The 72,089-nt window shown below is 36.1% G+C and overlaps 1 protein-coding gene across 1 annotated transcript; it reads right to left on the bottom strand.

The window, feature by feature from the left end:
* Nucleotides 1-34,399: 34,399 nt before the first annotated feature.
* LOC108339264 (probable terpene synthase 2) lies at nt 34,400-38,919 on the bottom strand. The gene is made up of 7 exons (XM_017576404.1): nt 38,776-38,919; nt 38,237-38,519; nt 37,230-37,605; nt 36,901-37,122; nt 36,679-36,817; nt 35,269-35,514; nt 34,400-34,702 (listed from the first exon to the last, which is right to left on the bottom strand). Exons 1-7 carry the CDS (start codon nt 38,917-38,919, stop codon nt 34,400-34,402), a joined length of 1,713 nt encoding a protein of 570 aa, XP_017431893.1.
* Nucleotides 38,920-72,089: the final 33,170 nt, after the last annotated feature.

The raw sequence follows: 72,089 nt of genomic DNA on the forward strand, positions 1-72,089 counted from the left end.
AAGTTTTTGCTACATGAGAAACATTAGTTGTAAATAATTATATTTAATATGATAAAATTTACCCACAGGAATTTTTTCATATTTATATGATTAATTAGGATAAAATATTAAATTATATTTCTTAATTTACCCACAGGAATTAAGAAAAAGGAACATAATTTGATAGTTTTATCATTAAGATAATGAGTTTAATTGAGTAAGACTTTAGCCCACAGGCAAGTTTTATGTTAATAAACTCATTGGAAAAGACATGTTTGCATTGGTAAAACATGACATTTATTTTAGTCTCAAATTATGATAATGAACATGATTTTGGATTTGCAGTTTCTCAATCTGCGAATTTTTCTGATATCAAATGTGGTATTCCCGAATTGAAAGGAGATAATTATAAGATTTGGAAGGAGAGAGTTCTTCTTCATTTAGGCTGGATGGACATAGACTATGCTATTAGAAAACCAGAACCACCGGGTATTACTGAGACCAGCACTCCAGATGCTATTGAACTTTATGAAAAATGGGAGAGGTCAAATCGTCTCTCCGTAACGTTCATAAAAACTAACATTTCCGCTGGAATTCGGGGTTCGGTTGATCAGTATGAGAATGTCAAGGATTTACTGAAGGCTATTGATGAGCAGTTTACGACATCTGATAAATCTCTTGCCAGCACTCTTATAATGCAGTTTTCATCCTTAAAGCTCACTGGAATTAGAGGAGTGCGTGATCATATCATGCGGATAAGGGACATTGTGGCTCAACTAAAAGCTTTGGAAGTTACCATGTCGGATTCTTTCCTAGTGCACTATATTTTATGCACTTTGCCTCACCATTATGCTCCTTTTAAAATCTCTTACAACACACATAAGGACAAATGGTCTATTAATGAATTATTGACTATGTGTGTTCAAGAAGAAGAAAGGCTATTGATTGAAGAAGGGGAGAAGGTGAACTTGACTACTTCATTTAAGAATAAGAAGAACCAAGTTAATAAGAAGGGAAAGATTCCTGCTCAGCCAGTTATTAAGAAGGAGTCCAGATGTTTCTTTTGTAAAAAGAAGGGACACATGAAGAAGGAATGTCAAAAGTTTAAGGATTGGCTGGAAAAGAAAGGTAACTTGTTTGCTTTTGTCTGTTATGAATCTAATTTGACTAGTTTTAATCATAACACATGGTGGATTGATTCTGGTTCTACAATCCATGTTTCTAATACCTTGCAGGGTATGGAAAATCTAAGGAAACCGATGGGAAGTGAACAACACATCTATTCAGGAAGCAAGATGAGTTCACATGTTGAAGCCATTGGGACGTGCAATTTAGTTTTAAGCAGTGGTTTTGTTTTATGTTTAGAAAAGACCTTTTATGTTCCTAGTTTTAGCAAGAACTTGATTTCTATTTCACAACTTGCACCTTTGGGTTTTTCATTTAATTTTACGGATTCTGGTTTTACTTTATTGAATAAATCCAAGGTTATTGGCTTTGGGGAATTATGCGATGGTCTTTACTTTATTAAATTGCAAAACAATGTTGCCTATAGTTCTATGCTTGTTTCCGCTGGGTTAAAAAGATGTGTTATGAATGAGAATTCTTCTGTTTTATGGCACCGAAGATTGGGACATATCTCCATTGAGAGAATTAAGCGATTAGTAAGTGAAGGAGTACTTAGTACTTTGGATTTTACTGATTTTGAGACTTGCGTGGATTGCATAAAGGGAAAGCAAATTAACAAGTCTAAAAGAGGTGCTAAGAGGAGTTCAAATTTACTAGAAATTATTCATACAGATATTTGTTGTCCGGATATGGATGCAAGTAGTCCGAAATACTTTATCACCTTTATAGATGATTACTCACGATACATGTATCTGTACTTACTTCGTTCTAAGGATGAAGCCTTAGATGCCTTTAAAGTTTTTAAGGTTGAAGTAGAATTGCAATGTGGAAAGAAAATTAAGATTGTGAGATCAGACAGAGGTGGAGAGTACTACGGTAGATACACGGAGAATGGACAAGCACCTGGTCCGTTTGCGAAGTTTCTTCAAGAACATGGGATTGTTGCCCAATATACCATGCCTGGCTCTCCAGATCAGAATGGTGTAGCAGAAAGAAGAAATCGAACCTTGATGGATATGGTGAGAAGTATGAGGAGTAATTCAAAACTTCCTCAATTCTTGTGGTCTGAAGCACTTAAGACGGTTGTGTATATAGTAAATCGGGTCCCAACTAAGGCTGTTTTAAAAACACCTTTTGAGTTATTCAAAGGTTGGAAACCTAGTTTACGACATGTACGCGTTTGGGGATGTCCTTCTGAAGTGAGAATTTATAATCCACAAGAGAAGAAACTAGACCCAAGGACTATTAGTGGGTATTTCATTGGATATGCTGAAAGGTCCAAAGGTTATAGATTCTATTGTCCAAATCATAACACTAGGATTGTGGAATCAAGAAATGCAAAGTTTCTTGAAAATGACTCGATTAGTGGGAGTGATTTAAATCAAGACGTTGATCTTGAAAAAGATCACTATGAAGCTCAAACCTCTCAATCAAATGAAAGATTGGTAGTCATTCACGCTCCTTCAGTTCAAAAGCGTATTGAACAACCAATAATTGATGTTCCACAAATTGCTGAAAATGATAATATAGATCAAGTTGTTAACGAGGAGCAACAAGTAAATGTTGAACAACAAGTTTCTCATCAAGATGTTGACACAACATTAAGAAGATCTACTAGAATCAGAAGACCAACAGTTTCTAGTGATTATGAAGTGTATTTACAAGAATCGGATTACAACATTGGAGCCGAAAATGATCCTGAAACGTTTTCACAAGCCATGAGTTCTAAAGAATCAAACCTATGGTATGATGCTATGAAAGACGAGATGGATTCTATGGCATCCAACAAAGTCTGGGATCTCGTTCAGTTGCCTGATGGTGTAAAATCCATCGGATGTAGATGGGTCTTCAAAACCAAGAAGGACTCAAAAGGCAACATTGAGAGACATAAGGCAAGACTTGTTGCCAAAGGATTCACTCAAAGAGAAGGAATTGATTATAAAGAAACTTTTTCTCCTGTGTCTAAGAAGGATTCTTTAAGAATAATCATGGCATTAGTAGCTCATTTTGATTTTGAGTTACATCAAATGGATGTGAAAACAGCATTCCTTAATGGTCATCTAGAAGAAGAGGTTTACATGAAACAACCTGAAGGATTCTCTTCTAAAGACAATGAGCACTTAGTTTGCAAGCTTAATAAATCCATCTATGGATTAAAACAAGCCTCTCGCCAATGGTATCTAAAATTTCATGATGTTATCACTTCATTCGGTTTTGAAGAAAATGTCATGGATCAATGTATATACCAAAAGGTCAGTGGGAGTAAGATTTGTTTCCTTGTATTATATGTGGATGATATTTTGCTTGCAACCAACGACAAGGGTATGCTATATGAAGTGAAACAATTTCTCTCAAAGAACTTTGACATGAAGGATATGGGAGAGGCATCTTATGTCATTGGCATTAAGATCCATAGGGAAAGATCTCGAGGCATTTTGGGTTTGTCTCAAGAGACCTATATCAACAAAGTTTTAGAGAGGTTTAATATGAAGAATTGTTCACCAAGTGTAGCTCCCATTGTAAAGGGTGACAAACTTGATTTAAGTCAATGCCCGAAAAATGATCTTGAGCGGGAACAGATGAAAAATATTCCATATGCTTCAGCTGTCGGAAGTCTTATGTATGCTCAAGTTTGTACTAGACCTGACATTGCATTTGCAGTTGGAGTTTTAGGAAGATATCAGAGTAATCCAGGTGTTGACCACTGGAAAGCTGCAAAGAAAGTAATGAGATATCTTCAAGGAACAAAAGATTTCATGCTCATGTATAGACGAACTGCTAATTTAGAAGTGATTGGCTACTCCGATTCAGACTATGCTGGCTGCGTTGATTCACGAAAATCAACGTCTGGTTACATTTTTATGTTAGCTGATGGAGCAGTATCTTGGAGTAGCAAAAAGCAGACCTTGACTGCTACTTCTACTATGGAAGCTGAATTCGTTTCTTGTTTTGAGGCTTCTTCACATGGTGTATGGTTGAAGAGTTTTATATCTGGGCTTAGAGTTGTGGACTCAATTGCTAGGCCACTGAAGTTGTACTGTGATAACTCTGCTGCTGTTTTCATGGCTAAGAATAATAAAAGTGGAAGTCGAAGTAAGCACATCGACATTAAATATCTAGCCATAAGAGAACGTGTTAAAGAAAAGAAAGTGGTTATTGAGCACGTTAGCACTGAGTTGATGATTGCTGATCCTTTAACTAAAGGCATGCCACCAAAGAATTTTAAGGATCATGTAACGCGAATGGGACTTGGTTCCATGATGTGACAATCATTGTAAGTACTTTCATTTTGATAAAACTCTTATTCAGTTTGATGTTTTTCTCATATGTTTTTGTGCACATTTATTTTGAGAAGATATCATTTAGTTTTGATCTAGCATAAACATATGGTTTATGCATTAAGTTGAGAGCTAATGTTGAGAGAAATATATATTGTGGTACATGGAAGATAACACTCACTATCAGAGGACCTATCGCCATGACTCGTATATATTCTGTCAATTGTTGTGGTTAATAATTGGATAAATGGACCAAGTGGGAGAATGTTAGCATTATTTTAAATATAAAATAAATATTATAGCATTTTCAGTTCCTATTTTTAAGGAACATAAAGTGGTCCATTAAGCCATTATTTTTATCCTTTTAACTGCATAGAGGTTATGGAGCAGTTATTATTTTTTTAAACGTAAAGCCCATTTATTTTAAAACCTGTGATGGCCAGACTTTATATAAGGGAATGGGTTACTCTCAGTTTTGATCACTAAGCCTACTCCTCTATTCAGAAAAACACACCATCGAGTTTGAGTGAGTTAAGGTTTAGAAAACAAAGCTGTCGGTGTTTAGATTTACAAAATTGCAATGGCAGGAGGTACGCACATTATTCTTTCATTTTTGCTTCCGCTGTTTTTGATCTGAATGTGTTACTGTGACGTTAATATAACATGTTTAGATCAATTTCATACTCTGCTATTTTTATCATATACCCCTATTATATGTCATTATTTTATCCATCAATTTTTTCACTTTAATTAACACGATTAATATATATATATATATATATATATATTTATATATAACCATAAATTCAATTTAACTTTTTAATAAAATAATCTTTGACTCGTTCTTAATATTAAATTTGAACTTGACTTTTAATAAAACAACAATATAGTTAATTTTTAATATATTTTTGTCAACTCAAATTTATCAAGGTCAAATTTTGATCTTTAATAATACTTTTCAGTTGTCAATTACTAAAATTTAGTTTTGGCCTTGAATAATATTTTCTTAGACTTTAACTTAATCTTAATCTTCGAATTGTTTTCAGACTTTGTAACCTGTTTTTTTCACCTCCTTATGACTCCTGAAAATAATTTTCCAGTTTAAACAAAAGTTACAAAAGGAAGTAATATTGATTTTGGAGATGATTGATCAATTATTTTTATGTACCCATCGAATCAAGTTGTTTTATGTTTAAATAAAATGATGACAGGATCTATTTTACCTCAAAACAAGATATTAACATCAGTTATGGTTAATATATTGATACTTTTACGATGGATACACCAATGAAAAAATGACATTTTATAACATACAAAAATGATATATTATAACGTAGTTACTGGAGACATGGTTTTGGACGTTATAGTAAGTCTGCGCATTTTATAACGTAACATAAATTTACGTTATAATAACTTCAACATATTATAACTTAGTTTCTGAACTCCATTATAATATGCGCAGTTTATTATAACAAATTCTCATTTATAGGCGAGAGATATTATAACATATATTTGTTTTTACATTATAATATTTGATCTATTATTACGTATATATTTTTGTACATTATAATATGTGATCAACCTTCTTTTGTACGTCATAATATATGTTTTTTTTTAAATTCGATTATTACATTTGACATCCAAGAAAATTATAATAATATTTTTGTATTATCATCTCATCCAATCAATTTATAATCAATATAGCTTCAAATAAACAAATTTAATGAAACTAACAAAATAAATTCAAACATTAAATAGTCTAATAATATTTAATACATCATTTATACATGAAACTATATATTAAATCCAAATATTACATCAATGTACATACACTATTGAATTGTAGCCAAATTTCTACTAACACTTAAAATAAAAGAATGTCTGCAGCTTCCATGGGAGATGATCATTAAAGAACTAAAAATAAAATAATAGAGTTAAAATAATATTAATAATATAGCAATAAGTATGGTTGAAATTATTAACAGAAGTTAACTCATCATTCCTTATAAAGAAAGATTCTCAATAAGTACCAAAAACCAAAACCGAATTGATCAAGTTGACCAAATGCTGTATATTTTTCCCTTTTCTCATCAAGCAAATATAAATTAGTTAAATAAAATTGAACTTTTTAAAATTGAATAATTATATTAAGTACCTAAAATTTGTGGAAAGAGACGGGAACATCAAAATTAATAGGAAAGGAGTAAGAATAAATAAGTTTTAAATTTTAAGTGTTTTTGAATCAGAATAAGAATCCTAAAATATACAAATCCATAAGGGAAAACGAGGAATGGAAAAAAATGTTAAATAAATAAGGAGTGGCAGAAATAACATGACTTACAATTTATATGTTGGGCTAGAACAATCAATAGCCGGAAGCATCTCTAATCCCAATTTAAGTAGGGAATTTTAATGGTAACATTGGATGTGCCAGATGTAAGTGTAGGGCCTGCCTTGAGTGAACTTCTTGCTGACTCCAAAGCTCGGGAAGTTTGAAGAGCCATCTCGGCATGTAGTTGTAGACATGTCATAGCCATCTAAACAACAACAAAATCCTTAAACATGGCATAGCCATCTATAGTTAAATAAAAAAAATTATTGGGAACAGGAAAATAACAGAAGTTAAACCAAAACATAGAAGAGGATAAGGGGGCTTTGCAAAGCTCTACAGCAGAACAAAATAGACTGAGTAAAAATTCCTAGGGATAACAAGCTACCTGGGTTAGCGATAGAACTCTTGACCAATGCTTATCAGTTAATACTTTAAAAGCAAATATATTGTCATGAACAATTAAAATACATATCAATAGAAGTCCAGAATGAGACCAATATGTAACCTTAGCACCATAAAATAACAGTAGACCAATGCAAAAAAATCTAAACCTTTTCATATGACCAAAGTACATGCAGATATAATTTAAAAGCTTGTGAGAACTGGCATAACGGATTTAAACCTCTCAGAACCTTCAAATTTTCTTTTGCTTACCGTATAGCATTCTTTATCTGTGTCTAACTCAGCTATATCAAGGGTCCATGTGCGAATCCATTCAAGACCAGTAGAAATTTCATCATTTCCATCGAGCAAGGCAGATGAAATGGAAGTAGGGTGAAGGGAAACCAATACACATGAGGCAGCAAAAAGAACAGCTCTTCTCACATACGCTTCCTGGTGATGACAAACCTCTCTAGATGGATTAAAAAGAAAAGTTGAAAGTTTTCCTGCTTTAGCACACAAGAAAAACAATATAGCAAGAGGTATAAACATATACAACTAATAGGACACCAAATTATCAACTCCATTAGCATAAAAACAAGAAACTAAAACGGGCATCACTTCGAAAAAAATCCAGTACTATGAATCATGTGAAAAGGTTACATTAAAATGCTGTTTTGTAGCATCATATGATATATTATACTATGCTATAAATGATGATGTTCCAATTCAGTAAATGTGGTGGCTGTACCCATAATTCAAGTAGAACTTTAACTTATATGGTGAGAACAAGAGCAGTAGCTCTCCTAGGCATGGAGCCATAGACACACAGATGACAGTAGCAACTTATCATGATGCAGATATCAACAGCAATGTAAACAGTGCAGGTTATCAGCAGAAGCGATAGGACAGAAATAGTAATTATTACCATTAGAAAATGTAGAATCTGAGTCAAAACATGAAATTAATAAAAGTTTGATTGAAAATATTCAAACTGCTATAGATTTAAAATTTAATTAAACCTACATTTGGTTTTACTCTTAGTTAAACACTCATTTACATTTAGAATCATGTAGGAACTTAGCTAACAAGCAAGAAAATTGAACTAAGTTAGAACTAGTCACAAGATTTTTCTTTTTCTCTGCGATTTTTTGGAGACAATGCCATGTGTTTTCTGGAGACAATGCTATTGATCCAAATGTTCAAACATGTGTGCATTTCTTGTTTTTCAATCTATTTGCAGACAACGAGCATTTGAGATTCAGCGCTATTTTTCATGCCAGAAAAAGATGCACAAACACAGTGTGAGATCTAAAACCATAATAATCCAAACATGCACTGTTCCACTACAAGAAACGCGCGCATTACTGACGGTCCATTTTTGACAGCTTTATAGCCCTCGATAATGGTGTAGTGATTTTAATTACTGACGGGTATTGTGCCTTCGGTAATTTGCTAGATGATTAAAACCGAAAAATTGGGATTCCCTCTCTCAGATCAATTTGGTGGACTAAATAACCTAGCTCCGTCATCTCTATTGTGATTCCTCCTGTCCTTGGTCTCATGGGTATTGAAGCCATTGGTGCATCATTGGTTCTTTGTGGTGAATGTTCAAGTTCTTCTTTCGGTGGTGGTCGCCAGGTGATTGAGCACGCTCGATTTGGTCGACCAGAGAATAGGTTTTCTCGCCGCCCTCTTTGTTGCGAATCATCCCTCCTTCGTCTCTTGTGTATTTGAAGTGTTGTTGCAATATTGGTTCTTCTCGGCGAAAGAAAAGGTTCTTGTTTCGGTGGTGGTGGTCGTTAGGTGGTTGAGCTTGCCCGATTGACTACGTAAGGATGCAAGTTTGTGAGCTGAAGCAGTGCATAGAGGGATTTCCACAACGATTAGAGCTGAGGAGGTTCATTTTTATTTCCCTACGTTTCGTTTGCTGCTGTGTTTTATCTAGGTTTCATAAATTGATTGAATTTATTTCTGAACTAGCTGCCTGTAGGCCCATGTTATGTGGTTGCATATGGTATTGTTTTCTTCCGTGTCCACTGAGTGGGGTAGTACAACTTTACACTATGTAGGAAATTAGTATTTTCTTTACTGTGTGGTTGCATATGGTTTTGTATTGCACATCCACTTTTGTATCTTCAGTCAAACATGATTCAAAAGTGCTAGTAATGTAGTCAACCTTCACTCAACTTCACCAACCTTTCTCTTACTTGCCATATACCCCTTTTGAGATTTTTATGTTTCCTGAATTGATTAGGCTTAAAGGGTCATTCTTTGAGAGCAATAACTAATATGCTTGCTTGGTTTGATACTTTGGTTAAGCTTGTACTAAAGGGTGAGTGTTAGAAGGAACTGAAGTTTGGTTGCTATGTTTTTTGCCTTAGCTGGTTTGTGCTTTTATATGTGCAAAGTGTGTGGCTCTTTGAACTGGTTTAGTTTTAGATCTGACTAGGTCATAGTTATTAGTTCCACATATTTGATTCTTATCATTTATGGTTCTATATCCAAACATTTGGCAGTTTCTTAGGCTTTGTAATTGGTGAAGATTTTTGACTTGGACAAAGGGCCTATAGATTATTTGTATTGTATGATAGAACTTCAGTTCAACATATTCTATTTCATAGTGCAAGCCTTAGTTGGTCATTTACCACTTCATATAAGCTTCCCCTGTTATTAAAGCTACAAACTAAAATAATGTCATCTGTGATCTTTTTTAATTACCATTTTCTTGTCCTTCTTCATTTTCATTTTGTCCAAGGCAAGAAGTTAAATGTGAGACAGAGGGTTTCACACTCAGCTGCCAAAAACAAAATCAGCATGTAAAACAACCTGAGTAGCCAAAACCCATGTGCTTGTACAGTAGAAACTAGACTATTTTACAAGCTATAGTTGATATTTGGATTTTACCTCACATATTATATAGTTTGGTTTATCTTTCCATCATCAACTTTGATACTTTATGAACTTAATTTTACCTCACATATTATAACTAACAATCGGGAATAAAGTCAAAGAATTGTTAATCTTTTCCTTTTCCCTTTGGCTAAATTATTTCCTTTTTTATATTCTAAGTACAAAAGTAAGATGAACAAGAAAAGCATGCTTTCCAATACATGCCTCCAACTCTTTTATTACCTTCCAATTTGATAAGAAGATGAACAAATGGACTCAAACTCCAGATTTCCATTTGTTTAAATTATTCTTATCACCAGATTTTCAAGTAGTTCAAAGTAAATCAAATATATTGATAGGTTCTTTTAATCAAGAACCTATGAATAACACTAGAAACACAACACCGAACAGGTACTCTGAATTATACAGCCTTCTTTTATTGAAAAGAATCAACAAGAATGGTGTTACAACGTAACCCGAGAGCTTAACCTCTCTCCAAAGAACTACAAGAGTTCCCGCAAAACAATAATACTCCAAAAAACTCCCCTCCACTTACAACTAATCTCCCTTATATACAAGGTATCCTCAACCAACCCCCTAACCCCTTAACTGCCTAGACAGTTAAGTTATGTAACTGTCTTTCTCCTACTATACACAAGTAGAGGTCTAACAATACCACCCTCCTCCGAAACAACCTTGTCCCCAAGGTTGAAGTTAGGGTATTGTTCCTGAATAGTTGCTACATCTTCCCAAGTAGCTCCCTCTCGACCCCCTTCTTGCCCTCGATCAACACCTGTGGTATTGCCTCTTCCCCACTCTGCCTCTGCCTCCTATCCAACACCTTGTTTTTCTATTTCCTCCTTCAAGAGATATGGGTATCTGTATGGCCTAACATTTATTGAGCTTTCTCCTTTCAGCAGAATTTTGTGCTCCAAACTACGTCGGGAAGGCAGCCCTTTTCTCTCCAGGAACACACGTGAATGGAACTGTCACACTGCTCTGAATTCCATTTTCTGCTGCGCGGTCAAATCATCTGTCACCTCACCGCTAGACCCTTGCTCCACTACCTCCAGCTCCCATATTAATATCCATGAGTCAGCATCCAGCATCTTCATCAAGGCCTTAGGTTCCACCAGCTGGCGGCATAAAGCTGGTTCCCCTTTTATCTCCACTTTATCAACCCCCACTACATATCTCATGGACATCTCTCTCCAATTCAACACGACCTCTCCCAATTTGGCCAACCAAGCAATACCCAAGATGACATCTACTCCTCCAAGCTCAAACACGTAAAAATCCTCCTCGACAGTGGTGTTCCCCAAACGTATCCTCACTCTCTCGCAACGCCCACTCGTCGTTCGGCGATGGCCATCACCTAGGCTCACGGTGTATGAAGACGTCTCGGTCACCGGCAGCTTCAATTCCTCCACCACGTTCTGGCTAATGAAATTGTGGCTGGCCCCACTGTCGATCAAGACTACCACTCTTCTCTCCCCTATCAATCCGGTAAACTTTAGGGTCTTGGAAGGCGTCAGCCCCTCCGCTGAACATGCCGACAGCTCTAGGGTTTTTGCTTCTAGGTTAACGTTTTCCTCCCATTCCTCCTCCTCGTCCTCCGCTAGTAACAAGACCCTTAAGTTCTTCTCCGCACATCGATGACCCGGAGCGAATGGTCCACTGCATCGGAAACACCTTCCTTCTTCCCGCCTCTTCAGAAACTCTGGATAAGGTAAGTTTTTGACCATTCTTCCCCTGTTATCGCCTCCCGATGTGGTAACATCCATCTTTCCCTCCTCATCCTTCCTTCTAATGGTAAGGCCGTTCGACCAATGACTAGGAGACCGTTTTGAGTGTAAACCGTTCGGCCTTTTACTGTAGCTATAAGACCGTTCAGTTCCTCCCGTCCTCTTCCATTCTGTTCTGGCAGTCCCCTCACGTTCGGTTCCGGTCTTCTCACGTTCGGATCCAACAGTCCTCTTCTACCGTTCGGCTCAATTCCCACTATCTTTATACCGTTCGGCTCTCTTCCCACTATATTTATACTGTTCGGCTCTTTATCTATCGAACCATGCAGCTTCATTGCTTTTGGCTGAATAGGGCCACCAGCCGAGAGAGTGGACAACTATGTCTGCTTCAGGTCTATTTCTATCTCGGACCGCTCGGCAACGTCACCTGGGATATTGCGCTTGACATCAGACCACTCGACAACCCTCGATCGGCCTGTGTTATAGCGATCGACCTCGCACTGTGTCCACTGACCGCTCGTTCGTCCCTCAGATGACTCGTCTTCTATCCCGCTCCCTTTCCTTACCTTTTCGCCTCCCTGAACATACTCTTCCCCTGTCGCCACCTGTATCGATGCCGCCAAACGCTCAACAATGGTTCCAAACCTTATCACTAGGGCCTCCTTCAAGCCATCCCAGAAACGGTTCTTGGCTTTCTCCTTCTAGGCTCTGAACCAGTAGCCCGCGCTGCTGATAACGGTTGAAAAACCGTTATTTTTATGCTTAAATTTGATACCAAAAGCAACCTTTAAGACTTAGAAACTAGCTTGAAATCATATTTTTGCTTTAGTTTTGAGAATAAGAGAGTTGAAAGTGAATTTAATGGTTTTATGCAAGATTCCCTTGATTTTATAGGCTAATTGAATGATTTGAAAGAAGAATTGAAATACCGAATGATTGGAGTGCAGAAAAGTCAATCAGTCAACCAGAAAAGTCAACCAGTCAACCAGAAAAGTCAACCAGTCAACCAGAAAAGTCAATCAGTCAACCAGAATGCTGAAAAACCAACCAGAACGCAGAAAACATGTGACCGAGTGGCGCTGAGCGGTAAAATACCGCTGAGCGGCACTTTTCAGGTGCAAAAATCACTGCTGAGGGGCAAAAACAGCAGCTGGGGGCAAAATGGATCATGCGGTATTACCGCTCAGCGGTAAAATACCGCTGAGCGCCATTCTAAGTGGGCTTGGACCGGTTTTCTTTTGTTTTTATGGGCTTGGACTTGTTTTATGTTATTTTTATGCCCTATTTAAGGACTTGCACGTCCTAGGGTTTGTATCTTTGGCTGGGAGGAAGTAGAAACACACTTTTCACCCCTTAGGGGTAGATTGGGAGATGGTGACGGCTCTCCTCTTCTCTTTCTAGGGTTTTTCTATCTCTTTCATTCTTTCATTATTATTCATCTAGTTTCACCATGAATATGGTGAACTAAACTTGTATGTTTGTTGGGGAATCAATGTAATCTTATGAAGCTCTCATATATGGAATCTGTTTGTTACATCTTTTAATTAAGATTTATGCTTTCTTTCATCATTAGTTAGGGTTTTTCCTCTTTGCTTAATGCTTGCATTGTTTAACTCATTCGATGCATGATTATTGGTTTTGTCGATACGGGAACGTACGGGGAAGTCTAGATCCGGGGAATTTCTCCCAATATGATATTGGTTGTCTTAAGCTCCTGCACTTATGAACTGATCATTAGGAATGCTAGGAATTGTATGAACTCGTGATTAGGGAGAAGCCTTCTAGAAAGGTACTTTAGAGAGTGGCATTAACAATGATGATTTGAATGTTGAATTCCTAAAATATATGAGAGTGGATAAGATGAAATTGACCCCCAACAACATATACATATATTTCATTGAAAGTGTTTATCTTTTGCTTTTTGCCATTGATCAAAACTTCATGCATACATATTTAATTTTCGTCTTTTGCATATAAGATCTCAATTATTTCGTTTGTAAGTCTTAGCTAATCAACAAATCACATAACTAAACTAGGCCGTGAGTCCTTTGGGAAGAACGATACTTGGTCTTACCAAGTTTATTACTTGAACGATTCGGTCATACTTGCCGATTGAAAAACAAGTTTGTGACATCATATTTTGGTGCTCATAAATTTGTCCATCAAGTTTTTGGCGCCGTTGCCGGGGACTCGTGGTTTAACTGGTTAATTTGTGTGATTATTGATTATCTTTGACTTTAAATTTGAATTTCTGTTTTTATTTTTTCTGTTTTTATTTTATTTTATTTTATTTTATTTTTCTGTTTTTATTTTATTTTATTTTTCTGTTTTTATTTTATTTTATTTTTTCTGTTTTTATTTTATTTTATTTTCTGTTTCCTATCTTCTTATCTTTTCAATTATATCCTTTGATTTTTTCTCTATCTTTTTGTGCTAACAAATATTTCCTAGAGTTTTGTGCCTAATGTTTGCAGGATGCAATTTGGTCAAGAATTTAACTATATGGGCACTCAATTCTACCAAAGTAATCTCAACCAATGGTGGGAACCTCACTCAAGCATGGATCAAAGCCAATTTTGGCAAGCTGCCGGACAATTTGAGAACCAACCACAACAACAATGGCAGCAACAAAGCTTTAAAATCAACAAAGGGAAGCAAGAGATCTCTTCATTTAGACAAGGCATGGAGGAAACACTAGGTCACGCATGGGACAGGTACAAAAGCCTATTACGAAAGACTCCCACGCATGGATTTAACGAAGGAGAAGTAGTCCTAATCTTCCTTGGAGGTCTTGGTTCACAAACCATGATGATGCTTAACGCCTCAGCTGGAGGCAATATCAAATGGAAGACTCCAGAGGAAGCCACAGAAATAATTGAAAACATGACTACTAATGACAATAAGTGGAACAGTGAAAGAGGAGCTCCTATTCAACAAAAAGGAGTTCTACAGTTGCAATCCAATTATGCCTTGATAGCTCAGAACAAGTTAATAACTCAACAATTGGAGAATCTCACAAAGATACTTGAACAACTGCCAAAAGAGTTAAAGACTATTGCACAGGTTCAATCACAGTTGTGTGAATTGTGTGGAGGTGACCATATAAATGGTCAGTGTGCCTTTCCAGCAGAAGCTTTGGAAGATATGAACTTCATGGCCAACCAGTTTCCGTACCGACAAGGGAACTTCAATCAAGGGTTCAAACCACACCCAAGCATTGGTCAAGGGTAGAATGGGCAGGCTGGACAAAATGGGCAATTCAACAAGCAACAGCAACAACCAACTTTATGGCAACAGTTTTCTGCATTTAATGAAAGGTTCGTAAAGATGGAAGAAACTCTTAATCAATTTATACAGAAAACTGAATCTTCTCAAAAGAGCACTGAAGTTGCTATTAAGAACTTGACGATTCAAATGGGGCAGATTACCAAGCAGTTGGAAGAAAGGCCTGACATGGATTTTAGGGCTAATACTGAGGTTAACCCCAGGGAAGAGTGTCAAGAGCTAGTGAGTGTAAATGTTGAAAAAGTTGAGTTGGAAAAAGAAGAGAGAAAAGAGAGAGAAGAGAAAGAAGAAGAGAAAATTTGTGTGAAGATTGAGAAGGTGAGTAGAAAAAGAAAAGAAAAAAAGAAAGTGAGAGAAAAGAAAAAGAGGACGAGAGAAAAAAAGAAAGAATCATATGAAAAACCTCTTCCTCATCCAAAGAAGTATCATAGGAAGGAAAAGAAATTTAAGTGCTTCATGGAAATCTTCAAGAAATTGGAGATTAAAGTTCCTATGATTGAGACACTGCAACAGGTTCCTGGTTTGATCAAATTTCTGAAGAAGTTCAGTAGAAAGAAGAAAAAGAAGATGGAACATGAGCTTTATTGGGTCAAGCTAGTGACGTTAAAAGAGCGCTTGCTGGGAGGCAACCCAGTGATTTAAGAACTTTTAATTTTTGGTTTGGTGATGTAATTTTGAACTTTTGGGTATTTTTGTTTTTGTTATAAGTGTGTTGCAGGGTTTACATCTACTGATGGATGTTAGGCGGAAGATTATCTACTGAAGGATACTATGTTTGTATACACCTACTGATGGGTGTTGGTAAGAAAGATTTGCATCTACTGAAGGGTGCTGAAGGATTTTGGGTCAGGCTCGTGACGTTAAACAAGCACTACCTGGGAGGCAACCCAGTTGATTAATTTTTCTGTATAATTTTTGTTTTGATCCTGCTTTAGTTGCATAATAGGGTTGTGCATGAGTGATTTGAGAATTTTATTGCAGGGAGCCCATTTGGGGTATTTTTATACCCTAAGCTGCGCCTTGGCCTCTCTTTTTAGATTCTTCTATGCACACACTCCTACATACTTTTCCAAGGTTTTCTACAACTTTTTCCTCACCCCTCTTGAGAAAATCTTCCTTTCACTCACTTGCTCACTAGTTTTCCATCTAAGTTTGGGGTTGGGAGAGAGCATCATTGATGGGGCTGAGTTTTTCAAAGCACTAGAGTAGGATTTGTTTTATCAATCACTTATGTTTGTAGAATAGGGTTTGATGTACTCAATTGGAAATTTTGTCTGTTATGATGGTTTGCTTATGATTGTTGTTTGATAAGTAATGCCTGATGATGCTTTGATATTGATTGATGTTGAGAATATGCACATTATATGCTTATACAGGTGGTTCACAAGCATTGTGAACAAATGCAAGGGTTTATGATTGTGATTATGATTCTAAGCAGGATGTTATATGTGGAATGTGAATGAGCTTATATGTGAGGTTTTGAGCTCCAGAGTAATTATTGTTGAATACTATTACTGTGAAAGCATGAATGACTTTGCCCAGGTTTTCTATGATTGAATTACTTGCTTGTTTGCATCATATGATCAAGGCCATTTGTTGATAACCCTTCTATTAGCCAAATTCATAAATTGAGCCCACTAAAAGAGAACACTATGTGTTATATCCTTTGAACCTCTAGCCTTGAACATGATTTGAAAACCCTTGTTGAAAAGCTTTACCTTGAGTTAAGTAGAAAATATTTTGTGGTATTAACAAATGTTCAAGTTTGGGGTTGTTGGAAAATAGAAAGGGAAATTGAAAGCATTGAGCTAAGAGCTAAGAATTAAGTATGTGAAAAGAAAAAGAAAAAGAGAAAGAAAAGAAAAGAAAAAGCAAAGCTCAATGGAAAAGAAAGTTGGGAATAAATAAGAATGATTGTGTTTATATGTTTCTCTTAACTCAAGGGTTTTGTGATCTAGAAAAACCAATTTTCTTGTTAGCCCAGCCACGTTATAAGCCATAGAAAAGTCCTTGTGATGATGCTTGCTGATAAGTGTTTTTGATTGTGGTTAAATGAAGGGCAAAGTTGATTCATGTGATATTGTAATAGTAGAGTGAATGAGTGAATATCTCCTATACACTTGTGTGTTTGAGTGAAACACTTTATCTAGTGAGGATACATTCCATGAACACATAAGAACATCTTTTCTTAGTTAATTGATCATTCATGAAAATAGCATTTGTTGGATAGTATGTGTTTGAGTGATCACTAAAAGCATGTGCACATCTTGATTGAAGTCTTGATGATGAGCTAAATTGAGTATTTACTTGTCTTGAAAGAAGGATTTTTGAATGTGGTGAACCATTATATGGATTGATGGAAGATTGAGTTACATCTTGTTTGCTTGAGGACAAGCAAAGTTTTAAGTTTGGGGTTGTGATAACGGTTGAAAAACCGTTATTTTTATGCTTAAATTTGATACCAAAAGCAACCTTTAAGACTTAGAAACTAGCTTGAAATCATATTTTTGCTTTAGTTTTGAGAATAAGAGAGTTGAAAGTGAATTTAATGGTTTTATGCAAGATTCCCTTGATTTTATAGGCTAATTGAATGATTTGAAAGAAGAATTGAAATACCGAATGATTGGAGTGCAGAAAAGTCAATCAGTCAACCAGAAAAGTCAACCAGTCAACCAGAAAAGTCAACCAGTCAACCAGAAAAGTCAACCAGTCAACCAGAATGTTGAAAAACCAACCAGAACGCAGAAAACATGTGACCGAGTGGCGCTGAGCGGTAAAATACCGCTGAGCGGCACTTTTCAGGTGCAAAAATCACTGCTGAGGGGCAAAAACAGCAGTTGGGGGCAAAATGGATCATGCGGTATTACCGCTCAGCGGTAAAATACCGCTGAGCGCCATTCTAAGTGGGCTTGGACCGGTTTTCTTTTGTTTTTATGGGCTTGGACTTGTTTTATGTTATTTTTATGCCCTATTTAAGGACTTGCACGTCCTAGGGTTTGTATCTTTGGCTGGGAGGAAGTAGAAACACACTTTTCACCCCTTAGGGGTAGATTGGGAGATGGTGACGGCTCTCCTCTTCTCTTTCTAGGGTTTTTCTATCTCTTTCATTCTTTCATTATTATTCATCTAGTTTCACCATGAATATGGTGAACTAAACTTGTATGTTTGTTGGGGAATCAATGTAATCTTATGAAGCTCTCATATATGGAATCTGTTTGTTACATCTTTTAATTAAGATTTATGCTTTCTTTCATCATTAGTTAGGGTTTTTCCTCTTTGCTTAATGCTTGCATTGTTTAACTCATTCGATGCATGATTATTGGTTTTGTCGATACGGGAACGTACGGGGAAGTCTAGATCCGGGGAATTTCTCCCAATATGATATTGGTTGTCTTAAGCTCCTGCACTTATGAACTGATCATTAGGAATGCTAGGAATTGTATGAACTCGTGATTAGGGAGAAGCCTTCTAGAAAGGTACTTTAGAGAGTGGCATTAACAATGATGATTTGAATGTTGAATTCCTAAAATATATGAGAGTGGATAAGATGAAATTGACCCCCAACAACATATACATATATTTCATTGAAAGTGTTTATCTTTTGCTTTTTGCCATTGATCAAAACTTCATGCATACATATTTAATTTTCGTCTTTTGCATATAAGATCTCAATTATTTCGTTTGTAAGTCTTAGCTAATCAACAAATCACATAACTAAACTAGGCCGTGAGTCCTTTGGGAAGAACGATACTTGGTCTTACCAAGTTTATTACTTGAACGATTCGGTCATACTTGCCGATTGAAAAACAAGTTTGTGACATCATATTTTGGTGCTCATAAATTTGTCCATCAACAAGAATGGTGTTACAATATAACCCGAGAGCTTAACCTCTCTCCAAAGAACTACAAGAGTTCCCACAAAACAATAATACTCCAAAAAACTCCCCTCCACTTACAACTAATCTCCCTTATATACAAGGTATCCTCAACCAACCCCCTAACCCCTTAACTGCCTAGACAGTTAAGTTATGTAACTGTCTTTCTCCTACTATACACAAGTAGAGGTCTAACATATATGATCATTATTTTCCGAAGCTCATCAGTTGATGGACTGCTACCCCAAGAGCAGTGACAAGAAAACATTAAAGAGGTGTTTTTTTTATGGATAAAAGAGTAGGGGAAGTAGACATATGATAGAAATTAGTTTGATCCTTGCTCAATACTTAAAGTTATTACATTGTTACATTTTTTATTGCCCTGACTGTTTATTGGTTTAGTGTTAAGATTTGGATTGATGTTTATATTGCTGGTTTGTGCTAATCTTAAGTGCTGTGGTGCAGTTTCCAACTTAGAGACCTTATTCATTTGAGGTAGCATCTTTAGGAAGAGGAGCTGAAACGAAATCTGGGTTGAATAGGGAACTTTCAGCTAGCTACAAGTGCTAACTTCAGTACAAAAATCTACAACCTGTGAGTTTTTTTTTAATTCATGTCATCCATAGTGAATTTCCTACCATTTCAGCTCTACATTGTTGAACTTGATCATGCTTGACTATTCAGGTTGAATTTTAATTATTTGTTATGATTGGTGTTTTTGCTTCTGTTGTCAAACTGTGTGAATCTGTTCCTACTTTCAATTTTCATTTTCAATCTGTGTTTAGGTGGTTGTTGATAGTGGCATATTTTACTATGAATTCAGTATTGAATTAGAGAAAATATCAACTCTTTCTCATCCTTTTTACCTTGTAAATCCTAGTTTTCATTTAGTTTAAGAAGTGGTTTCATCTTAAGCTTTAATTAGATAAATTGATCATTAACCCCTTTATTTATACAAGTTAATTAGTTGGAAGAAGTCTCTGCATCAAATGAAGAGTGCTGGAACCAGAGAAAACAAGAAAACAGCAAAAACAGCAAAAATATGAAGAACCAGAATCTGGAAAAAGTTAGCTGGAGCGCCCTTTTTTCATGGGCGCTGGAGCGGGCTCTGCACCAGGACTGGAGCTAGCTGGAGCGCCCCCTACAAAAGGGCGCTGGAGCGCCCTTTTTCCTGTTTTCGCGCGCTGGAGCGCGGTCTCAAGCGCGCCTGCTGCTGATTTGGCAGATTGGGTTTATTTAACCCCAAATTAGAAGGGCTTTGATATCTTTGGCTGCCAAAACACGATTTCTCTCAATTGGAGCTCTTGGAGGCGAGCTAGGAGCTGTGGAAACAGTCCTTCTTCAACCTTGGGTCTTCCTCCTTCTTCCATTTCCACCATTGTTGTAAGCTTGAGCTCTCCATTCATGGAGAGCTAGTTTCATTATTGTTGGGGGATTGATGTAGCCACTGAAATCTTATGTAAACCACTATGTTTTGAATGAATTTATGCCTCTTTCATTGATTGTTAGTGTTTAATTCCTTTTCTTAATGCTTGTTGTGAAATTGCTACCCATTACATGACTTTAGGGTTTGCTTGATATTGGAAAATGTTGGGTAAATCTGGACTTGGATTAAACACCTAAAGGAAATAGTATCTAGGAATAGAGCTAGGACCTTTGGTTGTCTTTAGATCTCAATTCTTAATGCAGATATAATTGTTAGGTTTTCCAAGGGATTGGAGCCTAATAAGGAAGTCTAGGCTCTCTCTACCAAGGAATTGGGTTTGAGTAATTTAGTAGATTGACATTGGCATATTAATGAAGAGGAAGTGATTTTCTATGCATAAGAGTGAAGTAGGTGAAATCATACCCCCAACATTACCATTCCATATCATTTCTAATCTTTCCATTTCCAAGTGTTTGAGTATCTAAGATCACTTTTATCAATTATGTTTCTTGTTTACTTTAATTGCACAAAAACACAAATTATGAAGAATTCTTTAGTCTAAGTTAGTTGGAAATTATACGATTGTTTGGTGACACGAGTCTCTTGGGAAACGATATCCGGTCTTACCGGTTTTAACTTAGAACGATTTGGTACACTTGCCAAAGAGTTAACAAGTTTTTGGCGCCGTTGCCGGGGACTCGGTGTTAGTACTTTACTGTTGTGTAATTCTTAACCAACTTAGGCTTTATTCTTATATTCTTTTTACTGTGAATAATTTTTGTTTTCTTTTATTTTTGGATAACTTGGTGCTCTAGTATTGTTGTCTCTAGTGTATGCAGGGAACAATCCGTACTAGGAGCACAACATCATCTGAACCTCTCCTTTTAGACCCTGAAGTTGAGAAAACTGCCCGTAGAAACAACAGTAGAAGGAGAAGGCAAAACAGGGCTGCTAGAGAAACTTCTCTCATTCCTTCCTGAGATTCCTGAGCAACCATTCATACCTGTTTTTTTTTTCAGGAAGGAGAAGATATGGCCGCTAATCCAAATGGTTATGGTGATGGCCAAGCTAGACGCACCTTGGAGGACTATTCTACATTCTCAGGGCCTCTTCACTTCAACAGCATTGCTAGGCCAAGAGTTAATGCCGCCAACATGGAGATAAAGCCTGGTCTCATCCATTTGGTGCAGAACAATCAGTTCCAGGGCCTTTCTCATGAGAATCCATACAATCATTTGGCCACCTTCCTTGAGATATGTAATACTGTGAAGATTCATGATGTTCCTGATGAAGCTATAAGGCTGAGCCTGTTTCCATTCTCGTTGGTAGGAAACGCCAAGGTGTGGTTGAATTCTTTTCCTGAGAATAGCTTCACGGCATGGGAGGATGTGGTTGCCAAGTTCCTCAACAAATACTTCCCACAGTCAAAAGTAAATAAAGGAAAGCAGGAAATCTCATCTTTTCAGCAAGATGGTAGTGAAACTTTGAGTCAAGCATGGGATAGGTTCAAGGGCTTACTACGAAAGACGCCCACTCATGGGTTTGATGAGCCTACCGTCCTGAATATGTTTTTGGGGGGCCTTAAATCCCAAACCAAATTAATGTTGGATGCCTCAGCTGGAGGAAACATCAGATGGAAGACACCTGAAGAAGCACATGAGCTGATAGAGAATATGGCTTCTAATGACAATGAAGTGCAAAATGAAAGGGCTCAACTCCAACAAAAAGGTGTTTTTCAACTACAATCTCAGGACGCCTTGTTAGCTCAAAACAAAATAATGACCCAACAACTCGAAGCTCTCATGACCAAGCTCTCTCAACTCCCTAAAGAGCTCCAGAATGTTTCGCAAGCTCAACATCAAGGTTGTGAGCTATGTGGTGGAGATCATATAAATGGTCAGTGTGCCATGCAAGCCAATTTCCAAGAGGTGAATTATATGGGTAATCAAGACCGCCAAGGTAACTACAACCAAGGATGGAGACCTCACCCAAGCATGGGCCAAGGACAAGTTGGGCCATCAAACATACCACCTCAACAACAATATCAACCACATCCCTCCTTATCTGACAGGACCTCAAAGTTAGAGGACACTCTTCAGCAGTTTATGCAAGTGTCCATCTCCAACCACAAGAGCACTGAAGCTTCCATTAGAAATCTGGAGATACAAGTGGGTCAACTTGCTAAGAGGCTCGAGGAAAAACCTGAAAAGAATTTTGTGGCCAACAATGAAGTTAACCCTAAGGAGGAATGCAATGTCATTACAACAAGAAGTGGAAAAGAGGTTGGGGTTGATTACAAGAAACAACTGCCAAATAAAGAAAACAGAAGCAATGAAGATGAGATCCAAGCAAGCAAGGAAATAGATCAAGAGATTGTTGGGAGAGAAGAAGAAAATAAAGGAAAAGAAAAAGAGAAAAAGCAAAAAGAGAAAGAAATAGTGAAACACCTCCCTTACCCAAAAATCCCATCTACTAAAGGGAAAGAGAAACAGTTGGCTCGGTTCAAGCAAATATTTGATCAACTTGAGATCACCATGCCATTGACCGAAGCACTGCAACAAATTCCTGCTTATGCGAAGTACATGAAGCAAATCCTCAGCAAGAAGAAATATTTAGATGAGGAAACAATTGAAGTACAGGGAAATTGCAGTGCCATCATGCAGAAGACTCTTCCTCCAAAATTTAAAGATCCGGGGAGTTTCACCATCCCGTGCACCATTGGAGACCATGATATAGGGAAGGCTCTCGTTGACTTGGGGGCTAGTATCAATCTGATGCCTCTATCTATGCTTAAGAAGATTGGTGGTCTTGAAGTCAAGCCTACAAAAATGATGCTGCAGCTGGCGGACAGATCCATCAAGTATCCGTATGGTGTCGTGGAAGATGTGGTGGTCAAAATAGATAAACTCCAATTCCCGGTGGATTTTGTAGTTATGGACATGGAAGAAGATGCAGAGATACAACTCATACTTGGAAGACCTTTCATGAAGACAGCAAAGGTTGTCATTCATGTAGAAGAAGGAACAGTGAAATTAAAGGACCAAGATGAGGAAGTAACTTTCAACGTCTTTGGAGTTGAGCAGCAAAATCATGAAAAAGAGACTAGTATTGAAGCCACTGATGAAATTTTATCAATTACTAGTCTAACAGAGAAAGCTGCCAAGTTGGTCAAGAGGAGCCTCAGCTGTTTATCCCCAAGAGTAAAGGGAGAGGAAGAAGAAAAGGAAGAAGAACTAGTTCACCAAAATTCTGTGAAAGCAAGCGATGAGCCCAAACATGGCAAACCAGTGAAATTCAAGAATAGGTTATGGGTTATCAAGAACATCAAGATAAATGGAGTACTTGAGATCGAGGCTCCATATTCTAGGAGAGTCAAGTTGGTGACTAGGAAATTACTGAGAGGATGTTGGTGTCATGACAAGAAGAGGCACTGCAACATCAAGAATCAAACTTGAGCTTAATGATGTCAAGCTAATGACGTTAAACAAGCGCTTACTGGGAGGCAACCCAGCTTTCTAACCCTTTCTCTATGTGTGATTTTGTTATTTGAGTGTGTTTTGATTGTTTGAATTTGCTTTAGAATGTTTTGATTTGATTTGGTTATTTTGGAGCATGTTAGTTTCAATTGTATTTTATGTGTTGTTAATGGTTAACTAGTGTAATGTTGAGTTTTATTGTGTATTGATGTGTTTTAGAATTGTTCAATCTGTTTTTATGTGTTCTAGTGTGATTGAGTATGTTTTGAATGGTTATGTTGAGTTTTGGTATGTTTAAAGTGTAAAATTTGAAGCCTTGAGTTGTAGAATTAGAAAGCTTTGGAAGTGTGCACCTAAATTGGCATTCTTGCACTCAATTTCAATCCTTATGGATTTGATCAAGTTTGTATAGTGAAAACATGTTAATCTGGGCTGAATTGAGCATCAAGAAGTGCCAAATTCCAAAAATCGTAGGTGTAGTTGTGAAATTCTGCAAATCTGCAATCTGGTATGGCGCTCCAGCGCCCTCTGCTCAGGGGCGCTCCAGCGCGCTCAGCACGAATCCAGTTTTCTGGCATTCTGACCCATAGCTAGCTCCAGCGCCCTCTGTTTAGGGGCGCTCCAGCTAACTTTTTCCAACCAGACCAGATTTTTCAGCAACTCTATTTTTCTCTTCTGCTTCAAATTTTTCATGCTCCAGGCTGTGTTTTGTGATTTTTCTTGCATATTTAGTATGCGTTTGACCTTGTGAACTCATGATCATGTGATGTAATGATTGTTTGTTACAAATACATACATTGTGAGCTCACATTTGCAAACTTTATTTTCAATCTTTTGTGCAGAAATGACTTCTTCATCCAACTCCAAGAGAATAAAAACAAACGCCGCCACAAAGTAGAGATGTCAACAGAGGAATATGCGACCCAAGTAGCATGGCTTGGGGACCAACCCAATTTATTGGGGGAGGTGGTGCAGAAAATGAAGGAGTCTGACAATGAGCTACAACTCATGAGTCACAGGACCTTTTATTTTGCTTTCTTTTACTTTGGTTGCTAGTTAGCTTTTGTTTTTCAATTTTAGTTAAGTTGTTTTTGTTATCTGGCTTGTTAGACTTATGCTGATTCATAATGCTTATGGTTTGATATGAAATGATGCTTGAGATGGGTCAATTTAGTTCAAATTGTATTGCTTCCTTCATGAAAAAGTCTGAGAATGCTGTATGCTTAACTGAGATCATTATTCATGGCAGTTGCTTGATGTTATTGTGGAACCTCGAGTTGACCTTGTGAGATGTTGTGCCTTAGAATTTTCTTGTGAATGCTATCATATTTGATCACAATTGACTTTGCCTGAGTTTCTCTGATATGAACCATTTGCTTGTTAGTTGCACATGATCAAGGCCATCTTGCTCTCCTACTTCTTCCACATATTGCCAAAAGAAACCAATTCAAAACCTTTCGACCTTGATTGATAAATGACTCTTTTTGAACCTTAAAGCCCAAATGAAATTTCCCTATTTTCCTTACCTTGAGCTAAATAGAGAAATCATCTGTACTGCAGGAGAATGATTTAAGTTTGGGGGAGTTGTTATGAAAGGATGAATTGAGAAAAATTTGAAAGTTACAAAAGTAACAAAAAGGAAGAAAGAAGAAGATAAAGAAAAAGAACTGAATGAAAGAAAGTTGGGTGTAAGTTCGACATTGGTGGTAATCTAAGTGAAGCAAAAGAGAACTTTTATTCATGATTGTAATTGTTTGATCTCTTAGCTCAAGGTGCTTTGTTATCCAGAAAAACCATGTTCCTTCTTAGCCCAGCCACAATACAAGCCAATGAAAGTCCCTGTGATGTTGACTTACTTGTGAATGTGTTTAATTTGGTTGAAACAAATGGCAAAGTTGATTTGTGTGACAATTTGATAGTAGAGTGATAGACACACATCCTTATACACTAGTGCATTAGAGTGAAACACCATCTTAAGTGAGGATTGGTTCTACATAATTTAGTAAAGCATCCTGCCATGACAGTTGATCTCTTATAAACTATGGCATTTGATTGATTGATTGTGTTGTGAGCATCATAGTGGAAAACTAACATGATACACATTTCTAGTTGTTTCAAGTTAAGCAATGTATTATGAATCCAACTGCAATCTTTGAAATATGTTTTGTTTGACAGTCAGATACCTTTTGCTTGAGGACAAGCAAGGTTCTAAGTTTGGGGGAGTTGATAGTGGCATATTTTACTATGAATTCAGTATTGAATTAGAGAAAATATCAACTATTTCTCATCCTTTTTACCTTGTAAATCCTAGTTTTCATTTAGTTTAAGAAGTGGTTTCATCTTAAGCTTTAATTAGATAAATTGATCATTAACCCCTTTATTTATACAAGTTAATTAGTTGGAAGAAGTCTCTGCATCAAATGAAGAGTGCTGGAACCAGAGAAAACAAGAAAACAGCAAAAACAGCAAAAATATGAAGAACCAGAATCTGGAAAAAGTTAGCTGGAGCGCCCTTTTTTCATGGGCGCTGGAGCGGGCTCTGCACCGAAACTGGAGCTAGCTGGAGCGCCCCCTACAAAAGGGCGCTGGAGCGCCCTTTTTCCTGTTTTCGCGCGCTGGAGCGCGGTCTCAAGCGCGCCTGCTGCTGATTTGGCAGATTGGGTTTATTTAACCCCAAATTAGAAGGGCTTTGATATCTTTGGCTGCCAAAACACGATTTCTCTCAATTGGAGCTCTTGGAGGCGAGCTAGGAGCTGTGGAAACAGTCCTTCTTCAACCTTGGGTCTTCCTCCTTCTTCCATTTCCACCATTGTTGTAAGCTTGAGCTCTCCATTCATGGAGAGCTAGTTTCATTATTGTTGGGGGATTGATGTAGCCACTGAAATCTTATGTAAACCACTATGTTTTGAATGAATTTATGCCTCTTTCATTGATTGTTAGTGTTTAATTCCTTTTCTTAATGCTTGTTGTGAAATTGCTACCCATTACATGACTTTAGGGTTTGCTTGATATTGGAAAATGTTGGGTAAATCTGGACTTGGATTAAACACCTAAAGGAAATAGTATCTAGGAATAGAGCTAGGACCTTTGGTTGTCTTTAGATCTCAATTCTTAATGCAGATATAATTGTTAGGTTTTCCAAGGGATTGGAGCCTAATAAGGAAGTCTAGGCTCTCTCTACCAAGGAATTGGGTTTGAGTAATTTAGTAGATTGACATTGGCATATTAATGAAGAGGAAGTGATTTTCTATGCATAAGAGTGAAGTAGGTGAAATCATACCCCCAACATTACCATTCCATATCATTTCTAATCTTTCCATTTCCAAGTGTTTGAGTATCTAAGATCACTTTTATCAATTATGTTTCTTGTTTACTTTAATTGCACAAAAACACAAATTATGAAGAATTCTTTAGTCTAAGTTAGTTGGAAATTATACGATTGTTTGGTGACACGAGTCTCTTGGGAAACGATATCCGGTCTTACCGGTTTTATTACTTAGAACGATTTGGTACACTTGCCAAAGAGTTAACAGTTGTGTAGCAAGATATTAACCTATAAGGAAATGATACAATGTCTAACCTTGGTGATATGAGCTAAAAATGCCAAAACTTGAATTTGATTGCACAAAATCTGCATAAAAAGTCAAACTAGACCCTATAACCTCTTCTAAAAGACTTAAACCTTCCAAAATTGGTTCAAACATTTCTGTAGACATAGTGAAGGCAAAACGTGAATGTAAACAAGGTATAACAACAACACAACCTTTTAACATTTAAGTATAGCCAATTTCATTACACCAATTTATGATGTAAGAAGGTAATATACCTATTATTCTTAGACAAAGCAAATGTATAACGTCCAACTAATCTTGATTCTTCTTAATCCATGTTCAACTTCTCAATATATCTGCAAAACTCTTCATTTAATATCTCAACAGCCCTCAACCTTTTTATCATTTCTAGAAGCTGTAAGTCCTTCTCGAGAAGATTCTCTGAATTTTTAACTTGATGACTTAAACGGCAGTTTGCACCTTTTATCTGCTGCAGCTCTTTATGCATCCTCTCAATAGACTCATTTAGATAAACATTCTCAGCTTCTTTCACCTCAATCTTTTTGCTTAACATATCAAGTTCTAGTTTAACTGAAGGTACTGATTTTCTTTCAATCATAAGCATAGTATAAAAGTGTTTAAAGTACTTTACCATAACATCGTTTTGAAAAGGGGAAGCATGAATTGGCATACAAAAGATATTGACTTGAAAAATAATAACTTGTTAACAAACATGCTCTGTTCTGTGAACGTCACTTTCTCAATATAATATAATACCATATTTTTATAAGTATTAATAACTATAATTATTAAATATATCAATAATGAATAAAACAATAAATTTTCAGCATAGTTAATGGGAAAGAGATATAATAACAAAAGGTTTGAAATTATTATTATGAAATAAAAAAATCTAAAGTTGGGGAATATGTTGCTGCGTATATTTATTGAAATTATTATCTTAAACACTGGAAAACGTTGATTATTAAAACTTAAGATTTGTCAACTTGTTAGTAATCACGTGAGTAGTTCTTAGAATAAAACACTTCAAACAATTAATCAATCTAACCTGAATGCACTAAGGAATTGCTACCTACTGATTGAGATATGAAATTTATCTGAGTTTTATAATATTATGGATTTTGTAGCTTAACAATATTAGCATGCGATATAGATCGTTTTCAAATAGAAGAGGCGAGCCAAAGATAAACCCAGTTCCAGTTTCCAAAGTCTGATTCTGTGTTTTAGACAGCTTAATTCCAAACTGGTTTAAATAGCTTAATGATGCAGAAATAAAGTACTTCATAATTTTGATGTTCGAGCCTCCAAATTCATTAAAAACAAGCAACTCTACCACCCAAATAAATTTTGACTCAATGATTCAAAAAACATTCTAACAGTTTTCTGGACTCAGGATTAGCTATTAAAACTTGAAAAAAACACTAGGAAGTTAATGGAAGATGTCCAGCAATGATTTAAATACCAAACAGATTTAACAATAAAAAAACATAAAAAGGCCTGAAACAAATAGAGAGTACACCAGAACTAAGTAAATTTGATTGAAAACTTATTATAAAACTTTAGTGCATGTTTCCTTATTCAACTTGTTGCAGAAATTTGTTATCAAACGTGCAGCCCACCACCGTTGGTCTCTTGATTGTGATTGTGGAGCTGCTTCGATACCAAATTTGGTTTGTCATTAGATAATTAAATAACTATTGTGATTGTGATAAATGATGGGATGACTTGTTTTTAGATGCTTTATTTTATCTTGAAACTGAACAAGACATAGGTGGAGTCTTGTAGGCTAAGAGGAGGTACTCTGAAGCACCGGATGATGGAACTAATGAGAATGACGACATCTGTAGGACACAGTGTTGGATCGATGTCGTTGGTGGGAAGAAAAAGGGACGAGTGTACGGTGTAGAACAACTTGCTGCAAACTATACAAGCATCAAGAGGAGGTACTCTGAAGCACCAACCTTCTTCTTCTACCACTACTACTGAAGAGACCATCGAGCGCTTGACACAGCTACTACAACAACGTGACCAGGAAAATCATGAATTGATAGAAAATTACAGTGACTTGAGAACCGAGTTTACAAACTTCAAGTCTCTGGTAATGAGAGCGCTGCCTGATACTTCAGACATTCATTCCACTGTCCCTCTGATCCACCAACGACCCTCCCCGTCACCCGCTGTCCCTCAGTAGCCCACATCAGTCCAGCCCACACCAGTTCAGCCCACACCAGTTCAGCCATCTACAGAGCAAGAGGATGATGAAGATCATTCTGATGATGACTATGTAGATTTTTAGTTTTATTTTGTTAATGAACATAGTTGTTAGAAAATTTTTTATGTTACATTAGGATTCTATTACATTACATTTGCTAGATGAATATATCGTTTTATGTTTTATGTTTAATGTTTGATTTCCAATTACAAGTTCTTAAATTTCAACAATACAAATGATGTTATTATATTGTTGTTTACTCAGCATTAATGATTGGATGATTTTGGAATGTATATTATGGAGGTCTGTCTGTGGTTTGAAAATTTTATACAGGTCTGTTTGTGCTGTGAACATGTTATGCAGGTTTGTGTGGTCTGATAATAAATACAAATATCACTTACTTCTGTCTGGTTTTTACCGAAGGCTTTACCGAGGGCCTTTGCCCCTCGGTAATTACCGAGGGCTTTTTCCCCTCGGTAATTACCGAAGGCTTTTGTCCCTCGGTAAGTATTAGCGACAAGAGTTTTACCGACTATGTTTTGGACGTCGATAAGCCTTTGGTAAAAGATAATTACCGACGGCTTATGACCGTTTCCGAAGGATTATGGCCTTCGGTAATACCCTTCTTTTTTGTAGTGTTCCCACACTAATATCTACCCCAATATCTTCAAATTTTCATAGTATTACACAGATGCACAGTTGATAAGCCGTCGTTGAAGCTATCAAATTAATACTACTTTTCAAGGCAACTTCAGTATTGCCAAGTAGTATCCAAGAAACTAGACAGGGTTGAAGTAACCCTGAGTCGTCTCCCAACGAACACGGAATTGCTTTTGAATATATGTGACTCTTACGAATGCTATGCAATGCTTATGAATAAAAGTAATGGTTGAAGAGTGTTTAAAGAATAAATAAGAAACTTAAAAAAAACAGTTACGATGAAATAGGCTAATTCCACTGCTTTTCCAAGATAGATTCATCATCGGTTATCCACGGATAATTGTTCAATTGATTATTGTTTAAGTTTCAAATTAATTAAAGTACATTCTTAATTAATTTGAGGGCGATCATGCATTTAACCAAAGTAAATTCTCAATCAAATGCAAAACCTTTCTAGATTATTCACAATAAATTCAATCAAAGTACATTCTCAATCTAATTCTTTTGTGTTTAATCATGTCTATTCTTAAATCTCCTAACCAAGTTAAAAGTTAATCAATCAAAGTAAATTCTCAATTGATTATAGTTGAAATTATTACTACCAACCAAAGTACATTCTCAATTGATAGTAAAAATCATTTAATCATATGAAAGTTCCTAAATTAAATCAAAGTAGATTCTCAATTAAACCTAGAAACCCTAGAACTCATATAATCAATATGCATGTAAATTCAAACACATTATGATGCAAAAATCTTTGCTTTTAACAAGATAGAGAGATGAAAGACATAGAGAGAGAACAACTTAAATCAATAACCAAAGTAAACAATTGCATTAACTAAACGTAACCTCAGAATCCATCATGGAATTACAGCAGAATAGCCCTAGATGCTTAGCTCTCCATGAATGGAGTTGAATACAAGATGAAAGAAAAGTGAGAGGAGTATGAGAGAATGAATTAAGTGAAGTCCCCTGGATCTCTTTAAATAGGCTTGATTGGGCTTGGACTCTAAATATTCAGTTGATAGAATCTTTTATCTTATTTCTTCCAAATAACTAAAAGATTATAACATTATTTGGAAGATATTTTCTGTTGATATTCCCAAATTAAATTAATTCAACAACTGAATTTTATTTTTTATCTTTTCTGACTTTCCAAAATTGCACAAATGCCCTAAACTTTTCTCTATCTGCGCTTTAGCCCCAACTGAATTCTCCAAAATTGCACCAGAATCCCTGTTGACCAGCTTTGACCAGACTTAAGCAGTGTTGACCAGCTTTGACTGAGGAAGGGCGCGGCCAATGAGAGCTTGCCAGGTGTCAGCCCTTTCCCACCCAAAATTAGGGTTTGCAAATTGGGGGAAAGGGCTTGCCGCTGCCGCGAAAGAGAGAACCCATTCTTCCCTGTGCGAGACGATGGAGGCTTCGGCCTGCTGGATTGTTTGGTTTCTTTTCTTGCAGGTCTGGCTTTGATGCAGGTTCCATGGTGCTATGGTAATGGTGGATGGAGATTGGCGTTGATAGAGGCGCGATTAGGTTTCGAGAAGCTTGCGGGACGCGGCGGTCATGGAGAACTCGCGTCTGGTCTTAATGGTGATGAGCGTGAATGGTGGTGGCTGTCCGGCGAGAAAGGAGAAGCTTTGCTGCCGCGGCGGCTGGCGTGGAGTGCGTTGAAGGTTGACAGCGGCCTAGGTTTGGTGGCGGTGCGGTTGCTGTGCGTGACGATTTCGAAGGAGACGAATTGGGACTCCGGCGATGGTGGACGTGGTGGCTTCGAACCCTTGCGCGAAGGAAGATGAAGATGGCGCGACAAAAGTATGGTGGTGCGCGACGTTGCGGCGCGGCAGAGGTTGAAGAAATCGCAACTTCGGAGGAGACGAACGGTGCTCCGACGATGGTGGCGGCGCCTTGGTTGAGGCACCATGGTGGTCCGTTGATGCGCCGGCGAGAAAGGAAGGAGATGATGTTCTGGCCGTGGCGGCGACTTGCGGCATTGGCGGGAGCGGCGGAAGCGGAACGACGGCTAGGGTTTCTGTAGAGAAGGTGGAAGATGATGCTCATGAGTTAGGGCTGAGGTGGCGGCACATGGTTGGTTAGATCTGTGTGGCGACGATTTGAACACGTGGCATGATCTGGTGGAGTCTAGCTTAGGAGGGGTATGGGTAGGAAAATTTAGGAGGTGTATTTAGAATAGGGTTACTGTTTGGTTTAGTATTGGGCCTGTTTAAGAGAAGAGGGGTGTATGAAGGGAAATTGGGAGGTGCAAGGGTAAAAGTTGCCTGTTTGGCCCATCTGTACATTATTTTCCAAATAAAATCTGATTTTGGGCCTTGAATTGCCATTTGAACCAATATAACATATATTCTCAGCTGCACAAATAAACATTAGAACATCCAAGAATAATTTATGCGCTAAAACTCACTTTTTACGTCTCTTTAATTCCCAAACCCAACAATTCCAATCATCACAAATTCATTTAAAATCAACCATTTAAACACAATTATGTCATCAAAAATTTGAATTTAAAAGCATAAATGTGGGCATAAATATGCACTCATCAACAGTAAACATGAAAAACAGGTTCTAAATTAAACGAACTAGTCTTCATTTATTCATCCGTTCCTTGGTGGAGAGCTAAGTTTGCGATTTACCAACCTCGTCCACTACCACTGCTAAAGACACATGTTCCTGTCCTTCTGCTAAAGAAGAAGAACCTGTCATTCTCCTCCACTTTTTCTATCAATATTTCAACCTCATTCCTAAAGAAGACGAACCTGTGAACAGTGTTGATGGTGATGCAACAATGTTTTCAACATCAAGAGCAAACAAAGAAACTTACATGCTTAAAAGAAGATGTTATCTTTCTTCTAATTTCCCTGTAACATTTGAAGCAAAACATTACTTGTCTATGTCCATGGTTTGATCAATGCGCACCCATTAGCTAAACTTTAATTTCTACTATATACAGGTCTAGGTTAGGAAAAAGGAAGTTTTCATGTATATATTAGTCTTGAAAGTAAAGTGTAAATACATAGTAGATCTATAAAAATCAGAAAAAAAAACTAAATTAACAGGATAAAGAGGGGGAAAAGTGTTACAGAGAAGGATTGTGATAGCACGTCGAGACAAAGATCCAAGAACAAGGGAGTGAAAGCAAATGATCAAATCTCATAATTCTAACAACTTCTTTGCCTACCTTCAAAATTCTCCAATCACCGCTATGGATTCGGCATTAAAGGCTCTCTCCTCCTCCTCTCTCGTGCTAACGCTGCTAATTTCCCCACCAATCCAAACACAATCCCCACCAATCTAGGAGAAATTAGTGAAATTAATAGAAGAAAAACATAACAAATTAAGAAAAAACAAATAGTAGAAGAAATTTCGGAGATTTCGAACCATGAATCATAAAACCTACTTGGTCAGACTTCATAGATTTCGACGAAGAGGCAGCGGAGGCAGAAGCAGTCTCCGAAGGTTCTGTAACTACTTATTCAAACTGTAGAAACAATGCTTTCAGTTTGTTGGCTTTCACCTTCCCCTAACCTAGCTCTCCTTCTCTCTATAGCCTAAACCACAACCACAGTCGCGCCACGGAGGGAGGAGTGTTCTTGGAGCCGAGAAAAGCACAGGCGCCGAGGAGTGTTCTTGGAACGTGAAATGCCAAGAGTGGAAGAGAGGAACGTGAAACGCCGAACGTGAAATGAAATTAGAGATAGCGATAGGGAAATATGGAAAATTAGAGATGAAGAGATATTATAACTGATTTCTAAAAGTCCGTTATAATAGATCAAGAAAATTCCAACGGGTGTCCATATCTACGTAATAATAGGTTTTGAACTTATTTATAAGTTTGTCACCATATTTCATATGATAACTGATATACAAAACTACGTTATAATATGTCTTAAAATTATTTACAAGTTTGTCACCGTGTTTTATATTATAACTGATTTACAAAACTACCTTATAATATGTCTTATTTTTATTACCATTCTGCCACCAATCAACCTATTATGATGGATAATTTTTATCCGTTATAATAGGTCTGTCATAAAATGTCATTTTTCCACTAGTGATAATTATTAAGATAAAGATAAAATCATTACTTAATATTATAGAAATTCAAGAAATAGATCAATAATACATGAAAGAAATAAGCCTTTAGCTTATTTGCAAGGGCACCTTATTAACTAGTAAAGCTTTGATATAATCTTTCATTATTCCTCCTGAATGTGTATAATTATCTTGTTCTTTGTAAAGGACGTCCATCATTCGTGCAAGATTGAGAACACGCATGAGAAACTTCATTGGTACTTGAGTAGGATTAAGACATTCCTCATTAATATCCTTCCAACCACTCTCCACCAACTTATACAGTTCTTTAATCGCATTTTGCCTTGAACTATTATATTGCTTCATATAGCAATCTACGCTTGACACAACGTGCCCTCTTTCATGCTCAAACTACATACATATCAAATAACAAATTTAACCTTAATCCAAATAACTAAATATAAAAGAAATTTGACATAAAATATGATTTTTATTGTTGACAATTGTCTAAATTTTTTAGTCTCGAATAATTTTTCTTCACTTTTCCGTTCCTAATAATTGCTTTTCTCCTAATATTCTTATCTAAACCACTCTGTTTCATTATTTAAAATGCTATATGAACTTTTTTCAAAGACCAAAATTGAAATAAAATAAATTATTAGAATCAAAGAATGTAAACAAAATCTGATAACTAATCTGGGTCCAATACATATTTAATAAAAAACACTATTTAATCTTGTTCTCCTACCTTTCTACAATTATAGGTTTTCCATCTTTGTGTGTTTAAAAACGAAATGTGTTTGCGTTCCATATATAAAGTTAGCAGCATTGAGCATAAGAATGAGAACAATCTTATTACATCTTTAGACAAACTTGTTATGATTAGGGGTGGTTTTCAATAAAAATGTTTAACTTTCTCTATTCCATTTTTTAGTGAATGCACGTGTTGAAAAGAATAAGGGTAGTCTAAGATATACCTCACTGCCAACAATGTCGTCCATGAGCCTACAAATAATTGAAGCAGCTTCAATTATTTTTGGGTGGCTCGTTGCCCATATGAGGACCTCCTCTGTCGTGTCTTCCATGCCCAAGAAAGATACAGTTGTCAACATAGCATAACCACATGACATAGTTGCAATCTCCATGTACTCCTCTACAGTTGGTGTGTGGTTGGAATTAAACCACCTTGCCTCAATAAGGTATGCCTGGACTAGTCTTTTCATCTGTAATTAAAAATACATTATATATGACCACATTGTTTGGTTCTTTTTGTTTGTTACAAGAATCTCTTTTGCTATATTGGGTATCATATAGTATTAGGTTACCCAATAAGGATATCTGTGTGCTCTACATGGATAAAAGATAAGGTTTAAGTTTTATACAAGTTTATTTAGTTAACGAGTTCGTCCGTAAACCATTATAAAAAATCTTATAAACTCAACATATCCACCTACTCAAATACATATAAATATTTTTTTTCTTAGTACAAATACTAGTATATACTAAAATTGTTATAATGCATAAAAATCGTATTATGACTTAAACATGATGACTTACAGGAAAAAAAATGAATTATTGAAACATAAAACCCATTCATTTCAAATAAATAATTTATTATGTTATATTATATGCTTATTTATACGGAATGTATATCTTACATACGATGATAAAAGAAAAAAGTAATTACCAATGGACCTATTTGGCCAAAATCCAATAACCTTTTAAAGACTTTTAAACAAGTTCATACGTCGTATAATACATTCATATCATGACCTTTAAAATTTATGTTAAATCATACTTAGTTTAAAGGTCACTGACTGTTAAATTATTGGTCTAAAGAACATACGAAAATTAACATTTTCATTAAAGACTTTATCATAAGACGTGATATCAATTTTTAATGGAAAAAAAATTAATGGATTTGTTGAAATTAACAAAAAAAGTGCATTGTCTAATTTTCAAAACATGATATTAGAATTGGAATCTTTGGGAGGAAATATACTATAAAAATTTAGTAGAAATGAATAAAAGTAAGTAAATTTATATAAAAGATTATGACACCATATTTAACAATAAAATCTTTAAAATAATTGGTAAAGGGTCTTATATATTATTTTTTATTCTTTTCTACTTAATATGAAATTTCAAACTACATTTTATTTTACTATTATATATGGACCTGATTGTAGATAACGAAAGGCTATTTTTTTTATTTTTAATTCTCTTAACCATTTAAATCTACTAATTAGAATATTATGATATATATATATATATATATATATATATAAGGTGTCTAATATGCAATTTTAATTAATTTGATATTTCCAATTAAAAGAAAAACTTCTAAAAGTAAAACAATAAATAAATAAATAAAAACTTAATCGTACTTCTTTTTGTGCATACTTGACGAAGTTTTCTTTTCCCCGCTTTCTCAACTGCTGCTCTGTTTCTTCAAAAATATCCAAAAGTTCCTTGTAACATAATCTCATATATTCTGGGAGATCAACTAATGAGGAGATATCCCACCTGCTAATCATTGGAAAGTTTACTTTATATTTATTTAAATAAGATAAAAAAGATGCTAAATTGAAGAATAAGATTAAAAAGACCTTTCTATTGCATCGGTAAATATCTCTAGTTCATCAATGGTTCCATAGGCATCATACACATCATCAATGATGGATGATATGGCTATTACTTTTCTCAGTATTCTTCTAGCAAGACAATACTGCGGCTCATAATAGACTCCAACAATCCAAAAGCAACCTTCTACAATCCTATCTCGTACAAACGGAAAATTGGTCGAGACATTCAAATCCTTAACCCACCACCTGAACAAGAAAATCCCAAATTAATTTCTCAAAGAAGTCTTAGACTTGGCTTTATTTATTTACTTTTCATTTAATAATAAAATGTAACTTTTGGAGGAAAATATTACTTGGTCACGCTGCTGACTTCTTTTTGATGGAGCTTCTGCAACATATTAAAGTCTAGTTTTGCAAAGGTTAATAAACATTCATTATGTGAAGGATCTTGTTGGTAGAAAGATATATAATATCTTGCCTCCAACCTAGGCATTCCCTTGCGAAATGCTTGTCCTATGCTATGGTGCACTAACCCAGAAAGAAAGGGGCTTAATTTGGTAGTTAATGACTTAGTTAACTCAATGAGAGTGAAACTATATGCCTCTTCCAGTATCTCTTCTCCATGGAATCTTAATTGGGATGCTTCATACAAACTCAGCATTCCTTCTACGTCATTCACAATGCTTTCCTTAAACTTTCCTGCTTGGTCCTTGAATTTGCAAAATACATCTGTTTTTTTAAGTAAACAACTTGTTAAATTTCAAGATATATGTGTATTTAAATATATTCTTGATGCTATACAACAGGAAAATCTATTCCGAAACCGTTTAGGGTCTTTTTGAATAAATGTTTTATATGAATTTATAAAAAAGAAAAAAAAAATGTAAATATGTTTCATATTTCTTTTCATTTTTTATAGTTTTTCAAATTATAATACATGTTTATTTTCCTTTTTTATACCGTTTTCTATTTTAAAAATGTGTGCCAAATCAACTTAATTTTGATGAAGTGATTTTTGTTAGATTTTTGCACTATAAATTTCTAAACATATATCTATGGAAAACTGTCCGTTAAACCAAGGAAAAACTTTGTATATGTTTTTCTAAAAAGGCTGCTACAATGTCCTACTATTAATATAATATAATTTTCTGATAAAAACAATAAAAGCTTACAAAATGGTTAGGACATATTTTTTCTTAAACTTCACTAGCTATATGACAGCTCTAGACCAAAACGAGGTGACAGTGAGGTAATGAAAAGAGTGAACACAAACGAGGAATAGAAGATAAACATGGTGAGTTACGACAAATATTAGATTGTTAAAGTATAAATTTGGTGTAATAGTGGCAAAGTCATATACCCGACGAAATACGATATCCTTGCTGTCTAAGCAACCGGAAGAGTAAAGCGAGATGATGAAGATCATCATTGTAACTTATTATATTGTTCTCCTTTGTTGAAATCTCATAAATTTGATGCAATGCCTCATCGATTTCATGTTCAAAATGATAAGAAACACCCAAACGTTGGACTGAGTTGATGATGTTTAATTTAAAGAGGATATCCTTAAAAACAGGAGAGACAATAATCTTCCTCACATATTCTTTTAATTTTGTAACTTGTTGGATGTCGCTGTCATCTTCCTGCATGTGGTTATGAAAACTCCAGCGTGAGAAAATTGTGTTGATTTTGGAAAAAGTGAAATACATAAAGTAAACAACTGTTGTTATAAATATAATATTCCTTTTATGAAATTTGACGTGAATATGTTACCACGAAATACTGTATTTAATTCATATAGTTAGTAATAGACTACCAAAATTATTCCAAAACAAAACATAAGTAAATGAAAGTAAATCTAAAAAGTAAGATTAGACATGAATGGTTGTGTGCACTTACATGAAAAGTAGAATCATAGGAAAGGAAATAATCCCCCCAAATGGAAGGATGAAAAGCTGCAATTTGTCGAGTGAAGTTTGAGTTGGGTTTGGCATCGTGGGGGAAAACAGGAAGTGATGATGATGATGATGATACCATAGACATGCTTGGTTTTCTAGTATATTAAATTGAAGAGGGACACGATGATTTTTGCTTTGAACACTCAAGAACCCAAACTCAATTAATTTATAGGAATACAAGAGAGGTATCAGTGTGACTAACCACTATTATGTAGGCCCCAAGATAATATGAACAGATTCTTGAGGTCGAATAAAACACTATTGAATTTCGGAACCGTAAATCTCTTCAATTTATTTTTTAATTAATCTTTATTTGATACTTTTATATTTAAGAAACTCGAACATTTTATTAATAGAAGAATAAAACGAAATAAAATAAATAAATCATAAAACAAAAAATAATCAAACATTTTTTATTTGTTTTAAAATGACTTTCATTATTATTCTTTTATATCAAAACTCTTTTTATTTGTAAGATACTACTTTAATCTCAATTATTTCAGCTTTTATAATCATACGATATTTTGCATGTCATTTATGAATACACGTCACTTATCTCACATTGTGTCCACCAATAAAAGAATAAAAGATACTGTTTATTTCTTTGATATCATTCAATAATAATCTTTTTAAGTCTATTAAACCATTATTTAATCAATCAATTTTTTCTCACTTTCCGTTTTGCTATAGAACACTCTTTCAGTGTGTGCTTGATTAGTGGGTGACCTGACACTTCACCATCAACACGTTTCAAATCTAGATGTAAATCCTTAAGAGGAAGTTATTTTCAAATCTATTTTGAACGTGTTTTTATAGAATTGAACACACCGACTAAAAATGTATTTTCTTCACAATCTCTTTATATTATTAGATTTATTTTTTTCAAATCTCATGTTCCCCTCGTCATAAAGAAAAATATTCATAAAAGACTCTCTAACCATTATTTGAAATTATTGGCAGATATTTATTGACAGTCTTGGATTCGTCAGTAAACATGATTTGTTGATGAAATTGTCGATGGACTGTATTGATTCTCTTACCGACAGGTATATTTGTCTGTAATAGTTCGATGACTTGATATACTGACAGACTTAAGCTGTTGGTAATGTCCGCAATGAAATAAGAATGAAAATTGGGGAATTCCCTTTCCAAATCGAATTTCAGCGACTAAACCTTTGTTTCCCCTCCATTCCTTCTTCTCAGCGATTCCTATTGCTCAGCAACATTCCCTCTCTTCTACCAAGCTCTCTTCAATGCAATAAGAATGAAAATTGAGGTATTCCCTCCCCAAATCGAATTTCAGTGAGCAAACCCTTGCCTCCCTTTCATTCCTTCTTCTCAACGATTGTCCTTGGTCGTTACCTTCCGTCTCTTCTGTCAAGGTCATTCGTGTCCGTGTTATCCTCTTCCAACATTGTTCCAAAGAGCGTGCACACTCGTAGTGGTGAAGTGTGGTTCGTAGAGACTGCCTCCCTTTCGATATTGACATAGATAAGGTTATTTTTTCAGTGAATGGCGTGACAAAATATTTGGGGCTAGAGAAAAGGGATTATGCGTGAGCGTTTGGTGCATAGCATTATAGTCGTGAAAGGAAGAAGAACTACTATAAACCAAGGTAAAGGGATGTTAGGCTGTTATGTGTGTTTTTTGGGCTTTCGGTATTGTTATGTTTTTTTTTTTGTGGAGGTGCATGCGAGGATTGTGTTAAAATTATCGTGGATAATAATGTTGATTGTTAAGGTCACCATTGCTTATTATTAATTTATGTTTAGTGCATGAGCTATGTGTTTTTGGGCTGCCAAACTAGTGGTTAACAGTGAGAACGCCAACAAACTAATTGAGAATTTACGTTGATTAATTTGAAAATCTAAAAGAATAATTATTTGAACAATAATTTTTAAATAACTAATGATGTCCTATTTTTAAAAAACAGTGAAATCAACTTATTTTCTTTATCATTATTTTTATCTTTATAAATCTCTTTATAAATTTTTTTGTTTCTATCGTTTGTTACTTTTTGTTCTTTAATCTTTTCTTTATCTTAATCTTTTTTATTATTTTACTAACCCCTTTGTATAATTTTTATAAGAAGTAATTTTTTAATAATCAATTCTATATTTATTGGGAGACCACTTAGGGTTCAATTTACTCTTTCTATTTTGTTGGTTATTATTTTAGCAATACTAAAGTTGTTATAGTTTAGTAGTATTAATTCGGTGGCGTCAACAACAATGTTATTAGACACCATGAGGTTCCCATGCCTATAGAGGTTTGATTGGTGACAATATTCGCTCGTGATCCCTTCCTCAACATGGTGTCTTCCTCCTCTACCGTTTTCTGCTAGTGTGATGTCTCGATAATTCAAGATGTCTTCTTCAACTACCTTCCCATCCTCTAGTTCTCTTCTCTTATTTCTCTTCTTCATTTTTTCTTCTCTTCTCGGCAAGTTATCTTTGCATATCACGTATCAATTCCGCATTTTGATCTGCCATATTCTAAGTAGGTACCATCTCTTCAAGGCACAGCTTGTCCTCACAATAGACGTCAAATTTTCTTGTATGAAACCGAACTATCTTGTAAAATTTAGTATACCTTCACTCTACTGTTGAAAGTTCCATTATGTAGCTCTTGCAATGATTGAATATGTTGGGTACTTGTAAACACTTTGGTGATCAAGTCAATCGGTGTGATATTAATAACCTAATTTAGTAAGAATAAATTTTCAATATACATTTTAATGGAGAATAACCATCTTTATATACATGTGATTTTTATTGAAAGTGAATCATCTTTATATACATGTGATTTTTATTAATGACGTGAGGTTATTTTAGGAAAGTTTAGATATGATAATTGTACCATATGATCAGATGGCCATCAGAGTCCATAATACTATATGACCGGGCGACCATCAAAGTCCAAAACGACGCCGATAGGGACGACCGGCCTCACAAGTGTAAATGATTAATTTTAAGGAGATTAAGGTAAATCGTGCTTAAGGGTATTGGACTGGGATTGGCTGAGATTAAAATATCATTAATCCTAGGCCCATGCTCAAAAACTATAAATATAAGTCAAAGGTAAGAGGTAGGTGATCATATTTAATGTGTATTTATTACTGTCATTGTCGTATTAGATTACTAAACGGTTCAATTACTGACTTTGGCATCGAAGCGGCTTTAGCAGGTACACCTCCGGACGGATGAGCAAACAAGAGCGCAGGGAGCGAGACCGAATGGCGGGAAAGGACAAATTGTGAAGGTATTGTGACTCAACCCCATAACCGAAACATTTTGGCGCCCACCGTGGGGCCGAGTTACTTAAACCCAATGGTGAACACGAGAAACATGAGCGTTGACGACCCCGTAGAGATGATCAGGATGTTGCAACACAAAATGGAGGAGATGCAGCAACACCACAAAGCGGAGCTCATAGCCGTTAGGGCAGAATGCTCAGCTCGGATTGCCTAAGAAAAGGGATCGGGGGCTGGTGAGAAGGAGGAAGAGGAGCACGCTAGGGAGCGTGGCTGATAACGGTTGAATTTATCGTTATTTGATATTTAATTTTGATACTAAAATCACCCTTTTTGACTTAGAAACTAGCTTGGAATCATAGTTTTGATGAATAAGAGAGTTGAAGGTGAATTTAATGGTTTTGTGCTAGATTTCCTTATTTTTAATAGGAATTCAGATGATTTGGAAGAAGAGTTGAAGTAGTAAGGAGTTGAAACTCACGAAGAGATGGAAAAACATCTGGAAAGGAGGATCGCAACAACGCTGAGCACCACTTTAGGGGCCCTCAACGCCAGAGTACACTATCTCATGCTTGGTTGCCCTTTTCTAGAGCCCTCAACGCAGGATACCCCTGGCTCGCGCCTGGGCGCCCTTTTTAAGGCCGCTGAGCGCAACTTCCTTGAGTCGCACCACACCTGCTTGCCTTTTGAGATAACCCTGAGCGCCAGTTTTGACCCGCACACCGCCTAAGCGCCCTAAGTAGGCGCTGAGCGCCAGTCTTGTGGCCTTGGACCCATTTTGTGTTATTTTTATGTTCTGTTTAACGACTTTGACGTCCTACGGTTCACATCTTTGGACGGAATAGGCAGAGAAAAACACTCTTTTATCCCTTGGAGGCGGATTTGGATGCGGAAGCTCCTATCTTCAATTTCTAGGGTTTTATCTTTCATTCTTTTTCCCTTATTCATCTAGTTTCACCATGTCAATGGTGAACTAAACTCTATTTGTTGTTGGGGAATGATGTAACCTTTGTAAACTCTCATGTATTGAATTGATTCTTGATTATATATGCTTCTTTCATTAATTGTTAGGGTAATTCTTCTTCGCATAATGCTTGCTTTGTTTAACTCATTATTTAGCATGGTGTATGATTTGCATGAGTATCGGAAGGTATCTCACAATTCATGATTTGGAGAATTATTCCTAGAAGCAATATTACTCAAGAATGGGGGTATGAGTTCTGGTTGTCTTAAGCTTCTGTTCTTCAGAATTAATTATTATGATTGCTAGGAATCGTATGAACTAATGATTAAGGATAGGCTTTCTTCGTCGGGAAATCGAGTTTTAAGTAGTTTAGATAGTGACATTGACATTAAGGAAGAAGTAGAATTCGTATATACATGAGAGTAAACTAGGTGAAATCTAACCCTAACAACATATTCATTCCATAATATCAAACCCATTCATCTTTGCACTTTAGTCCAATTGATCAAATTGCATGCATATTTACTTTTTAGTATTTGCATTCTAAACCTAAAAGAGTTTGTTTTCAAGTCTTATTTAATCAAGAAATCACATAACTGTTTAGGCCGTGAGTCTGTAGGAAAACAATATTTTGTCTTACCATGTTTTTTACTTGATATGATTCGGTACACTTGCTGGAGTCTTAACAACTTTTTTGGCATCGTTGCCGGGGACTCGTGGTTTAACTATTCTATTTGTGTGATTATTGATTAGCTTTGACTTGATTTTTATTGTTTTAATTTTAATTTTTATTTTGTTTTTGTGTTGTTCTAACAATTGATTTTTAGGGTTTGTTTTCTTGTGCATGCAAGATACAATTCGCACTAGAAGCAAGGAAAAATTCTAACCTCTCTTTACAGATTAGGAAACAGAAGACATGGAAGGCAATCAGAATATGGGTCCAATGAGACAAACTCTAGAGGATTGCTAGGCCAAGGGTAAATGCTACCAACATGGAGATGAAGCCTGCCCTTATTCACTTGGTGTAGAGCAATCAATTCAATGGATTAGCACATGAAAATCCATATGAGCATTAGACCACATTTGATGAGATAGGCAATACAGTGAAGATTCAGGATGTACCAGATGAAGCTATTAAACTTGGCTTGTTTCCCTTCTCTTTGGGAGGCAATGCTAAGATGTGGCTAAATTTGTTCTTGAATAAGTACTTCCCATAGTCAAAGGTAAACAAGAAATATCTTCTTTTCAACAGGGCATGGAGGAGACATTTGGTCAAGCGTGGATCTACGCACTCGACTTGGAGTCGATCGGTGTAGTGAAGAAAAGAGGGTTAGGTATCTGTTGGTGGAAGCCAACACCTCTTACAACGTGCTCCTTGGCCGACCTTGGCTGAACGCCTACCCTGAAATACTCGTCTGATAGGGGAACGATTTGCACAGTCCGGGCGGATCAGAGGACAACGAGGGAATGTTACGTGACTAGCTTAAAACTTTATACCCGGATGGTTAGAAGGAGAATGAGTGGGTCAGAAGTGGCTATGGCGGATCTTGATCCACGAACAAACACCGAAGGTCGGCTAGAGTCGTTGGGAGAGACACAACCAATCTTGGTGGGGAAAAATGATTCCCATACCACGACTATGGCCCAAGGGCTGGAAAGGGAAATCAGATCCGTCCTATGGCGGAACAGAGACCTGTTTGCTTGGACGACCACCGATATGCCGGGAATCCATCCCTTGGTCATGCCACATAAGTTGGCGCTATTCAAGGAGGTACGACTGGCCGCTTAGAAGAAGCGGAGGGTGGGTGAAGAGAAGAGGAAGGCCATAGAGGAGGAAGTGGGGAAATTGAGAGAGGCTGGATTCATCAGGGAAGTGACATACACCACATGGCTCGCCAATGTGGTTATGGTCAAAAAAGCTAGTGGGAAGTGACGCATGTGCACCGACTACACTGACTTAAACAAGGCCTGTCCCAAGGACTCCCATCCCTTGCCCAACATCGACGCGTTAGTTGACGGGGCCTCGGGCAATAAGATGCTGAGTTTCCTTGACACATACTCTTGATACAACCAAATTCCTATGTATGCACCCGACTGGGAGAAGACGACATTTATCACCGACAAGGCAAATTTTTTCTACAAAGTCATGCCTTTCAGTTTAAAGAATGCTGGAGCCACTTACCAACGCTTAATGGATAAAATCTTCTCTGAACAGATTGGCCGGTACATGGACATGTTTGTGGATGACATGGTTTTTCGTTCAACGGACTGAGACATCATGTAAGAGACCTGGAAGAGGTCTTCAAACAGGTCAGAAAATACGGGATGAGATTGAATCCTGCCAAGTGCACTTTTGAAGTGGCAGCCAGGAAGTTCCTTGGATTCATGCTCACCGCCCAGGGAATCGAAGTTAACCCAGACAAGTGCACAACCATCTTAGAGATGCAAATCCCGACCACCATGAAGGAAATCCAAAGGCTGGTTGGGCGATTCATCACTTTGTCACGATTCATCCCTAGGCTGGTCGAGCGTGTTCGTCCGGTCCTGAAAAAGATTAAAAAAGGATCAAGTGATAAATGTGATGCTGAATGCGAAAAAGCATTCCACGATATTAAGGCGGTCTTGATGAACCCACCGGTCATGAATGGGCCGTCGCCGGGGGAGGATTTACAAATATATCTGGGAGTTTCGGAAACAGCTATCAGCGCCACGCTACTCCAAGAACAACCCGAGCCTAAGCTCATATATTTTGTAAGCCAAACCCTCCAAGATACAAAAACGCGATATCAGCAAGTGGAAAAGGTTCTTCTAGCCTTGCTTAACGCGTCCAGAAGACTCTGGCCATACTTCCAAAGCCACTAGGTCGTGGTCTGAATGAATTTTCCTATCTCCAAGATCTTAAGGAAGCCTGACTTGGCAGGCCGAATGGTAGGATGGACGGTCGAGTTGTCAGAGTTTTGTTTGCGGTACGAACCTAGGGGATCGTTTAAAGGCCAACACTTTGCTGATTTTATGGCGGAATTACCCCTGGTGGTCAGTGATGAATGGAATTTGTATGTTGATGGAGCTTCTGGACGGTCAGTAAGCAAAGCTGGGTGGTCTTAGAGGGATTGAACGGTTTCCTACTGGAGCATTCTTTGGTCTTCAAATTTAAAACTTCCAACAATCAAGTGGAGTATGAAACCCTAGTAACGGGGCTAGAACTGGCAAGAGATATAGGGGCACAGAAGGTGTTGTGCCGGACGGACTCCCAACTTGTAGTTGGCCAAATGAACGGGGAGTTCCAAGTGAAGGAAGAACGCCTCCTCTAGTATTTCCACAAGGCTTCGACTTTGACCAAAGAATTTGAAAAAGTTGAAATCCGACACATCCCCAGCGAAGACAACTCCCGGGCGGACATGTTGTAGAATGATGAGGAGTTAAGGGTGGAGCTTGATATCTTGGAAAAGCGAAGAGGTCGGGTGGCGCTAAGAGCATAAGCTTGCAAACGGATGATGGAGAGACAATACAACTCCAAAGTCCGGCCTAGAAGCTTCCAAGAAGACGACTTGGTATGGAGGAAAACCGGTGAAGCACGTCGGACGGTGACCCACGGCAAACTCGCTACTATGTGGGAGGAGCCTTTTTGAATTTCGAAAGCTCTAGGTAACGGAGCATATTGGCTAACACATCCGGACGGCCGCAAAATTTCAAACACTTGGAACACCACTCATCTAAAATTTTATTTTAGTTAAATCCTCACCTATTGTACTCTTCTTTTCATTATGATTAATGCAATACTGAGGGCCCTTATTCTTGATCAAGTGTTTGCAATAATGCCGAATGACGAACGAATGAAGGTATAGAACCCAAGTTGATGAACGGAGTTCCAGAAGGAATTTTTGTCAACTTGGTCGAGCGGTGAATGACGAGTTCGCATAGGAACCCCTGCCCCTCGGTTCAAGAAACCAAGTTGATGAACAAAGTTCCAAAAGGAATTGCTGTCAACCTGGTCGAGTGGTGAACGGCGAGTTCGCATATGAACCCCTGCCGCTCGGCTCGAAAAACCAAGTTGATGAACAAAGTTCCAAAAGGAATTACTATCAACCTGGTCGAGCGGTGAACGAAGAGTGCGCATTGGAACCCCTGCTGCTCGGTTCAGAAAACCAAGTTGATGAACGAAGTGCCAAAAGGAATTACTGTACACTTGGATGAGCGGTGAACGACAAATTCACATTGGAACCCCTACCGCTCGGTTCGAAAACCCAAAGTTAAACGGAGTTCTAAAAAGAACCCCTAAAAATTGGCCAAATAAAAACATCCGGTTAAAAGAGTGATTATAATACAAAATTAAAGACCGTTATCGATAAGTTACGTTTAAAAATATCCGGAAAACAAGGAACCAGATGAAAATAACAACACTTAAGCAAAAAGCAGATAAGTCGTTCATATAATAAAAAGAAGGAAGCCGTATGCAATGGATGGTATTAATGGGCCGATACGTAAACACCTATCCAACCTAAGTGTTTTAACGTTCGGCCTCATCTAGCAAAAATAAAAAAAGTACCCCACCCCCCTAGCCGGTAAACCGTCTAGTCATCTCCCCCAGCTCGATTCTCCTCAGTCGGACTACCTTCAGGAGTCACGTCGTCGACATTAGCGGGTTCGTCCACACCCGCATCTTTATCACCGACTTCATTTATTGGGAGCATCTTCCCGTTGAACAAATCTTGGTTAATGTCGAAACTTGAGGCCAAAGGATCCACCTTCAGGAGGAAGGCTGCTAATAACGGTTGAAAATACCGTTATCTATGATGTAATTTTGACACTAAATGCACCCTTTTCTGCTTAGAAACTTGCTTGGAATCATGTTTTAGTTTTAGTTTTGTGAATAAGAGAGTTGAGGTTATATTTGATGATTTTACTACTAAATTCCCTTGATTTTGTAGCCTATTGGAATGATTTGAAATAAGAGTTAAAGTAGCAAATAGTTGGAATGCAGAAAAGTAACCAGAATGCAGGAAAGTCAACCAGAGTGCAGAAAAGTCAACTAGAGTGCTAGTTTTCGTCCCGCACCGTGCCCGGGCGCCCCTTAGGGGCTCTTGAGCGCCAGAAGTGCACCGCACACCGCCCGGGTGCCTTTCTAGGGGTGCTTGAGCGCCAGAAGGTGTCGCACGACGCCTGATGAGTCGTTATTTCTTGAATTATATTTAGTTTATTGCACTTAAATAAACCAGAGAATTGTGTTTAATTGTCTGTTATTTCCCCGTTTTCCGAATTCTGCTTAATTTGGTCGTAAATTCGTAATTGTGCTAATTTGGGTTTTCTGAAGCTAATTATTTGATTTATTAATTACAGGAAAATTTTGAAAATACAATTTGGGACATTTGGAGGGTTATCACATGATTCAAGACTCTCCACAAAAGAAGTTGGCACAAGAAGCTCACGGTGCAGGGGCGGAAAAAAAAACAGTGAGTGAGAGAGAGCTGGAGGGAGGATACGGAGAGGAATGGAGTTCATGGGAAGGAGCTGGCTGGAACGTTGCTTTTAGACATAGGATTACATCCAGAATATAAAAAAGCACATTTCATTTTTCTTTCTTTTGGAAGCAAACGGTGCATTAATGAACGGTGATGTCCAGTAGATTTAGTTTTCTTTCTTGTAGAAAATGGGATGTGCTGGACATGGCAGCCGCCACCCACTTAGAAGCATTTTTTATCTTTGCTGATTTTTCATTTCTGTCTTTCAAAGCTCATCATCACAGAAGTTCACTGTTGCATTGAATGGTTGCTTAATGTTTGGTTGCAAGCTGAGTGAAGAAGCGGTGATTTCATTTTGAGTGAAAAAAAAATGCATTTATTTTCTTTTAAAAGGAACGCTGAAGCTGCTGCAGGGGGAATGGATTTTCATCATTATTGTATTTGCTTTTACAAAAGGAGTTTGCCGTGGATTTCAATGATAGAAGATAGAAGTTATTTTGGTTTTGGGATATGCTGCAAGTGACTATTTTTATTTAGCTTTGAATGAAGAAGTAGATGCATGCATCAACTGGATAGGCCACGGCCTTGGATGGAAAAACGGTGCAACACAAATTTTATTTTACAGCAGTTTACTAAATTATTTAAATTAACTCTTCAAGCGTTTTCTTCTTGTGGTGATGAATTGTTTTTGATGTTTAGCTTACAACATTGTGCATTTAATGTTTCAGTTTAAGTGTTGCATTTTAATAGTTTTAGTTGTATTTGGATATTTATCTCTGGGATTGTTTAGTTTATTTTTCAATTCACTGTGATGTCTATTATTTCGCTTTATTGTTTATGTTCATTATGCTGTTTATTCTATTCGGCTTTTTAATTTTCTTGCATTTCCAATTTTCTTATTTGATTTAGAGATAGTTCGGCCTCAATGTAAAACCGTTCAGTAATCTGTAGGACCGTTCGATTTTCACGCGTTGTTCATTTATTTCAGTGTTTTCAATTATGTTTGGTTGTATTTAATTTCCATTTTTATTTAAGTTCATCCGCATTCACAAACTCTTCACCAACTGATGGAAACCCATTTAGGGCATTCCATTCAAAGGAGTATCAACTTAAGCTAAGGCTAAGAAAGGGAAGTGAAGATGGATTGTTAAAGACTCATTCTTAATTTTCTTTCTCTAAGTCTTAGTAGGATTCTCTTTAATATGTTTATATGTGTTTTGTAGGGTCTAATAAAGCTAGGAGATCATGGATCAACTAGCCAAGAAACTTGATAAATCAAGAAACAAGGAAACATCAAGAATGAAGAAGCAAGCCAAATCTTCACTTAGAGGAATGTTGGAATCTTCACTTGGATCCATAGTAAGCTGCTTTGGAAGCCCCCATGAGTCACATTCCAACCAGCAGCTTGGTTGAAGTTGAAGAAAGCCTAGTGCTCAGCAGATGAGGGTTTGCGCCCAGCGTCAACAAATGCACCAGTTGCCACTCACGTTTCTTCACCAGCTTCTTGTTTGATAGGCCACGTAGCCACTCACGTTTTCTTTCCACTTGCACAGCTGGCCCTTGCATCATAGTTAACGTTGTAGACGTGAACCAGGAGCTTGGTTTCTCCTTTAAATACATTGCTCCATTGGTTGTAACCCACCTTTGATTTGAATGAAGAATTGTTTTCTGTTGATGCTGTCCAGAAATTTCTTCTTATTGAAGGTCACCGAGAGAGAGCTTGAGAGTTTCCTCTAGCCTCTCTCCCTAGCTAGGCTCCATTACTAGCATATCTCCACCCATCCGCATCACATTTCAACACCTAAAACACTTCCCTCATTTCAGTTTCTCCTTCACTTAACCATTGTTTCATTCCAACCTTATCTTCATCACCGAGTCATTATATCTTCTCCAATCCAACCACCGAACACCTCTTCAGAGTGACTTCCACACTTTTCTGTTTCCTCCAATCATCTTCAACCCATTCTGCTGCATTGCCGAAGCACCTCTTCCATTGCTGGGTGCTTCTATGGTCCAAGTCATAGGTGAGCTTGGTTGATTTGTTCCTCCACCCGAATCAGCCAATTCGTTCTTCCATCAAGTGGTATCAGAGCTTAGGTTCTCCACGCACCAAGGAGCTAAGCATTTCTTCTCATTCTGCAATTTAATTCTGCTGAATTCCATCTCTGTTTCTGTTTTCTGTTTCTGTTTTCTGTTTCTGTTTTAGTTTTTGTTCTTTTAATTCTGCTTCTGTAATTCTGTTCCAGCCTTTATTTCTGTGTTCTTACAGTGTCTTATGTCCATCTTTCATTTTAAACGGTGAATTTTATTTGTTTGAGTCATTTCCAGCTTTAATTTTCAATTTCAGTGTTGTCTTGGTCATGTGCAAGTGAATATTGCAGTTTTAAATTCTGTCACTGCTTTGGTATTCTTTTCTGCTGGTTTAATTCGTTTTGCTTGAGTTCAAGTGCTAGATAAACTATATATCAACCAATAAAGGCAATGAGAATTTGTTCTAGCCTTGGTGATACAAGCTAAAGCACTAGAAATCCGTTTTGATTTCAAATCTATGTTGAACTCTGCTGCAGAATTTCAATTCTGTTTTTAAATCATGAATCTATTTTCCAGTTGATTTTTTTTTAATTCTAGTGTTTCATACAAATTTGGTTGATGATATTGAATGATGCTAAAAGTGTAGCAGATCATTACAAGCAATGAAATGCAATTTGCATAGCTTGGTTGCTCACAATTAATAGCATTCCACTGCTGCAGTTTTAATCTAAGCTTTTCACCGTGCTAAGTCTCCTTGAATTGTCTAATCTGAGTTTGGTCATGCTAAGCACATTAAATCTAGCTTAGATCTGTGTTTTTACACTTCTTAGAGTCATTTCCTTTGCTGTCCAGTTTTGAATCCATGAAAAATTAAAAGTGGTTGGTTATTTTGGTGCCATTTACTGCATAAGTGGTACAGCAGTAGGGATTTTCGAAAATCTGCTGTGTCCTTGTTGTTTTATAGCTTGAGCAAGTTTCAATTGATGGTTCAAAGTTGCTAGTACTGTTCATTTGGTCAAAACATGACTTATATGCAAATTTGCATTTGAAACCATCAATTTTGAGTTAAAATTGGAAGTGGACCAGTGAATTTGAGTAGTAAGCATTATTTCAGCTGTTTAAGAGTTTAAACATGTTTAATATCATGTATAAAAGTTGTTTGAACATTCATCCAAGCTGCTGAAACACTGCTACTCATTTTGGATTCCAAAACCACCATTTTAGTTTAATTTTTCTGGTGCAGTGTTGAAAACTGAATCTGTTTTGATGATTTGATCTTCAAATTTCAATTTGGATTGTAGCAAGAGCTGGTTCAGTGTTTTAGATTGAAAATAAATGATCAAAATAAGCCATATCAACTGTTAAAAAGCTTGCAGAACCGTGCAATCCAGTTTCAAGCAGTTAAAACCCCAAAACACAAAATCTTATTCTCTTTGGGGCATTTCATCAAACAGTTTTGGAAAATATCAAACAGTTTGGTTTCACATTGATTTCAACCTGCATTTTAGTTTTTCTTGCTTTATTAATCAATTCTAGAACCATTGATAAGTTCCTTTTGACGTGCCAACCTGTTTTTAAAGCTTTAAACTCATTGATTGGTCATTCTTGGAATTCTGATTTTGTTCATCAAAGTAAATCTATTTCAGTTTAAAATCCTGGTCATTTGGTCACTTTTAATCTGATTTGTGGTGCTGTTTAGATGCCTATTGGTGCAGATTTTGTGCTAGGGTGATTGCTCATGCTAGTGGTAGCCTCTTGAGGGGTGGAAACTCATATAGCTCTTGATCCAAGTGCCTCCACAGTAAGGAAAAATAGCTTCCTAAAACACCATTCTGCAGTGAGAAAAAGAGTGAAACTTTGGCAACTCCACTAGCCAAATTTTGAGACACAAGCCAAACATTTGAGTGATGGTGAGATTGAGTGTATATCATCCAAAAGAAATTTGTCAGTGGAGTGAAAATACCCTGAAACAGTTCAGAAAGTGAGATATGAGTGGATGCACATGAAGCCAAAATACTTGGCCGAGAGGAAAATCCTGTTTTAGCTTCTAATGCTGAAAAGTCCAATTTCTTAAATCTGATTTGTGCTATTCAATATGTCTACACAGTTTTTGTTTTGGAAAGGCAATGCCAATGATCAAAAGGATTTCGAAAACTTGTTAATTGAACTGGTTTCTATAATTGAAGGTGCAGATTTCAACTTTTCAAAGTTTTTCAAAAGAGATTTCTTCACATCTTGTTTATATCAGTTCAGTTTCTAGTTTTCTGGTGCTATATCTGTTTTAGCCAGTTTGCTCTCCAAATTCTATTTAATTCAAAATCAGTTTTGCTAGTTCATTAATTTGTTCAGTTTGGAGCATTAGATATTCTTGCTGGTTTGATATAACAGTGCAGGTTTTCACTTGAAGGGTGTCTTACAGCTTGTGCAGCAGATTTTCAAATTAAAGAATTAAATTCAATCACAGATTAAGAACCAGATTTCCACGTGATTTTGGAGTTTGAATAAGCAAAATTCATAGAGGAAAACCTTGCAGCAGAGTGCAATTGCTCCTGATTTAAGTTCAACCTATGCAGAACTGTTTTGGAGAGCTTTGTGAAGACCATTAAGAGTGAGATGAATGTGCTCTAATTGAAGTTTCACGGTTGCATCAGGAGCTAAAGCAGAATCAATACTCTGCAGTAGCCAATACTGTTCCAGAAGATTGAATCCTCTTTGACCAAGGATTGAAGGGCTAAAGCACCAAGAGAGATACAGAAAGAAATTCAAAATCAGTGAATACATGGAGCAGTAGAGTAGTTTAACTTGATCCTATTTGAGTTTTGAACTTGTAATCTGTTTTCATTTGTTTTCTTGTAAAAGGCCATTAAGACCAAGTGTGTTTAGAAGAGTCCTTAGTGCTCTCTCTAATCTTGGCAATTTTCTTTGCTTGCTTTGATAGTAGACGGTGAGTGTGTCTTGTTAGCCAAAGCTACAAGCCTCACCTAGGATTTCTTTTGTTTAATTTTCATGCTCTAAGATTTTGTTCCATTAGAAGTATAGGTGTTTTATCTTTCATTTTGATTGTTTGAGTCCATTTTTAAATTCAATAGTGAATCTTACTTTGAAAATGGTCAAGTAAGTAACCTTAGACATTCTGGCTAGGTAAGACTTGGTATTTAAGCGGCCTTTGGCTCACCTCTCTTACCTGGGAATGGTCTCTAGGTAAAATCTTAAACCTTTTCAAACTAAGAATCCACTTTTGAAATTAAAAAGATGAATGAAGAAATCATGATCACCAAGAGAGAAATAGAAATGAGTGAGCTTAGGAATTTGTTTGCCCAATACATGAAAAATCAAAATGAAGGTGAACAAAAAGAAAGAAGGAAGGATGAAAGGTATAACCAAGCTAGGAAAGATATTCCATTCTTTGGTAGGGACATTAGTGCTTTAACATATTTAGCTTGGGAAAGAAAAATTGATAAAATACATCCTTTTCTTGCTAGAGATAGTGAATCCTTTGCTCTTAACATATATCTTTCTAGATTAGAAGAACATGCAAGTGAGTGGTGGAATCATAGGCAATATAGTGTTAAGAAAGGTAGAAAATCCTCCATTCATGATTGGTATGAACTAAGAGCTTGCATGAGAAGAAATTTTGTTCCTCTTTCAGCCAAGAGAGACCTAGAATTAATGGGACACCTTATTCAAGAGGGAAAAACATTTATGAAAGGTCTAGATGGTTTCTCTAGAAGGGAAAATGAATTTAAAGAAAAACTTGAGAAACTCTTGGATAAGAGAAGAAAGAGAGAAACTAGAAGGAGAGAAGAGGAATTGAGAGAAAAAGAAAAGAGAAAGAGAGAAGAAGATAAGAGAGCAGAAGATGAGAGAAGAGAAAAAGAAAAGAGAGAAAAGGAGCATTTGCTACTGATGGCAAATTCTACTCCTACAATTCAAAGGGAACCAAAAAGGGAAGGTTTCCAATCCTTTAATTCTTCTTCAATTATCTTTAAGTCTTTGCATGATAACTTCTCTTTTAAACCAATTGCCACACAAATTATCATTACACTACCCTCTTCAAAATATGGCAATTTAAATCTTGAGTTATTGTTACCCTTAGGGATACAAGAAACTCAAGATAAAAGAAAAGTGACTTGTGAAATAGGACTTTCAGATTTCTTTAAAACTATAAAACAAAGTCCTTATTCTAAAGTTACTTCCATAAAAAAATTCTTTCTTGGATTGATACTAATTGGAGATATATTTGATGCTTATTGTAGATATATTTTTGATCCAGGAGGAAAGTAACAAACCAAAGTTGTGCTTCTTTATATCTTCCCAATTTGAGGACAAATCGTTTTTCAAGAGGGAGGGTATGATGGAAACCCATTTAGGGCATTCCATTCAAAGGAGTATCAACTTAAGCTAAGGCTAAGAAAGGGAAGTGAAGATGGATTGTTAAAGACTCATTCTTAATTTTCATTCTCTAAGTCTTAGTAGGATTCTCTTTAATATGTTTATATGTGTTTTGTAGGGTTTAATAAAGCTAGGAGATCATGGATCAACTAGCCAAGAAACTTGATAAATCAAGAAACAAGGAAACATCAAGAATGAAGAAGCAAGCCAAATCTTCACTTAGAGGAATGTTGGAATCTTCACTTGGATCCATAGTAAGCTGCTTTGGAAGCCCCCATGAGTCACATTCCAACCAGCAGCTTGGTTGAAGTTGAAGAAAGCCTAGTGCTCAGCAGATGAGGGTTTGCGCCCAGCGTCAACAAATGCACCAGTTGCCACTCACGTTTCTTCACCAGCTTCTTGTTTGATAGGCCACGTAGCCACTCACGTTTTCTTTCCACTTGCACAGCTGGCCCTTGCATCATAGTTAACGTTGTAGACGTGAACCAGGAGCTTGGTTTCTCCTTTAAATACATTGCTCCATTGGTTGTAACCCACCTTTGATTTGAATGAAGAATTGTTTTCTGTTGATGCTGTCCAGAAATTTCTTCTTATTGAAGGTCACCGAGAGAGAGCTTGAGAGTTTCCTCTAGCCTCTCTCCCTAGCTAGGCTCCATTACTAGCATATCTCCACCCATCCGCATCACATTTCAACACCTAAAACACTTCCCTCATTTCAGTTTCTCCTTCACTTAACCATTGTTTCATTCCAACCTTATCTTCATCACCGAGTCATTATATCTTCTCCAATCCAACCACCGAACACCTCTTCAGAGTGACTTCCACACTTTTCTGTTTCCTCCAATCATCTTCAACCCATTCCGCTGCATTGCCGAAGCACCTCTTCCATTGCTGGGTGCTTCTATGGTCCAAGTCATAGGTGAGCTTGGTTGATTTGTTCCTCCACCCGAATCAGCCAATTCGTTCTTCCATCACCAACCCCCCTACTACGTGTCCGACCTATTGACTGAACCACATTTGGTCCTTGAGAGACGACCTAGGAGTCACTTCCTAGCACTGTACTACATTATTTTATGCACAACTTTTGTGAGAGGTGCGCCCCATTTAGGGCGGTTGAGCGCTAGTTTCGTGGGCTTGGACCTGTTTTCTGTTATTTTTATGTTCTATTTAAGGACTTGCACATCCTAAGTTTTGTATCTTTTGATGGCTTGAGCATAGAAACACACTTTTCACCCGTTGGGGGTAGATTTGGGGATGGGGACAACTCTCCTATTCCTGGAGGGTAGATTTGGGGATGGTGACAACTCTCCTCTTCTCTTTCTAGGGTTTTTCTATCTCTTTCATTCTTTCTTTCCATTGTAATTCTATTTGTTGTTGGGGGATGATGTAACCTTGTGAACTCTCATGTATTAGAATTGATTGTTAATAATATATGTTTTTTTTCATTAATTGTTAGAGTGATTCATCTGTTACAACGCTTGCTTTGTTTAACTCATTCATTAGCATGATTTATAAATTGCAAGAGTGTCGGGAGGTTCCTTACAATTCAGGTTCTTGTTGAATTACTTCCAAGAGTAATATTTCTCAAGGATGAGGGTATGAGTCTTGGTCGTCTTAAAGCTCTAATCTTCACATTTAATTACTAGGAATGCTAGGAATTGCATGAACTGGTGATTAAGGACAGACTTATTTCGCTGAGGGATCGGGTTTAAGTAATTTATTGAATGACGTTGACATTAATGAAAGAAGAAGAATTATTATATACATGAGAGTAAATTAAGTGAAATCTAAACCCCAACAACATCTTCATCTCATATTATCAACTTCATCCATTCATTCTTGTGTTTAGCCTCAATTGATCAAATTGCATTCATGCTTATTTTATTGCATTTGCATTCGAAAACCCCAAAAATATGTTCTTTAGAGTCTTAATTAGTTAAGTAATCACATAACTGTTTAGTGTCGTGAGTCTCTTAGGATACGATACTTGGTCTTACATTTTTATATTACTTGTGTGATTCGGTACACTAGCCGATCCATCAACAAGTTTTTTGCGTCGTTGCCGGGGACTTGTGGTATAACTATTCTATTTGTGTGATTCTTAACCGATTAGACTTTTTATCCTTTTATCTTTTTATCCTTTTTATCTTTTTATTTTTTTATCTTTTTATCTTTTCAATTTTTTTTTATCTTTTTATCTTTTCAATTATTTTTATCTTTTTATGTTTTTGTCCTTTTTATCTTTTTATCTTTTTATTTTTTTTATCTTTTTATCTTTTCATTTTTTTTATCTTTTTATACTTTTTTATCTTTTTATTTTTTTATCTTTATATATTTATCTTTTTATTTTTTTTATCTTTTTATTTTTTTCTTTTTATATTTTTTTTATCTTTTAGTGCTAATTGGGTGCTCTAGTGCGGTGTTCTTTAGTGTTTGCAGGATAAAATTAAAAAATCTGTACTAGGAGCATAAGATCATCAAAAGAAGAAGGAGGAAGAAGGTCGCAGGGTGCGCCTGGGCTCCCCTTTAAGGGCGCTGAGTGCCGACCTTCAAGTGATATGTTCATCAAGACTCTGTGCATGAAGTGGTTAAAGATATCAAAGATGGTGAACAAGAAGATATTGCAGATAAGTTGGTGTGATGAAAGCAAAAGGAACACTAACAATATAGATGCAGATTGTGCTTAATGGTGTCAGGCTCGTGACGTTAAGCAAGTGCTTATTGGGAGCAACCTAATTTCTGATTTTTTTTTAAGTGATTATTTGTGTGGTCTGGATTTGATTTTGCTTTGCAAGAATGACAACATCTACTGATGGATGCTGGACAACATCTACTGAGGGATGCTAAGAGGATTCAAATAACAACCTCTATTGATGGATGCTACCACGATGAATGATAGCCCATTTTTCTGAATTTTTCCTTTTAGTTGATTTAATTGTGTGGTTTTGATTTGATTTTTTTCTTTGTGTGTTTGGGTTTTTTTTAGGTTAAATGCTGCTTCTGATGGCAGTAATGATAGCATCTACTGATGGATGCTTCTACAACATCTACTGATGGATGTCGCTATGATGAGGATGATGAATGACAACATCTACTAATGGATGCTATTATGGAAGAGGACTGAGACTAGACATCTACTGATGGATGTTAGGTGATTAGGCATTTACTGATGGATGCCGATGAAGATGAGAAAGATTGGTGTCTACTGAGGGATACCAATGAAGATAAGAAGTATTAGCATCTACTGATGGATGCTATGTGATTAGACATCTACTGATGGATGTTACTAACAGGGTCTACTGATGGATGCTATGATGATGAAGATGGTTTCAAGCTAGTGACGTTAAAGAAGTAGTTACTGGGAGGCAACCCAGCTTTCTAAACCTTTCTTTTTAATCAATTGCTTTGTTATTGTACTTTGCTTGAATGAACTACACTGCTTTGGTTCAACTATGCTGTGTTTTGTGATATATATTGCTTTGTGATATTCTAGTGTATTGATTGATGTTGAGATGATGCATGATGTGATGATATATAGGTGATGACTCATAGTGTATGAAACAGGTGCTTGAGGTAAAACTTGATCGAGATACTGAGCAGGGTGTTTTTATGAATTCTAGGACTTGAGAGTTTACCTATGTGAGTTTTGGGCTTCAGAGTTGTTGTGAATAATTGCTATTACTTTGGAAGCATGAATGATTTTGCCCAAATTTTCTGTGATTGAACTACTTGCTTGCAGTTTTCATATGATCAAGGCCATCTTTTGTTATCCCTTATTCTTTTAACCTTCACATGATTTTGTTCACTGAAAAGAAAACAATTTGTTTTACCCTTTGAACCTTGAGCCTTATGCATGCTTTGAAAACCCTTTTTGAAAATCTTTACCTTGAGTTAAGTTGAGAACATTTGTGAGGTATAGATAAAGGTTCAAGTTTGGGGTTACTGGGAAAATTGAAAAAAAAAATCATTAATTATCCTCACGGCCTCCAACTCTTCTGGGGTCATGCGACCGACCGCCCATGCGTTTATTTTCCGAGGATCCCTTGTCCAATAAAAAGGGAACAAAGGGAGACCCGCTTCGTCATGGAATTCGAACCGACCAGCGTCTCTCATTATTACTTTGAAATATTGTTTCTTGAAGTTTTTGAACGATTCACTATATGGTTTGAGCAGGGTATGATGTTGGACAAGAGAAAACGACACCCATCCTCGTCTCGCTAAAGGTCGGACGTTGAAATAATGGAGGAAAACTGCCACGGTTTGAGTAATTCCTATAGCAGCACACATCGTCACAAAGGCCTGTATGGCCGCCCAACCATTAGGATGAAGTTGAGAGGGGGCAACGTTTAGCTGCCGGAGGACAACTGCCTGGAAGGCTGTGAACGACACTCGAAGGAACAGCTGGTTGAACATATAGGTGTACACAAAGAAGAAGTCCTCTTGGCTGGCCCCCTTCCCATGAAAAACTCGCTCGTTCGGATGGCTCCCCCCAAGGCGGATTAAACGAGCATCCTCCACGTCACGTGCTATGTACGACCGGTCGGCCCACCACTGAAGCTCTTCTCGAGTACTGTATTCAGACCGAAAGGTACTGACGTCATGGGAAGCCCATCCATACCCTCTGATACGCGGCCAACCACCGGACGGCTCGACATCTTCCTGGTCAATATGAACGCCACCCTTTAGAAGAAAGAGGGACATTCCATTTATGACCCTCTCTCCTCCGTAGAATGGCGACCCCGACCGCAAATCTACCTCCCTCTGATCGAACCTCTCTAGATAAAAAGACGACACCGAGCTTGAAGACCGAACGTCACCACCTACCGCACCCCTGCCACCCTGGCCTGCTGACTCCTTAGAGGAAGAAATACTAACTGCAGACATTATTATGTTACCTTGGAAAAAGAATGCACCAAACTGTATGGAGAAAGGAAGAGTAAAGAATGAAAATGACAGTCCATGGCATCCCTATTTATAGAAAATTTTTGAAAACTGTCACCTCACGATAGCCGTTAAGATCAACGGTCTAGATCAAACGACGTTTCCACTACCTGAGAGGGAGGCCGCGTAGGCTTGCGACACGTGTTTTCCCACCTAAACACCATTTTCAAAAACCAACAGGGTTGCTCGGCCTCCAAGCGACCGCTAACGACTGTTTAAACCCAACGTCACCTACGTTGACTAGGGCTTGGGGGGCCTAATGTACCATATGACCGGACAGCCATCAGAGTCCATAATACCATGTGACTAGACGACCATCAAAGTCCAAAAAGACGCCGACAGGGACGGCCGACCTCACAATTGTAAATGATTAATTTTAAGGAGATTAAGGTAAATCGTGCTTAAGGGTATTGGACCGGGATTGGACCGAGATTAAAATATCGTTAATCCTAGGCCCATGTTCAAAAACTATAGATATAAGTTAAAGGTAAGATGTAGGTGATCATATTACTGTCACTGTCATATTAGATTACCGAACAGTTCAATTATCGACTTTGGCATCAGAGCGTCTTTAACAAGTACGCCTCCAGGCAGACGAGCAAACAAAAGCGCAAGGAACAAGACTGAACAGCGGAAAAGAACAAATTATGAAGGTATTATGACTCAACGTTATAACCGAAACCATAATAAATAATAATAAATATTCTTTCATAGCGTAGATAGGCTTAGCGTCTTGCCAAGATTGACATGATATTGGTATGCTTGAATCAACATGATCATTACCTATTTATAACTATTATAACTAAGTCTTTGGCCGAGTTCCTCCATATTATACAGTACAATTTTTATAATGTTTTAAAAAGTTTTCTATTTGAACTATCGATATATTAAATTTATTCTTTATAATTTATTTTATCGTGCATAAGTTTTATATAGCATCATGTAAAAAAGCATTAATTACTATTTATAAATTTTTAACTTGAGCTAGATAAAAATAATTAAAAATTAACCCAACAAATATTAAAAATAATTTCAATAATTAATCTTTTTTATGAAAAAATAATATAAATATTTTTTTTACAAATATTACAAAATTTATTACAATATAAGAGATGATAATGAATGAAAGTTAAATAAGATAAAAAAATAGTTAAAACAGCCTACAACTTTTATGCTAGAACCTCCTAAAATAAATTATTTTGAATTACTTATTAAAATATTTTATATAGTGAAACTATTAATAAATTTTGATAAATATACTGATAATTTTGTAGATCAAAAAATAAAAATAATTTAGTTAATTTTAGTAATTAAATATTAAAAGTTAAAAATTATGAAATCCTAATACGGTATACAGTTCATAACTACAAAAAGTTTTGTCAGACGTATTTAACCAAATAATACATCAGAATCTAGTAAAACTGAGAACACCTCGACATGCTTCTGTGCAGTAAAGTGTCTGACTTCGTAAAATAAGAATATGTCGGCCAAGATATTTAAAACACTAAATCAAAACACAGAAGTTTCCGACACACTAAAACCAAAGTTAACGTACGTAAGAGCAATTATAACAAAGTCAATTAAATCACAATAGTAGATTTGTTAAATCAAACTAAACTGTAATAAATTATAAATAACTATATTATACTTAAGTTCGAACATAATTAACTTAGTTACAGTAAACCATAGATAATCTATACTATTTTGTACTATAAAAACTAAACTGTTTTTATAAAAATTGAATTATACTACTTTTTAGTGCAGTTTAAAAAAATTAAACTTTTTCTATTAAGAATATAGTTAACTATTTTAAACTCTGAACTGTATTTAAGCTTGATTTGAAACTTTTACTTACTTCGCTTTTTTTTTCAACAACATAAAATAATAAGATACAAAGAAACATGTTCGAATTATCTTTTAGATTATATATATATATATATATATATATATATATATATATATATAATATGGAAAAATAAATAAATAACAATTTTTAGAGTTATTTATAAAGTTAACTATAATAATTATTATAATAAAATAATATAATTAAATTTATACTAAAATTCATTAAATATTTTAAAAGAACTAAATTTTATTAAATTGTAATTATGAATTGTAATTATTTTGTAAATTAATAAAACTAAATATATATATATATATATATATAATATGAGAAAATAAATAAATTACTTTTTTTAGAGTTATTTATAAAGTTAACTATAATCATTATTATAATAAAATAATATTATTAAATTTATATTAAAATTTATTAAATATTTTAAAAGAGCTAAATTTTATTAAATTGTAATTATGAATTGATAATTATTTTGTAAATTAATAAAGCTAAATATATATATATATATATATATATGATATGGATAAATAAATAAATAACTGTTTTTAAAGTTCTTTAAAAAGTTAATATAATAATTATTAAAATAAAATAATATTATTAAATTTATATTAAAATTCATTATATATTTTAAAAGAACTAAATTTTATTAAATTGTAATTATGAATTGGTAATTATTTTGTAAATTAATAAAACTAAATATATTTGTATAATAAAAAGATAAAAATGTGTGTATGAGAAAATAATTATGAAATATAATACAATTATATATATATATTCTTCTATTTTGTGTGTCAGGTGCAAACAATGACTAGTATTTTCTCTAAATTACAAATATTCAATATTATTAATATATAAGCAAGATTGATATATGTACATAAAAATTTGTTAGATTTCAAAATAATATAATCCATGAAATATTACAATGAATACACAGTTTTGTGTTTCAACACGGTCTCAGTGTATATAAATAGCAATGTATTGATTTAGTACAGTAATTAGTTAACTATAAAGTTCAAATTTTAAAAATTGAACTATAAAACAATTCAATTCAATTATTATCTTAAATAGTTCAGTTTCTTTTAGTTTAGTATAATATAGTTAGTTATAATTTAGTACAGTTTAGTTTGATTTGCCCAACCCTTATACTAAACTAAAAGAAACTGAACTATTTAAGATAATAATTGAAGATCAAAAAATAAAAATAATTTAGTTAATTTTAGTAATTAAATATTAAAAATTAAAAATTATGAAATCCTAATACGGTACACAGTTCATAACTACAAAAAGTTTTGTCAGACGTATTTAACCAAATAATACATCAGAATCTAGTAAAACTGAGAACACCTCGACATGCTACTATGCAGTAAAGTGTCTGACTTCGTAAAATAAGAATATGTCGGCCAAGATATTTAAAACACTAAATCAAAACACAGAAGTTTCCGACACACTAAAAACCAAAGTTAACGTACGTAAGAGCAATTATAACAAAGTCAATTAAATCATAATAGTGATTAAACCAAATAGCAAGCATGCTAAAAGTTATATAAATAAACAGGTATACGATACTAATCACAAATATAATTATATATTTATTTATATATGGATTGGAACAGAAATACAGTCCGAAAATTTGGAAAGTGTAAAACAAACTTAAAAATAGGATTTTTTATTTATTTATTAGTAAAATAATTTATATTAAAATGCATCATAATGTTAAATTTACTTTTTAAATTTTTTGGGAATTTTCTTTTAAGACCTAAAACCATTAATATTAACTTTTTTTAAAGTTCTTTTTATTTAAAACCTAAAAATGGGTGAGAGACAATGAAGACTAATAAAATATTACAGATTTCCTGTCATACCAAAATTAATTCAAGAGATAACCTGGCCAACTGTAGACCCCATCCTGTCAGAAGCAAACAATATAGTCCATTGAAGTTGGAAACATGCCCGGCCAACTGAAAACAGACACATCAATGCTACCTGCCCATTTCAGTAAGGAGAGCCTACCTCCGAGATCAGGCTTTATATAAAATTGAATCAAATTATATCAGAATTTATTGATAGAATTATTTGTGGACACATATAATATTATTTGACACGAGAGAGAAAAAAAGGTATAGCTATAAATGTGATATCATTAATCTGATAAGAGAACAGAGAGATCAAAATAACAATAAGGGTTAATAACGTTCTTAAAAAAATAATATTACAAAACAAATCTAAACTTACCTAATTTAATTTTAAATTTTAAAAACAAAAAATAAAATGCAAAAAAGTCTTTAAAGCTTAATAATTTTTTTAATAAATACATATAATTATTTATTTCAATCATTATTGGAGTTCAGACAACTTTTTAATTGTAGTAGAAACGAAATATGTTTTATACTTAACCAAACCAACTAATCTAATATATTATTAAGAGTGTTTTTTTTTAAATCTTTTAAGAAAATTAATATTATTTTAAGAGTTTATTTTTTGACATCTAAAAAATATATTAAGATATTTCCTTTGTTATACTTTTTACTTTTTTTCAAACTTGGTTTTTAATGTTGTGATGTCACAGTCCAAACCTACTTCAAAGTACTCAACCTTGACTAATGTTATAAGTTTGCAAAATGGTAACGACTGTTTTCTAGAGAAAATATTTTTCACATTTACTTTTTACTTAAATAACTAGTTAACATTTTTATTAATAAAATATTATATTTAGATAATAATAAATATAAATGATTTTTAAAATAAAAATAATAATATACATAGTGATGATATAAAATAACAAATGCCATTTCCTATCATTCTCTTAGGCATGGGTCACATAACATTTTGATGCCTATTTAGTTTTTGTTGCTGATCCGCTATATTTCACCGCGTGCGTAATTTAATTATATAGTGGACGACCATTTTTATTCTTGGCCACACGTTGGAAAAATCATATATGGGAGGTTAAGTGTTTTCTGTACATTTTGATTAGTTTTTTATTTTTCATAACATGATATTTGATTGGTATTTTTGGTACGATCATGTCACTTTCTAATGTACTATTGCTTGATAAATTATGTTGGTACATCAAATATGTTACTCGTTCAATGCATGGTTGTATAGAGAATGAGAAAAATTAAAATATGGCTTAATATAATTGTTCCCAATTTTTGTTAATTTTATTTAAAATGGTCCTAATTTTTTTTAAACGTTCAATGTAGTCTAAACATCGTAATTTATGTCCAATTTAGTTCTTTTTACAAACGTCGTTTAAATCGTTAACGGCCAAATGTCCAGCTATGCAATCAGTGAATGACATGTCATATATTGGCTGACGTGGACACTTTAAGGCATAGTGAGGTGGATTTTAATTTTTGGAAGTAATAATTTTTTGATATTAGGATTTTGATTCTGAGTGTGAACGTATTGTTTTCGTCAATTATAAATTTGGTGGGTTCTAAAATAAGGTTTTTGAAGTGTGAAGTGAATTTTTTATCCTGGTTTGCTAGAGAAACTCAAATGCGCAATCAAAAGAAACCCAAATGTGCAATCAAAATTCACACAGAAAAATAAGAAAGCACCACCAATGATTGTGATATAGAAACTCCACAAATACGAACACAAGAACAGAGAATCAAAACCCAAATTCTCCCCACTGATCTGCAAGGTAGAAGAACCCCACCCAATTCCAAATTTAGAGGAACCAATTATTTCTCAAATCAAAGGGAAACGAAACCCTATATCCCAAATCACAAAAAATGAGATATCTAACTAAAACCCTAAGAAACCCAATCAAAGACAAAGGAGGAGGAGGAAAAGGAAGCTTCCTCCTTACGTTGCTGTCCAAAACGAAAAAAGAGGAAAAAGGGGAAGAAAAGAGTCCCTTTGCACGACGAAGGCCTTACGGTTCCACTGATAACCGCGATCGAAGACGAGAACGCAAACTAAGTCGTGCCTGTGGGTGATTCTCGACGCCACAAGACCATCTTCCATGCACGAGATGGAAAAATCCAAAACGAAGAAAAGGTAGAGAACCCTAATTTTTGAAGCCAGCCTCATAGACAACCTCAACCTCTGATTAAATTTCAGAAAATCACTTCCAAAAATAAAAGAATTCACCTCACTATGCCTTAAAGTGTTCACGTCAGCCAATATATAGCATGTCATTGACTGATTACACACTTGGACATTTGGTCGTTAACGATTTAAACGACGTTTGCAAAAATGACTAAATTGAACATAAATTACAATGTTTAGGACTACATTGAACATTTTAAAAAAATGAGGACCATAACATAAAACCTGCACTGGTGTTTTCATCGTTGTGAAGTCTTTCATCGTTGGATGAGGCTGATTTTTGGACAGTGGGTTCCAGACATATGGTTCTTCATTTTGACAGTTCGGATAGTCAATCAAAGGTCCAATTTGGGAGACAACGACCTAACATCAACGCCTTTATTTTGGAGAATTTCATAAAATCTGCACTAGTGTTTTCATTGTTGTGAAGTCGTTCACCGTTGGATCGGGCTGATTTTTTAACAGTAGGTTCCAAACGTACGGTTCTTCATTTTGACCAATCAAATCGTCAATCGGAGTTCTAGTTTGGGACAAAATAACCTCACGTCAGCAACTCTATTTTGGAGAAGTTGTAGAACGTGATGAGAATTAGAGAATGAGTTTAGGGGTTCTGTTTAGAGTCAAGATTGACTTGTGGTTGAGATTGAAGCATGAGTAGAAGATGGAATGCACAAGAGTGTGTGGATAATGAGCATGAGGCATGAGAGATTAGTCTACTTGTTGTACGTAGTAAATCCTGGTTCTATTTGTAGATAGGTGCTCTCTTTGGCATTGATTGTTGAAAAGAGAGTGGTGACTCCCTTTCGCATTGGTTGTTGAAAAGTGAGGGACATTACCTTTGGCATTGGTGGTTGAGAAGGGGATGACTCTCTTTGGAATTGGTTGTTGGAAAGAGAGTGATAACTCTCTTTGGCATTGGTTGTTGAAAAGAGAGTGACATTCTCTTTAGCAAATAGTTATAGAAAAGAGAATGATATTTGAGTGTTAAATCTTCTTTGGTGAGTGGGATAAATGTTCTGCCTTTTGTGATAGTAGAATAGGTCCGAAGCTAGAAGAAGGATTACTTGAGTGTATCTACATGGAAAAGCCACATATTGGACTGTATGAGCGACTACAGTCAATGAGGTAAGGTGCAAGAGTGTGACTCAGTCTTGTCATGATGGAGTTCATGGTTTGGTTATGCTTATGCTGTGATTCGGGATTGGGATAATCATGTTGGTGGTGTACCTTTGATGATGATCATGGTATTGAGGATGCTCCAAGTTACGCTATGTTGATAGTGGTGTTACCATAATGGTTATAGTAGTAGTTAGCATAGGTGCTAATGAGTGGATAGACCAAAGGTCTATGTGTGAGATGTGTTAGCCCTCGACAAGTGTAACCGAATCGTATCAAGTAATAATAAAATGGTAAGACCAAGTATCGTTTTCCAAAGGACTCACGGCCTAAACAGTTATGTGATTTGTTGATTAAATTAGACTTGTAAACGAATTCTTGTAGGTTTAAATGCAAATACTGAAAATTAAATATGAATGCATGTATTGATCAATTGGATCAAAAGAAGCAAAAGTGATTGATGTAAATTATGGAATGATGATGTTGTTGGGGTTTCCAATTCATCCTATCCACTCTCATATATTCAAGAATTCATCTTTCTTCATTAATGTTAATGCCACTTTCTAATTTACCTTAAACCCGATGTCTCGGTGAAGAAAGCCTAATCCTAATCACTAGTTTACAATGTCTTGTCTCCTTAGCAATTATTCATGAATTACATTCGCACAGAAGCTTAAAGGCAACCAATCTTCCTATCCCTATGTCTAGGTAATATTGCTCTTGGGAGAATTTCTTCATGTCTAGATATATTTATATGTGTCCATACAAATAATATCAATGATCATGCAATTGAATGAGTTAAACAAAGCATGCATAGAGTATAGAAGAAAAACCCTAATAATTAATGAAAGAAAGCATATATTATAAAGAACCAATTCAATACATGAGAGTTTCAAAGGATTACATTGATTCCCCAACAACAATGAAGGTTTAGTTCACCATAGACATGGTGAAACTAGATGAAAAATAATGAAAGAATGAAAGATAGAACCCTAGAAAGTTGACAAAGGAGCTTGAGCATCCAAAATCCTCCGGTTGAAGAAAGTGTGATTTCGCTTCATTCTGTCAAAAGATACTAACCCTAGGTCGACTAAACCCTTATATAGCTTCCTAAAGATTACAGAAAAGTGGCCCAAGGCCCATTAAAATGGTGCTCAGCGGTAAGTGCGGTTCTTCTATTTGACTCTCAGTTGCGCAGTGATTACGGGACTTCAAAGTGCCGCTCAGCGGTAATTTTCGCTGAGCGGTACTTGCGGCTCTTCTTTTATGCACTTTTTCTTCCTTTTCTAACTCCAACTTATGGCTACTTCACTTCTTCCATTCAATTCATCTTAAAACCTATAAAAAAAGGAAAACCAAACATAAAACTCGTCCAACTCTCTTATTTCCAAAACATAAGCAAAAACATGATTACAAGCTAGTTTCTAAGCCATAAAGGTTGTCTTTAAGGTCAAAATTAAATCTAAAAATAACAGTTTTTCAACTGTTATCACAACTCAAAACTTAGAACTTTGCTTGTCCTCAAGCAAACAAAATGTAACTCAATCTTCCACCAATCCATACAATGGTTCACCACATTCAAAACTCCTTCTTTCAAGATGAGTAATTACTCAAATCAGCTCAACACAAAGAATTCAGTCAAGATGCACACATGCTTTAGTGTTCACATAATCACATAATATTCAACAAATGCTATTCTCATGAATGATCAATCAACTAAGCATAGATGTAAACATGTGTTCATGGAATCTTTCCTCACTAGATAAATGTTTCACTCAAACACACAAGTGTATAAGAGGTCACTCCTTCACTCTACTATCACAATGTCACATGAATTAACTTTGCCTTTCATTTAGACATAATCAAACATATTCACAAGCAAGTATCATCACAAGGACTTTTCTATGGTTTATAATGTGGTTGGGCTAACAAGAAAATTGGTTTTTCTAGATCACAAAATCCTTGAGTTAAGTGAATCATCTAAACACAACCATTCTTCCTTTTTCCCAACTTTCTTTTGCATTGAGCCTTTCTTTTTCTTTCTTCTCTTTTCCTTTTTCTTTTACTTTTCACATGCTTAGCTCAATGCTTTTCATATTCCCCTTTTTAAACCACTCAACAACCCCAAACTTGAACATTTATCAATACCACAAGATATCTTCAACTCAACTCAAGGTAAAGCTTTTCAAAAAGGGTTTTCTATCATGTTTAAAGTTAAGGGTTCAAAGGATAGAACACATTGTGCTCTCTTTTATTGGGCTAAAATCATGCATTTGGCTAATAAAGGGTAACAACAAATGGCCTTGTTCATGATACATACAAGCAAGTGATTTAGTCATAGAAACCTGGGCAAAGTCATTCATGCTTTCAAAGTAATAGCATTCATTCACAAAAACACTAGAGTTCAAAACCTCACATATAAGCTCATTCAACATTCCACATAAACATCCTGCTTAGCATCATAATCACAATCACAACATCACGCATTTGTTCACATAGCTCGTGAACCACCACCTGCATATATGCATATAAAGTGCGCAATCTCAACATCAATCATTATCCAAGCATCATCAAGCAATACTCATCATGCATAAATCACAAGCAAACCATCATAGCAGATAAAGTTTCAAACTGAGTACATCACAACCCTATTCTAAAAGCAGAAGCAAATAAGTTTAACAGAGTTTAAAACAAAAGATAACAAATCCTGCTCTAGAGGTGATAGCATCCATCAGTAGATGCTATCTCAGCTCCTCATCAACCATGTTGTCATTTGAATCTTCCTCCTCTTCATCATCCTCAGCATCTTCAAAAGCATCCACATCATCCATAGCTGAAGCTTCAGCTGCTCCAGCTCTACTACCCTGAGCTTGCTCCTCTGGCCATGTCACCACATTATGAAACTCATCCATGGTCCACCTATGTGTTGGGGGTGTATCATACATCCCAATAATCATTTCTGCTGTGGCCACTTGCCCTCTATGGATGGACTGCATCCTAGCATCTATAAGGGACATATACATGTCCCTCATCTGAAATGGCTCTACCTCCTGAGGTTCTGCAGATGCTTGACCCTGTGGTGGTCCTCTCCCTCTACGAGGACGATGTGGTGGTACTCGCTGAGCTGCCTCATCACCTCCACAATACTGTCTATAATAGGCCTCATCAATAGCTTTCATAGGCCTCTCAAATGGTGGAGCATAAATATTCACCCCAGCTAGCTCACATAAGTGTGTAATCAAAGAGGGATGCCCTAGAGGTGCTTTATTATTCATAGTGTTGGCACACACCTATATCTCATTAGCTATGACTTGGCCAATGTTAATGCTCATCCCTCTAAGCACACAATACAAAAGAAACGCCCTGCTGACAGTTATGTCTGAGACATGTGAGCATGGCTGGATGTTGGCATGATGAAATGTCATCCAATACTTTGCTAGAGGAGTCAGATCAACTCTCTTGATGTTCACTACAACACCATTCTTGTTTCTCTGAAAGTATCCACCAGGCACACATAGCACACTTTCCACATCACCAAAATCTGCTCCTTCTTCAATATTGAGAGCAAACTGACACTACTCACCAGCCCATTCAGTATTTAAAAATCTATTAATGGAATCAGGGTCATACCGAATGGCGTGTCCTCTAACATAGCTTAGATAATCCTCAACAGGATGATCATCCAACCTTCTTGCGTTGGTGTAAAATTCTTTCACCATTGCTATGTTAGATGGTGCAGGGTAAGTGGCTAGCCTCCCCCAGTTCCTATTCTCCAATTGCTCTCCAAACTGTGGAACAAAGTCAGGTATCAGTCCAGCCTTCCTTTCCATTAGTAGCCTGTTATCTTGAACAACTTTAAAGTGGTGCTCATGCTTGTGAGATAGGAACTTGTTGGCATAGGATCGTTCTGGCTCCTTGTCCTTCCTCTTGGATCCTATAGTCTTGATTCTCTTACTTGATGAGGAGGCCATCCCTACATCAAACACAATTCACAAAACCACAAGACGTATTGCTAAACATTAGTAAACCACAAACAACACCCTAAGATCAGTCCTATCACCATTGAAGGCAATCAAAACCCCTCAGCGCAACTTATACAACAAGCCAGCAGCCAAAAGAAGCACAAAAACAACTCTGCCAGAATCGCGCTAAGAGGAAATTTCCGCTAAGCGACGATTCTGCAGATTTGTCAAAATCTTGAACAAATGCTCCTAATCTCCACCCACCTACATTCTTCCTAGTTCAAGACCCAAATAAAGAAGTTTAATCGGTCCAAGATACAGTTAATTAATCTAATCATGCATAAAAATCAAAATCGCTCAAGAATCATGCTTAGACAACCATGTTCATACCAATTCATGCTTTCAAAAACCTAGAAAGGAAAATGCTTGTACTTACTTGGGTGGAGATGCTAAATGAGTGAAAAATGCTCTAGGAATGTGAAGAAATCAGCCTCCAACAGCAATGCTCTCTCCAAACCCCAAACTTGAATTAAAACTTGGTGAAAAAATGAGTGGAAGAAAGGTTTTGTGAAGGGGGAAGAAGGGAAAAGTGAGGAGAACTCTTTGGAAAGTGCTTGAGAGTTTGTGGGAAGAGGGAGATCTGAAAATTGAAGCAAAATCGTGCCCTAGGGTATAAAAATACCCAAATGGGCCTAATCCCGCTGCGCCCAATTGAACCAAACCAGTCCACCCAACTCTGTTGTGTTTGCGCTCAACGGAAATTTTCGCTGAGTGGCATTTGCGGCACCTACTCTCCTTCTTCCTAGCTTGCCCTAGGTGTCTTATGATCATGCCTCTCACTCACCTCATGCATTTATGTTCTCACATCACTCATACATTTCATCCCTATCATGCATCTAAACCAGAATCAAAACAAATAAATAAAAATAAAGTAAATCAATTGGGTTGCCTCCCAGGTAGCGCTTGTTTAACGTCATGAGCCTGACCGAAAATCCTCCAGCACCCTTCAATAAGTGCACATCTTTCTTACCAACACCCATCAGTAGGTGTAAACAAACCTAAAGTCCTTCAGTAGATACTCAACCACCTAGCATCCATCAGTAGATGCTATACCATAAAATATCAAACAACATAAATCAATGTCCCAAAGTTTATAAAATTACATAACCAAAATCAAAGAAATTAATGTTCTCAAATCACTAGGGTGCCTCCCAGTAAGCTCT

This window comes from Vigna angularis, chromosome 5 (genome assembly GCF_016808095.1).
Source record: "Vigna angularis cultivar LongXiaoDou No.4 chromosome 5, ASM1680809v1, whole genome shotgun sequence".
NCBI lineage: Eukaryota > Viridiplantae > Streptophyta > Magnoliopsida > Fabales > Fabaceae > Vigna > Vigna angularis.

Bases quoted from the DNA above. Each gene is read 5' to 3' on its own strand.
- LOC108339264 (XM_017576404.1), bottom strand. From the start codon at position 38,919: ATGTCTATGGTATCATCATCATCATCATCACTTCCTGTTTTCCCCCAC. The intron at 35,515-36,678 runs GTACGATTAAGT...TTTTAATTACAG, and splicing joins TCAAGTATGCACAAAAAGAA to ATGAAAAGACTAGTCCAGGC. The intron at 34,703-35,268 runs GTATATCTTAGA...ATATGTATGTAG, and splicing joins ACGACATTGTTGGCAGTGAG to TTTGAGCATGAAAGAGGGCA.